Source organism: Garra rufa, chromosome 10 (assembly GCF_049309525.1).
Source record: "Garra rufa chromosome 10, GarRuf1.0, whole genome shotgun sequence".
Taxonomy (NCBI): Eukaryota; Metazoa; Chordata; class Actinopteri; order Cypriniformes; family Cyprinidae; genus Garra; species Garra rufa.
Genome location: NC_133370.1, coordinates 7447983 through 7520071, shown reverse-complemented (window position 1 = coordinate 7520071; position 72089 = coordinate 7447983). Strand labels below are relative to the sequence as shown.

At 36.5% G+C, this 72089-nt stretch overlaps 3 protein-coding genes across 3 annotated transcripts; 1 reads left to right on the top strand and 2 right to left on the bottom strand.

Moving 5' to 3' along the window:
* The first annotated feature begins 14445 nt into the window (after positions 1-14445).
* On the top strand, positions 14446-31788 carry lrrc24 (leucine rich repeat containing 24). Its single transcript, XM_073849205.1, has 4 exons — positions 14446-14659; positions 19591-19869; positions 25542-25710; positions 27545-31788. The coding sequence occupies exons 1-4, from the start codon at positions 14498-14500 to the stop codon at positions 28708-28710; spliced, it is 1776 nt and encodes a 591-aa protein (XP_073705306.1). The 5' UTR covers positions 14446-14497; the 3' UTR covers positions 28711-31788.
* A 3642-nt stretch (positions 31789-35430) lies between these two features.
* Positions 35431-41543, bottom strand: LOC141343873 (polymeric immunoglobulin receptor-like). The gene is made up of 8 exons (XM_073848542.1): positions 41498-41543; positions 40594-40914; positions 40187-40498; positions 37411-37438; positions 37123-37292; positions 36885-36925; positions 35532-35639; positions 35431-35442 (listed from the first exon to the last, which is right to left on the bottom strand). The coding sequence occupies exons 1-8, from the start codon at positions 41541-41543 to the stop codon at positions 35431-35433; spliced, it is 1038 nt and encodes a 345-aa protein (XP_073704643.1).
* Positions 41544-47292: 5749 nt separating this feature from the next.
* On the bottom strand, positions 47293-55867 carry LOC141343872 (polymeric immunoglobulin receptor-like). Its single transcript, XM_073848541.1, has 6 exons — positions 55822-55867; positions 55342-55659; positions 49196-49504; positions 48576-48609; positions 48083-48183; positions 47293-47303 (listed from the first exon to the last, which is right to left on the bottom strand). The coding sequence occupies exons 1-6, from the start codon at positions 55865-55867 to the stop codon at positions 47293-47295; spliced, it is 819 nt and encodes a 272-aa protein (XP_073704642.1).
* Positions 55868-72089: the final 16222 nt, after the last annotated feature.

Genomic DNA, 72089 nt, shown 5'->3' with positions numbered 1-72089 from the left:
GTACATATATACAGTTTCTCACAAAAGTGAATACACCCCTCACATTTCAGCAGCCATTTTAGGGACACATCTTCTCAAGGGACAATATTATAGAAATTAAATGAAAATGAAATTAATATATTTTAGAGTAGTCAATGTGTAGATTGTATAGATGTACTGTCCTCTGAAAATAACTCAACATACAGCCAGTATTGTTAAAATAGCTGGCAACAAAAGTGAGTACACCCTAAGTGAACTGTGTCCAAAGTGTCAATATTTTGTGTTAGCACCATTGTTATCTGGCACTGCCTTAATCATCCTGGGCATGGAACTGACCAGAGCTGCACAGGTTGTTGCTGGGATCCTCTTCCACTCCTCTATATTGACATCATGAAGCTGCTGGATGTTAGACACACAGTGCTTCTCCACCTTATGCTTGAGGATGCCCCACAGGTGCTTATTAGGGTTCAGGTCTGGAGACACACTTGGCCACCCCATCACCTTCAGCTTCCTCAGCAAGGCAGTTGTCATCCTGGTGGTGTGTTTGGGATTGTTATCATGTTGGAAAACTGCTGTCATTCGGCCTAGTTTCTGGAGGTAAGGCATCATGTTCTGCTTCGGAATGTTCAGTACATAATGGAATCCATGTTTCCCTCAATGAACTGCAGCTCCCCAGAACCAGCAGCACTCATGCAGCCCCAGACCATGATGCTACCACCCCCATGCTTGACTGTAGGCAAGACACAGTTTTCTTGGTAGTCCTCACCAGGGCATCGCCACACATGCTGGACACCATCCGAGCCAAACAAGTTTATCTTATAGTCACATCAGACCACAGGACATGGTTCCAGTAATTCATGCTCTTGGACAGGTTGTCTTCAGCAAACTGTTTATGGGCTTTCTTGTGAGCCAGCTTTAGATGAGGCTTCCTTCTGGGACGATGTCTATGCAAACAAACTTTTTGCAGTATGTGGCGTATGGTCTGAGCACTGACAAGCTGACCTTCTACTTCTGCAACCTTTAAAGCAATGCTGGCAGCACTCATGCATCTGTTTTTTGAAGCCAGGTTCTGCACCTGATGCATAGAACGAGTGCTCAACGTTGATTGACCCTTGCAATACCTGTTCCGAATGGAACCCATCTTGGAAAACCTCTGTATGACCCTGACCACTGTAGTGTAACTCAGTTTCAGGGTGTTACTGAACCTAGCCTTGGCCATATTTGTGGAGAGCAACAATTCTAATTCTCAAATCCTCAGAGAGTTATTTGCCATGAGATGCCATGTTGAACATCCAGTGGTCAATAGGACAGAATTGTACTTAAAGCACTTAATTTTAACTGCTCTAATACAAGATGCACAACTTTGTATGATCCTGTCAAGCAGAAAAAAACATAAACATGATGAATAGGGCATGTGGCTTTTGCATGGTTAAACAACATACTGCTGTTATCACTTAGGGTGTGCTCACTTTTGTTTCCAGCTATTTTGACAATAATAATAGTGCTGATTTAAAAACTAATCTATAAAAACTTACACAAAAATACTATATCACAGTAATGAAAAGTATTCTAGAGAATAATTTAATAATTACTAATGATTTAATATTCATTAAAATTATAGCACAATGGCAGATAAATAGGCTTTATTTCCTTAAGCAAAATATAATTACTCATGATTTTGGGGTGAAATGTGACATATAATGCTTGAAGATATCACATCCTTATTAGAGATATTACAAAACAATGTATTTTGGTAAAATAATAATAATGTTAATGCATTATGGTATTATTTTTTTTTCCATTTATAGTGCTGATTTAAAAACTAATCTATAAAAGCCTGCACAAAAATACTATATTACAGTAATGAAAAATATTATAGAGAATAATGAGAAGTTCACACATTATAGTAATGAGAACATTGCTAATTTAATAACAATTCATTTAATAATTACTAATAATTTAATATTCATTAAAATAATGGCACAATGCCAGATAAATAGGCTTTACTTCCTTATGCAAAATATAATTACTTATGATTTTGGGGTGACATGCAACATATAATGCTTAAAGATATTACAAATTTATTAGAGATATTACAAAACAATGTATTTTGGTAAAATAATACTAATACATTATGGTATTATTTTTTCCATTTATAGTGCTGATTTAAAAATGAATCTATAAAAACCTGCACAAAAATATTGTATTATAGTAATGAACATTATTAAAGAGAATAATGAGAATTACACACATTATGGTAATGAATTATTAATTAAGCATTATTTTCTTGACAATTAAGTTAAGTTTTCCTCCCTGTTCTTATTTTTATGATTGCAATGCCAAAAATAAAATGTATAGTGCTAATAATAATATTACTACATTATGGTATTACTTTTTGGCTTTAATTTGATTTGTACTGATTTTTCTTCTCTTTTTTTTTTTTTAAATCTGTGTTGCTGCAATTTGTTTTGAACGACACAAAAATAGAGTATCACAGTTATGAGAATCTAATGAGAGTCATTATAAAGAATAATGAGAATTACACAAAAATAACAATGCCTGGATGCATTATGGTAATAGGAATTTCAGGGGAAACGTGCTTAGTTTAATAGTCATGAAAATAATGCCACGATGCCAAACAGGCTTTATGCAAAAATATAATTTCTCATGACTTTGGGTTAGGATGCAACTGTACGTGGTTCAGGTTCCCACATTGATTTGCATCTCAAAAAGTTTTCAAATCAGTGGACAGTGTTGCTTTTCCAACAAGCGCACACACACACACACACACACACACACAGACACACACACACACACACACACACACACACACACACACACACACACACACACACACACACACACACACACACACATATATTGATCTGTGCTTAGAGACCAGAAAAATCGATCAGCGCAAACCGCATCTGGACACGCTACTGCGATTAAATAACAAGCAGATGTGTCTATTCATTTGGGCCATCTGAAATTCAGAGGCTCTGGGTAAATTGGTGACATGCCGGCACACGCTACAGAAACGCACAGGCCTCGAATTGATTCGCAGACAGTAGGTGCAAGTTTGGCGGCTCGCTGGGACCGTGTGAGTTCACTTCTGATGAGAAATGATAAAAGACTACGGGGTGGAAGTGTGTTTGCGTGTCTGATTACTGCCCTTGTGTGCTGCGATTACCCAAACACAATCACAGAGGAACAACAGCTAGGTGACATAGCAGAGCATAACAATTTACATCCTTTTGTGTCTCACATATACACACATTTTTTCCTTGCAATTTAATAGCACTGCAATTTTAACCTAGCAGAAGATGAAAAGTGTGAAAGAGCCTTAAAAGGATTCTGGTCATACATATGTTGGTCTATTGATATGGCTAACATCCATCCTTCTCAGACTTTTTCACACACTTTTTATGTTCTGCTAGGTTGAAATTGTAGGTCTGGTCGCTTTATACAGGTAAAAGCAGGCTTCGCCTCAACATGACACATAATTTGCGGTATCATTCATGTCTGTGGCTTAAACGAATTACATGCCAGTGTTTCAAACTTAATTTCAGGAGTTTGTTCAAATCCAACAAGGGCCCTACAGTATGAAATCCAATAAAATTTTTTTTCCAAATTTTGTTGCCTTTTTTCCCCCAAATTCTGTTTTCCGTTTTAATTTTTATAGATTCCATTTTAATGGTTTGATAAAATCTGAACAATATTTTATCAAAAAGCATGACTAATCAATTTAATTAAAAAACTTGAATAGTTTATTGAAAAAAATGTAAAAGTATTTTTTAAATTAAATATAAAAAAGTATTATTCAATGCCCTATGTTTTTTTTTTTTTTTAAGAAAATATCTGTTTTCATTTATCTGGATTGATGAGTTAAAGCTAATTTATTATTTATTTATTATGTAATATTATTATTATTTAATTGTCTAAAAACCAGCCACTGTATTATACATAATGTTGGCTTTTTGATTAACTGCTTTTATTTTATTTTTTATTTTGTTTTATTTTGCACCAATGTTTACTTGTTAAATTAAAACCTGGATGAAAATTGTGAATAGTAGTTTTTATTTATTTTTCAAATTATTATTATCCTGATCTGTCGAAAAAACTGGCCATTATATATTATGAATAGTTTTATTTTCTTTTGATAAAATACTGCATGATCTTTTTCTTTATATTTATCTATATTTTAATATTTATTATTATTATTATTATTATTATTATTATTATTATTATAGTTATTATTATTATCCTAATCTAATTTTGTTAAATTAAAACCTGGATGAAAATTGTGATATCCTTAAAAAAAAAGGAATTGTTTTTAATAGTAGTTTTTTTTTTTCATATTTATTATTATTATTATTATCCTAATGCAATTGTCTTTTCTTTTCTTTTGCACCATGGTTTACTTGTTAAATTAAAACCTGGATGAAAATTGTGAATAGTAGTATTTATTTATTTTTCTTCTTCTTCTTCTTATTATTATTATTATCTTAATCTAATCTATTTTTATTTTATTTTATTTTAAATAATATTTTAAGAAATACTGTGTGATCTTTTTTTATAGGTATCTATCTTTTAATATTTATTATTATTATTATTATTATTATTATTATTATTATTATTATTATTATTATTATTATTATTATTATTATTATTATTATTATTAATCCTAATCTAATTTTGTTAAATTAAAACCTGGATGAAAATTGTGTGATAGTCTTAAAAAAAAGTCATTATTTTTAATAGCAGTATTTTATCCTATTTATTATTATTATCCTAATTGAATTATCTTAAACTACTTTATTTTATTTATTTATTTTATTATACACCAAGGTTTATTATTATTAATTGTATAATAAACCAACATTGTATTTTGAATTTTGTATATGAATATTGTTGGCTTTTAAAAGCTAATTGCTTTTAAATTGTGATATTCTATAAAAAAAATAAATAATTTTTTTAATAGTATTATTATTATTATAATTATTGTAATATTTATTATGCCTTTGCTTTCTTTTTTTGAAAGTTGCTTTAATTAAAATGACATATAATATAATATATATAATTATTATTATTACTTTGACAAGTACATCCTACTCCAGTAATATATTGTGTCATAACTTAAATATGAGCACTAATAATAATGATGCTTATGGCATATGTGACTCGAGGCAGATGAAAGGTGGTCCATTTGCCAACATTTAATGAATGCATTTCTTTCTTTCTCCCTGATCACTTTCCCCCCCACTGTTAATCTCGCTGGCCCTTTGTTTCTTTGTCTCTGTCTTGTTCCTGAGAGCCGAACGCTGCTCTCGGTCGTAATAGTGCCTGCAGGCCTTGCCTTCAGAATCCAAACCCTGTGCTATTGTTTCCATGACAACATGGGAGGCATGGCCGGAGGGCATCTCTGTGTGTTTGCTCTCTCACTCACTCACACTTTCTCTCTCTCTTTCTTATCTCTTCCTGACACGCTGAATCTGATCTCTTCAAGTGCGCTTATTTACACTCGGAGTTTACTCTTAAATTAGAGATGTGCTGGTGTCAGCTGACGCGATAGGTGTGATTTGTATTGATGATATGGGTCAGTCCTAACACTGCAAGCTTTTAGCTCGGCCCATTAAAGAAAGCACTCCTGGGAACGCATTACGTTTGAATATGATGTTATACGAGGATGACAGGTGCAAGCGAATGGAGTTCGTTCATTGAAATAATAACACATCTAGATCTAGAGGTGATGTCAGATTTTATTATTAAGACAGGAAATGTGACAGAAGCCTAAGAGCATGATGTGTGTTTGTGGGGATAAAAAGATCAAAAGTACAAATGTAGTTTAGAAATGTTCAACAGATGTCTTTTTGAAGAAGGTATATATTCTGGGTATTAAAGAACCATTTTTATTTTATTGTACAATCCTGAAGGATTTTCTCCTCTAATTTCTTCACTGTGAAATAATAATAAAAAAGAAAATATAAATAAAATAAAATAATAAAAATAAACACTAAAATAGTAAAATTATGGTATATTATTTTTATTTAAAAATATCAATTTTTTATTTTGATATAATGTATATATAATTTAAAATGTAATTTATTCCTGTGATGCAATGCTGAATTTTTAGCATCATTACTCAAGTCTTCAGTGTCACATGATACTTCAGAAAACATTATATTATGCTATATTATGGTATTGTTTAAAAAACATATTAAAACATATTACTGTCAATGTTGAAAACAGTTGTGTTGCTTTATGTTTTTGTGAAAACCATATTTCTTTCAGGATTATTTGATGAATAAAAAGTTCAAAAGAACAGTATTTAATTGAAATAGAAATTAAACATTTTTAAACAATAATGTATATAAAATAGTATGTATACATCATGATAATATATATAACATATATATAAAAAATACTGGGTCAATAATAATTAAAAAATATATATGTATTTAATGAAATAGTATTTATTTATGTATTTTTAAATATTTATTATTATTATTATTATTATTATTATTATTATTATTTTATTATTATTATTATTATTATTATTATCATAATCTAATTGTTTAAAAAAAACAGCCATTGCATATTATGAATATTGTTGGCTTTTTGATTTGCCTTTTCCTTTTTTACTATTTTATTTTATTTTATTTTTATTTTTTATTTTGCATCAAGGTTTACTTGTTAAACTAAAACCTGGATGAAAAATTGTGTTCTTTAAAAAAAATATGTAATTATTTTTAATAATAGTATTTCTTTTTAAAAAATATTTATTTATTATTATTATTATTAAAACCTGGATGGAAAACTGTGATATTCCTTAAAAAAATGTATGTAATTAATTTTTATTAGTAGTATTTATTGTTATTATTTGTATTTATCACTACTACTACTACTACTACTACTACTACTACTACTACTAATAATAATAATTTAAAGATTATTTTACAATTATTAACTTTTAGAATATAATCAAATCATGATGTTTTATTTAATTTAATTTTAAATTGCACAGAGCTTTGCTTGTTAATTGAAAACCTGGGTGGAAAATTGTGCTATTCCTTTTAAAAATTATTTTTTATTAGTAGTATTTATTATTATTTTTATTTATTACTATTATTATTATTATTATTATTATTATTAATAATAATAAATAACAATATTTTTTATTTATTACTATTATTATTAATAATAATTGTATTACTATTTAATCAATTATTTTAAGATTATTAACTTTTAAAATGTAATAAAATCAGAATATTTTAATATTCTGATTTTATTACATTAATATATTTTAATATAGAATATTTATAAGATTATTTTAAGATGATTAACTTTTAAAATGCAATCAAATATTTTAATTTAATTTAATTTAATTTAATTTTGCACAGAGTTTTGCTTGTTAATTTAAAACCAGGGTGGAAAATTTTGATTTATTTTTTTAAATATGCAATTCATTTTTATTAGTAGTATTTATTATTAATATTATTTGTATTTATTACTATTAATACTACTACTTTTTTTGATTTTCTGTTATAATATGATTTGACCATGTGTTTTGTCATTAATTCTTATTTCCTAGGAAAAGGTAGGACATACAAATAACTGATCCACAGTTTACATTCCATTGTCCTCCACTGAGCTCGCATTTTCCTATTCAGAGGAGCACTTATACATTTCAAGTACAGTTTTCCTTGCACAAGGACAGTCGTCTGTCTACTTGCTCTCGCTCAGGGCCAGAGTCCTGAATGAAGTGCCATTTCACGAATCACCCGCTTACATACAGCACTGTAGATATTAAACCCTCCGAACAGCTCTCCTCAGACAAGAGCAAACAAAACCCTGCCAGCTCGCAGAATCCGCCTTTACTGCATTCAGGTCCAGTATAAACTATAAACCAGAGTGTATTAGCTTGTCAGATCTGTACAGGCCTTATAGCTCATCCAAAGCGTGCAGAATTATAACCAGGCTCATGACAGTAGAAAATATCACTGAAGCAAACTGACATTCGTACTGTATATCATCCAGAGACCCCTAGACGGCATCTGTCCGGTGAAGAATGATGCTCTTTTGTTTTCTTTTTTGTAGTGTAAACTGATGGGCTGAATGTGTAACAAAATGTGTAGAAATGCTTTTTCAGTACAATTGATTTTTTTTAAGGGAGGTTAAAATGATGGAAATCATTTATGAAGAATCTGTGAATGCGCCATCTGTTTCTCATCTCTATTTCTATTTCTGTTGGTCTCTTGTCAACTGGACTGACAGGGCTCTCAATAGTGCACTCGCTGTGTTTAACAGTTCACTGGAGGGAAGGATTATCAATGAATAATGATATAAGTTCTAGTCTGTTTCTCAAAGCGTCATGAATCAAGAGGCTTTGGAGGACTTTAAATATTGCACACAAAGCTGGACCACTTTTATGACACTTGTGGTGCTTTTTGTTTTTTATAAAGAAATAAAGTTTGCAATGAAATGAACATACATAATGACAGAAGTTTTGTTTTTATTTATTTATTTCATTAATTCATTCAATCATTTGTTTAAATTAATTTATTTATTTAAGCAATTATTTATTCATTCATACATATTATTTTTTAAATCCTCTACTAAAAATAAGATTTATATGTTGTTATTATATAATAATAATAATAATAATAATAATAAGATGTGTGAAGGACAACATTTCTCCATGTGTTCCACATAAGAAATAAAGTTTGCAATGACATGATCATACAGAACATAATTTTATTTTATTTTGTTAATAATAATAATAATAATCATAGTAATAATAAATTAACTAACAAAGTAATTCATAAATTTTATTTTATTTATTTTTATTCATTATGTATTTATTTATTTAAACAATTATTTATTTATTCATTTTGCTTTTGGCTTTTTTACATTTTTAATTCCTCTACTAAAAGCAAGATTTGTGTTACTTGCCAATAATAATAATAATAATAATAATAATAATAATAATAAAATAACTAACAAACTAATTAATGCATACATTCAATTTTATTTTTTGTGTATTTGTTAATTTTTTATGTATATTAATCAATTATTTATTTATTCATTCATACGCTTTATTTTATTTTACTTAATTTTATTTTTAAATCCTCTACTAAAGAAAGATTTATGTTACTTGCTAAAAATAATAAATGAACTAATTTATTCATACATTTTATTTTATTTTATTATTTTTTTTTAAATAAAAATATTTTATTTTTAATAAAATGTTATTTTATTTTATGCATTTATTTATTTTTTATTTAAAGGTCCCGTATTGTACACATTTCTGGAGGTTTATCTTGGTTGTTGATGTCCTTAAGAATATATATTTGCGGTTTAAGTGCCAAAATCCATCTCAGTATATTTTTACAGGTCCTTTTTTAGGAGCTCTGTCAAGAACAGGTCGATTTTGGCCCTTCTAATTAATATTCATGAGCCTCTCTTCTGATTGGCCTGATGTTTTCTGAGTGACGCACAGCCAGTCCAACCACGAGTAACTACGGTCATGTATGCTGTAGCCTAGCCCAGAGCCTAGCCTGCTGTGACTTGATGGTACTCAACAGGATATTTCAGAACGATCATTAATGTTTTTTCTTTTTCAAACACCAAATGCAGTAAGCTACGTAACTGTTGCTTTAGTAACCCCTTTCACAATGTGCGCTGATTCCGGAAAATTAGTTTCCTGACATCCATTGACTGAACAGCGTTTTCTCGACTTGTTTTTGCGTTGTTGTTCAGCAATGGAATGGACGCGATGTTGTCGGGGTTTCACAAAAGGAGGGTGGGACGGTGGTTGCTGCTCGAGGTGGTGACTGAGTAGATCGGACCTCACATTTTTACGGAAGTCACAGCGGCTCGTGAAAAGGAACAGCTACTTTAAGCAGGCTGTGTGCAGTTTGCTGTGGATTAACTTTTGAAACTTATATGGTAGTTACATAGCCCCTAGACCTCAGTTATCATGAAAAAAGCCAGGAAATTTCGATTTTGACAATATGGGCCATTTAATTAATCAGTAATTTATATTTTTTATTGTACATTTTGTTTTTAAATACTCCACTAAATGCACAATTTATTTTATTTTCCAATGATGATAATAATAATAATAATAATAAATTAAGTAACTAATTCATTTATACATTTTTTTTTTAGATTTTTTATTAAAATTGTATATTATGTATTTTTTTATTTTATTCAATCAATTATTTATATATTTATCGATGCATTTTTTTGACTTTATTTTATTTTTAAATAAATGAAAATACATGTTGCATGCCAAAACATAAAAAATGGCCATATAACTGTTGAAAAAAAAAAAATCATAATAATAATTCACACTTAATATCAGCTATTGCACTATGTCAGTCTGTCTATCCATCCATCTAAAATGTGACATCTGTTAAGACTTGAAAATCCATCCATCATTCCCCGTTTTCCATTCTCAACACACTCCGCTGTTCTTGGAGGGAAATGCAGTGAATTCCAAACACGGGGTCTCTCAACTAAACCAGCCGCGAAGCCTCTAAATATTAAATTCTGTAGATGTTCCCAGTGCTTTTAAAGGATCTCATCTGGCAGGATCACTTCAGAACCCCGACGCACATGTAAGAGAGCGGCATATCTCACAGAACATCGCCTTTTCAACACTTCACGGCTCCTTCCTTTGGCTCTCCGATGTTTGTGAGGCGACACACGTAGCAAACGAAAGGCGCTGAAAGCTAAATTCATTCAGAATTTCCCCCCTTTATTCTATCTGTTGTGATTTCCATTCTCTGTCTCCGGCGACAGGAGAATAGCGTTTGAGTGCAGGACAGTGGGCTTGAATAGACTGCCATTTCTCCACTGATGTTTATCATGGCTTTCTCCTTCATGCTTTGAGCAGATAAAAGGGCTTATGTGGGTCATATTGCATTAATAGAGCTCGCTGTCCTCTCAAATACTCTCTAAATTAAGCAACAGGCATAAAATATTCACATTTGCTCACGGTTCATCACTCAGTGACACATTTAAGCGAAGAACGGCCCAAATGTATCACATCAACATCGGGGCCAAACGAAACAATTCATTGTTATCTGTCCCCGCACAGACGATCTTTCTTTCATTGTGCATTATGATGCGCTTTTCTGAAAAATGAGATGTCGTTTCATATTTAAAGTTTTGAACATTATTTAGGAGCTCCAGACATATTTGTTTCAGAGCTCGTATCTCAAATCCGCATTTCCAAATCGCCTCGTGTCGTGCTTCGGACCTCTAAATCTTTCAGTGCTGATATTTTCAGTCATTGCCATGTTTCACAGATGTCTGTGAGGCTCTAAGCTCTGAGACAGACGACCTAGAACTGCTAAACGCACACAGAACTCTGTATTGATCCGTTTTGTGAGGCTTCTCAGGGTTTGGGTGAGGCTCTCGGCAAACTCTTTCATTCTCAATTTAACTGGAACAGCAGCTAAAGAAAGAAAGAAAGGGTTGTAGTTTGTGAAAAAAGCACAAAGGATACTATTGATGGCAGGTACAGAGAGGTTTAGTATTTTCGTGTCTCGGTTATTCATGTTGTTCTGTTAAATGAAACAAATCAGGTTTGAAATAGGTTTCACTGTGTCCTAAACAGGTGGCACAGGTTTCCAGTAACAAGTCCACTGTAATAATGAGACACAACAATAAAATCACAGTCAGTCAGAGCATATCTGATGTTCAGATGAAATTTTGAGCCATTTATATATTTTTTTTATTATATATGCACAATAGAACTTAGTTAACTTTAAGTTACATTTGAAAAAAATTCTGAATTAGATTTTTTTACATTTACAAATTAATATGTTTAATAAAAAAACATTTTTTTTTGAAAAAACATTTTTAAAAGGTGGAAAAAATATATATGCAATATAACTTAAATTAGTAAACTAAGTTAACCTGTGTATTTATTCATTTAAATAGCTAAATAAAACATCTAATTAGAAAATCTTAAAAATGTGTGTATGCACATTATATATATATATATATATATATATATATATAAAATATTCTATTTTAGAATATAGTTTTAAAAAATATATTTAAATAGAAAAACAGCTACACCGCGTTCCAAATTATTATGCAAATTGGATGTAAGTGTCATAAACACACAGTTTTTTGTTTTTCAATTAAACTCATGGATGGTATTGTGTCTCATGCTCTTTGGATCACTGGAATGAATCTCAGACACCTGTGATAAATAGTTTGCCAAATGAGCCCAATTAAAGGAAAAGTACTTAAGAAGGATGTTCCACATTATTAAGCAGGCCACAGGTTTCAAGCAATATGGGAAAGAAAAAGGTCTCTCTGCTGCCGAAAAGCGTCAAATAGTGCAATGCTTTGGACAAGGTATGAAAACATTAGATATTTCACGAAAACGTAAGTGTGATCATTGTACTGTGAAGAGATTTGAGGCTGATTCAGAGCACAGACAGGTTCGTGCAGGTAAAGGCAGAATGAGGAAGGTTTCTGCCAGACAAATTCATCAGATTAAGAGAGCAGCTACTAAAATGCCATTACAAAGTAGCAAACAGGTTTTTGAAGCAGTTGTGCATAAACCTACTATTCGGCCACTCCTAACTAATGCTCACAAGCAGAAACGGTTGCAGTGGGCCCAGACATACATCAAGACTCATTTTCAAACAGTCTTGTTTACTGATGAGTGTTGTGCATCTTTGGATGGTCCAGATAGATGGAGTAGTGGATGGAACATGTCCCAACAAGGCTGCGACCACAACAAGGAGGTGGCGTTTTTGGCCGAAATCATAGGGAGAGAGCTGGTTGGCCCCTTTAGGATCCCTAAAGGTATTAAAATGACCTCGGCAAAGTATGTCGAGTTTTTGGCTTACCACTTTCTTTCATGGTACAAAAAGAAGAACTGTGCCTTCCGTAGCAAAATCATCTTCATGCATGACAATGCACCATCTCATGCTGCAAATAATACCTCTGTGTCATTGGCTGCTATCTGCATAAAAGATGAGAAACTCATGGTGTGGCCACCATCCTCCCCTGACCTCAACCAGATTGAGAACCTTTGGAGCATCCTCAAGCAAAAGATCTATGAGGGTGGGAGGCAGTTCACATCAAAACAGCAGCTCTGTGAGGCTATTCTGGCATCCTGCAAACAAATTCAATCAGAAACTCTCCAAAAAATCACAAGTTCAATGGATGCAAGAATTGTGATAGCGATATCAAAGAAGGGGTCCTATGGTAAGATGTAACTTGCCCAGTTAGGATGTTTTTGATTGAAATAGCTTTTGATTTCAGTAAATATGACCACCTAATGCTGCAAATTCAGCAAATGCCCATTTTCAGTTCTTTACAACCTTTACAATGTTTTAACTCTGTTGTGCATAATAATGTGGAACAGTGCATTTTCAGTTTTTTATTTTTGAAATAAATGCTGTTACCATTAGGAGGTTTGTTCAATAAAATTCGAATTATACCCTAATGGTTGATGACTTAAAAATTATACTGACTGTCATTTGCATTGACTAATTATGAAAACCAGAGAAAGATATGATTTGCATAATAATTTGGAACGCGGTGTATTTTAAAATCAAAAAGGTTTCTTACTGTATTTTCCTCAAATAAACATCATTTATTAGCCTAAGAGTAAAACCATATATGTACAGTCTATTAAATAACCAGGTTTTAATATGTAATGCAATTTTTTTTTTTATAAACAAACTAACAGATAAGATTATGTTTTTAATGAATCTTTGGTGTTGTATGATGTGCAGAAAGCAAATATATATTAATATATACACCAAGGTAGACTTTGGAACACATTTCCAGCTGTATATGCAATAATACAGTCCAGCCCTGAAGTACATCCAGTCCAGCATGCTGTAAATCTGGGGCCGGGGGGCCAAAATGCACATGTCTTTGTTCATAACTCTTATAATCCATGTCTTAATGAAAAGCTGGGGATTTGAGATGGATGAGGCGAGTGGAGCAGACTGAGGGTTTGATCTGCTCTCCCGGGAGAAGCGTGCAGTGCACGCCGGCCAGTGTTTGGAGTTGTATTTCATATTCTCTCAAAACAGAAGAGAGATCCTGGAGTCAGCGAGCATGTGCACCTCAAGCCTCATGTTTAATTAACCAAAGCCCACCACAGATTCTTCCTAAGAGACCCTTCTGTAGGGACCGGGAGGAAGGAGTGAGAGCTATCCTTCTTTCAGCCGTTTTTTTCCCTCCTTATGTTGACTCTACGCTTACTTTCCTTTCTGCTCGGCAGGATTCAATTTTCCGATCCACTTAAGCGGGATTCTCATGCGTTACGGATCCGATTAGCTCACACGTGCATGCGCTCTTTAACAACAAGCCGTGTCTTTTTGTCTCTCTCTTTTTCTTTTGGACAATTATTTTCCACTGGTTTAACTGCAATCCTTCTCTCTTTCTTCTTTTCTCTTTCCTCTCTTTTGCCCTAGTTCTGCCGCCTCTTTTCTATCATTCCCTCTTTCCTGTTTTCACAGTTCTTTCTGAGATGAATCCTCCTCAGCTGTCTGTGGTGTTGGTGCTCATGTTGGCCCAGATGTGCGCGTCCTCTGTCGCTTGTCCCTCTGGGTGCCGCTGCTATAGTTTGACTGTCGAATGTGGATCCATCGGGCTCAAAGAGATCCCGCAAGGCATTACACATGGGACACAGGTCAGTCGCGTAAATGCATGTGGAGGTCTATGGGTGGGTCAAACTGTTCCTTGACGTGTCACAAAAAGGGTCCATTTAGCATCAGTGGATCTATGAAGTACCTTTAACATTTATGGAATCTTTCCATTCTACAAAATGTTCTTTTTTACTGGTAAAATGTTCTTTACATTATTAAAATGTTCTTCACACTAAGAAAAAATGAAAGTGAAATGAAAACCTTCACTGAAACTTGCACAGAAGGTTCTTTGGGGGGAAAAGTGGTTCTTCTATGGCATCATTGCATTGCGAAAACCCCTTTTGAAAACTTTAGTGAGTGAAAGGCATCATTTTATAACCTAACCATTTATTAAATAGAATTTGCAATGTACATAAAAAGTATCTAAATCATCCTAAATCAATTCCTACAGTGATTTATTAATTTTTCTATTGATTTTAAATGACTTTAATTGAAATAAGTAATTAATAATATAAATAATACAGTTTTTTGGGATGCAAAAAAGATTCTTCTATGGCATCGTTTCGAAAACTTTATTTTTAAGAGTGAAGGGTATCATTTTATAACCGAATCATTTATTAAATATATTTGGCAATGCACAATAAAAAAAAAAGTTTATTATTATTATTTTAATCAAAATAAGTTATTAATAATATAAATAATTATATTTATATATATAATAAATATTTAAATGAAAACATTTGAGTGTTTTTTATGTTTATTGTTGTTATAAATGTTAAAAAATATGGAAAAATACATCACAATGATTTCATTTTTCAAGTAATTTTGAATTATTTTAAATAAAATAATGAATTAATAATTTAAATACTATATATTTTAATAAATACTCATTCATTCATATGAATTGTTGTGTGTTTTACATTTTTATTGAGGTTGTAAATGTTAAAAACAACATGGAAAAATACTCCAAAGTCACAGAATGTCAAAAATAGTTCTTACAGTGATTTATGAATTTTTCTAACAATTTCGAATTACTTAATTTGAATTAGAATTAAGTAATTAATAATATAAATAATAAAATGTTTAATAAATACTAAAATCATAAGAATTATTTTTTTGTATTGTTGGTGTTTATTGTTGTTAGAAATGTTAAAAACAACATGTAAAAAAATACTCCATCACAGAACATCAAAAAAAGTTCCTACAATAATTTACAAATTTTTCGAATAATTTTGAATTAATTAATTTAAATTAGAATTAAGTAATGAATAATATAAATAATACATTTTTAATAAATACTCAAATCATAAGAATTATTTTTTTTTCGTATGGTTGGTGTCTATTGTTGTTAGAAATGTTAAAAACAACATGTAAAAAATACTCCATCACAGAACATCAAAAATAGTTCCTACAATGATTTATTAATTGTTTTTCTAGTTTTCTATTTTTATTATTTTAATTGACAGTGGTAATTAATAATATAAATTAATTAACTTTTTAATAAATATTCAAATCATAAGAGTGACTGTTTGTTGTGTTTTGGGTGTTTATTGTTGTTATAAATGTTTAAAACAACATGGAAAAAATACTCCAACGTCAAAAAAATGTCAAAAATACTTCCAAGGTCATAGAGAAGCTGGAACAGATCCACTGTTACTATGACATTTACAGTGGTATTTTTTTTCTAATAATTTAATCATTCTGAATAATTTGAATCAAAATTAGTCATTTTAAAATCTTCTTATATATTTTATTAATCATACATACTTTTTTATGCTTATTGGTGTTATCAATGTTAAAACAATTTTGACTTCCAACATCAAAGTTCAGAGCAAGTAGAGACTATGTCAAATGTGTGCCATTTTTTTTTTACATTTAATATCCATCTTTTTCGTCATTTAAATTAAACATTCTGTCATGTAAATTAATAAAAAGTTTATTTTGCATACTGTTTATATGCATTTTTTTATTTATTTTTTTGCATAATTTCACATGCAACGTGACCAGAAATAATGTCAAGATGTTTATACTTTACATTTGCTTTTATGGGAGAAAACTAGGCTGAATTGAGAGAGATTGATCAGCATTCATAAAGTTGATGTGAAATCAAGTCAAGTCAACCGTGTTTACTGTAATAAATATTTTTGGTCTTGTTATGAATGATTAAACAATGTGTTTTTATTTCTATTCAGTTCTTAACAGACGTTAGTGAATGAAAACATAAAAAAAAAAAAAAAAAAAACACTAGATCAGAACTGTCCCACATATAAGCACTATTTTCCAACCTGTCCTAATTTTTTATTCCGGTCATCTGGTCACCCTAAATGATAAAATACTGCCTTCTTTTGTTTGTATCTACACCTTGACCCACAATACAGCAAACCTGGCATTATACTATAGATCATAACTCCAGATAGTGCTGGAAATCGTTCACTAAATCATGGTCTGGGTCTGCGTCGCCCTGTGGACCTTATTTGCATGTCTCTGTATCTGCCCCAGTCGCATCTCTAACATCACTGCAGCTCGTGAATATTCATAAGCCGGCTCGCATAAATTGCTCAATTGACCCGTGTAACCTATGCTTCACAAGAAATTTGCTTCGGCTCGGCCTGTGTTTGATCACAGACAATAGCTTGATAGAAATCAATTACAAAATTAATCAGTGTAATATGTTGCATCATTAATACAGTTAAATGAGTGAAGACAGGCCACTCCGTTGTTCCGCTCTTGTGAAAGCCCATTAATGCCCTTCTGATGTTGCTAATTGATTTGTTTGTGCTCAAGGATAGTCGACCCAGAGTTGTGCAACACCCCCAGAACATTGCACTTATCTATTTCATGTTAAAGAAAACCTTCTTTCACTGAATTCACCTTAAAAGGAGTGAAAAAGAACAGCTAAAGCAAAAAAAAACATTGTACTTTGTGATTCAGAACAGGCTAAATGGGTGTTTTTGTCTGCAGTCTCTCACTGCTGTCGCTGATTAGGACAAAAACTCATGTTGACATGAAAGAGACGGATGTTGCTTGGATGTTGCTTGTATTTCTCGGCACGCCAAAACCATTTTAATCACTGCAGCTTTCTATAAAATAAAAGCGATGCAGATTCTCATTAAGTTTTTGTAATTATTATTAGAAATTATAAAAATTATTTAAAAAAATCTTTCAAGAAATGATATACACATAGTATACATTATTATTATATTATTTAAATAATATTTATATACATATATAATTTTTTAAGTAGATTTGTTAAAATTAGAAATTAAAATTAATAACTTTTAAAACTACACTATTCACTATTATAATTAACTATATAATTTATTATTATTATTAATCACAACAGAATTAATAATATAAATTATTAAATATTATTATTCTATACTACTACTAATAAAATATAATAATAATAATAATTCCATTGTTAATATAATTTTAATGATCATTAGACTAAAACTATAAAACATAGTAATAATAGTAATACTACTACTTGTAACAACAACTTGATATGGCCACAGCCATATCACCCTGCAGCCCAAGACTGGTTGCTCACTGAAGCTAAGCAGGGTTGAGCCTGGTCAGTACCTGGATGGGAGACCTCCTGGGAAAACTAGGTTGCTGTTGGAAGAGGTGTTAGTGAGGCCAGCAGGGGGTGCTCACCCTGTGGTCTATGTGGGTCCTAATGCCCCAGTATAGTGATGGGGACACTATACTGTAAAAAGCACCGTCCTTCGGATGAGACGTTAAACCGAGGTCCTGACTCTCTGTGGTCATTAAAAATCCCATGGCACTTCTCGTAAAGAGTAGGGGTGTAACCCCGGTGTCCTGGCCAAATTCCCTCCACTGGCCCTAGTCAATCATGGCCTCCTAATAATCCCCATTCATTGAATTGGCTCCATAACTCTCTCCTCTCCACCTGTAGCTGGTGTGTGGTGAGCGCACCGGCGCCGTTGTACTGTGGCTGCCGACGCATCATCCAAGTGGATGCTGCACACTGGTGATGGTTGAGGAGAGATCCCCCATATGATTGTAAAGCGCTTTGGGTGTACAGCAATACACAATGAAAGCGCTATATAAATGCTTCATTCATTCATTCAACTTCAAATATTATTAGACTACATCAATAAAGCATATTATTAATAATAATTATATTATTAATGACAACAACAATAATATTTACAATAATACTTGCACTATTAATATAATAATAATTGTTATAATAATTATAACAATCAAGTGATAATTATATTATTAATGTAATTTAAATTATCATTAAACTAAAACTATAAAGCATTATAATAATAATATAATTTTATTATCAATATAATAATTTATCATTATTATTATTGTTATTATGTTTCTCAGAGAACTGATATATGTTGTTTATATATTGACTAGCTATTTTAAAGCTGAAAAGTGTGAATATTGATAAGAAACACAGATCAAACTTGCTATCTCTAGTACTTTCTGCTTAAATTTATTTAATGCTATTTTTTAAAATCAACCATATGTGACCCTGGACCACAAAACCAGTCTTTTGTAGCACATGTATATTTGTAGCAATAGCCAAATATACATTGTATGGGTCAAAATTATTGATTTTTCTTTTACACCAAAAATCATTAGGATATTAAGTAAAGATCATGTTCCATGAAGATATTTTATAAATTTTACTGTAAATATATTAATTTTTGCTTAGTAATATGCATTGCTAAAAACTTCATTTAGACAACTTAAAAGGTGATTTTCTCAATATTTCGATTTTTTTGCACCCTCAGATTCCAGATTTTCAAATAGTTGTATCTCAGCCAAATATTGTCCTATCCTAACAAAGCATGCATTTTCTAAATTTCACAAAATTGAACCATATTACTGGTTTTGTGGTCCAGGGTCACATATCACTCACTCTCTCTTTTATTTAAAAAAACCTGTGTTAGTGTACTAATGTTTTTCCCATGGCATCCCATGGTCCTTTCAGACCATCTTTCTACAGGACAATGCCATTGGACAGATCCGTCAGCGGGATCTATCTGACCTCGGCCAGCTGCACTACCTCTATCTGCAGAACAACAGCATCTCCACACTGGAGGCCGGGGCATTCAAAAACCTGGGCCTGCTTCTGGAGCTTGCGCTCAACGGAAACCGCATCCACCTGATCACAGCTGACGTGTTCCGCGGCCTGGACCACCTGCGCATCCTCTACCTCGCAGGAAACCAGATCACCAGACTGGAGGACTACACCTTCCGTGGACTGCAGGTAGATGAACCATCTGAAATATATCAAATGAATATCAAAATATGCACTTCCAAATGTTTTACCACTCCCATCTACTGTAGGTTATGGGAGCATTCATGTGCAGCATTAATGTGATTAAAACCATTTAAAAATTGACTATTCACCTTATTCTTCAACGCAGAGGTAAGCCTATGGGTGAGACTTCCGGTTCACTAGCTGCTATAGGGAAATGATAAGAAGAATAACAACACGCAAAATAGTAAAACAGCTTGCACTACACAGTATTGTGTTCATAATTAAGATAATATATTAAAATAATATGGTAAGACCATAGACTGTAAAAAATATGGACGTAGTATCCGTGACGTCACCCGTAGGATTCTGAAGCGCTATTTTGAAGCCTGTTGTGGGCGGGATTCGGCCGTCGCCATCTTGGAAACGCGTCACCGCGCGTCACTCCCGGACAATCAAAAATGGGCAAAAAGGCGGAACGTGGGTGGAGCTGGTTGCTGAAACCACGCCCGCCTAGCGCGACAGTGGTGACAGCAGCGGCAATCCCCCTGTCACTCAAGTGGACACACCCTTAATTATGCTCAACTTTAAGGCTTAATATAACTTAAACGGATGAGTTATAAAAAAATTCACCCCCCTCACAGTTGACATGAAGGGCAAAACTAGCTATATAGACCAAAACCATTTTTTGAACCAGGCTGTAAACATACTTTTTTCTGCTGTAAAGTTGGGCATTTTAACATGGGGAGTCAATGGGACTGACTCTCTTTTGCAGCCAGCCTCAAGCGGCCAGTCGATGAATTGCATTTTAAGACACTTCCGTGTTGGTTTCAATAGAGAGAGCGGGAGGTTGCCCCTTGGGTAAGACACACAAATTTGCAATATCAAGCAGCACAACGAGCTGTTCTGTACAGCTAAAAATAGCTGGATGCATAATATTTACAAATGGCCCAGTTGCCCCGGTTAAAAAAACAGCTAAAACCAGCCTAGGCTGGTTGGCTGGTTTTAGCTGGTCAGTAGGATGGTTTTAGAGGGGTTTAGGCCAATTTTCAAGCCTGGCCAGGCTGGTCAGGCTGGGAAACCACCAGCTAAAAACAGCCTGACCAGCCTGGCCAGGCTGGGAGACCAGCTAAAACCAGCTACTTCCAGCTTAAACCAGCTAAGACCAGCCAACCAGCCTAGGCTGGTATTAGCTGTTTTTTTTTTTTTTTCAGCAAGGTTTACAAAGAAAAATAAGGTGGATAAAGGTTCAACAAGGATTGTAATTTTATTGGCATGTGAGCTACATGAAATAGGCAAAAAGTTTATTCAAGAGATCATTATTACCTAAACAAGATTATTTCCAAAATGAAATTGTGAACTGAAAAGGAAAATATGTGAATTTTGCATAGGAAATGTTTTTGCGCTATTAGTGTCACCTAGCGGAATTACAACAATAAAGCATGTTTTCAAACGCCCATTTCGCAGGTCAAACAGCACAAACATGGTTCTTACGAGTCTATAACAATGAAAACATGTCTCAACAGGTATAAAAAGGCTGCTTTTAATAAAAGGTCCAACATATCAGGAATACTTTTAACTTTAAGTTCAGTTTACCTGACGAGAAAAAAACTCAAATTCGTCGTATCGACTGAAATCCAAACATTTCATACGAATCCTCCATCTTGTAAAAACTTCTGCCAGTATTTACTTTTGTTTTACCATAATGACTATTTCTGTGTATTTTGGCAGGTCTTAGTATTTTGGTTTGCTCTTCTGTAACGGATTTACGGATTAACATCAGTTAAACAAACACCTTCTAATTTGGCTTGCTACTGTAGCCCCGCCCCCAAACTTTCGCTATTGGCTGCGCGGAGGTATGCAAATACATAGGTTGACAGGCAGGTGGGGTATCCAATCATTTTATTTGAACCAAATGAAATGATTCGACGAACATTTATCACAACATTTTAAAAACTTGACCTTCAGTTATTGACATCGTAAATCTAACTATTTTTTCTTTATATTTCCATTAAAATAAACAAATAAATGTTTTAATGAACATTTTAATGAACATTTTTAATTTTGGCCATCTGGTGGCCAAAAAAATAAAAATTTGTGTAATGATCTCCGTATGCATATAGGGAGATACAGAAGGTTACATGTCATTACACTTTTTTTTCAGCAAAACCTGATATTTATCCAATCAAAAAATATCTAAATATTAACAAAAGTAATCTTTTAGAACGTCTAAATATATTTCTAAATGCAAACCCTATTAAAATGAAGAAACAGTCTAAAAAAAAAACAAAAAAACAAAAAAAAAAAACACAAAAAAACAATGGGAATCCCAAAGCCCCTGTGTATAGGGGCTTTGGGAGTCAAAATTATTATTTTTTGGACTGTTTCTTAATTTTAATGAAGAACACTTTCTGAACACTTTTTTTCAGCACAGTGGCTGATTTGTAGCTTGTATGACCAAACAATGATCAGAATTATCGCATTTTTTCATATTTCACATTCATTTTCTATGTCGGACATTTTTGACCGCGAAGGAGCCAAGTGTGACTATTATTTTTTTTTGACCCTTTAATACAGGGGTCCCCAAACTAAGGCCCGGGGGCCAAATGTGGCCCGCCCCCACATTTTGACCGGCCCTCTGAACAATGCCAGAGACAAATTTTGAAAATGTAATTTTAAATGTTTTACTTATATCATGTCAGTATTTGATAATAAAGGTTGGCTTTCAAACTAAAATTTCCCTTAGTTATTAACATAGCCTAATTATTTGTTAAATTCACCAACAGAATGGTACATTCAACATAATGCGTCATCGTGATTGAACAGGTGCAAAAGCAAGACTTCACTCATCTCCCAGTTACCCAAAAATTTTCAGCTGAGAAACCAGTGGCCCCATTCCCAGTTGAAAAGTCTGTGGAAGCACTGAAAATGCTGAAGGCGGAGTTTGCCGTGTGATTCAAAAAACACAGTGGACCAACACCAGCAGATGACATTGCACCCCAAATCATCAAGGAACTTGTGCTACTTGTGCGTAAGGGTGTCAATGCTTGTCTTCTGGACAACTGTCAGATCAGCAGTCTTCCCCATGATTGTGTAGCCTAGTGAACCAAACTGAGAGATCATTTTGAAAGCTCAGGAAACTTTTGCAGGTGTTTTGAGTTGATTAGCTGATTGGCATGTCACCATATTCTAATTTGTTGAGATGAAAGTGAAAGTGAATTGGTGGGTTTCTGTTAAATATGAGCCAAATAATCACAATTAAAGGAACCAAAGACTTAAACTACTTCAGTCTGTGTGCATTACATTTATTTAATACACAAGTTTCACAATTTGAGTTGAATTACTGAAATAAATGAACTTTTCCATGACATTCTAATTTATTGAGATGCACCTGTATATCTTTTAAAAAGAAATGATAATTTGTCTGTGTGGTGCATAACAAAATAATACACTATTCTAGCATTAAAAGGTATAATAAATACAGGTAAAATCATAATAAATAATAATAATACTAGTAGTCAGTCCGGTCCATGGAATTTTCTTTTATAAACCGACCCGGCCCTCCATTAAAGAAAAGAAAATTATGTGGCCCTCTCAGAAAAAGTTTGGGGACCCCTGCTTTAACATATCCGAATCATGTCAGTGATTTTTTTTGTGTACTCACATAGCTAATGCAACAAAAGTCACCAAGTGTCATCTCATTCTGATGAAGCTAAAAAATTTTAAAATTCAAAATATAACATTTTTCAGTTAAAAATGACTGAAGAGGCCCAGAGGGTTAAGATATTAGCCTAACATTTCACCTACCAGTCCGGAAATGATAAGAACAAACATGAATGTTGTCAAGACACTTGCCCTGGAAATCCTGGTTCAGTTTGGCCAACCACAAATGCCTTTTGTTCCTCAGACTTCTTTTTTGCACTCTTCTCCCTGATTTATTATAACTTTGGCAGTCTATTATGTTTTCCTGGTCTGACTGATTAGTACAGCCCAAAACATGACAATAAGATGAGATGAGATGAGATTCAACTTTATTGTCATTACCCATGTACAAGTACAAGGCAACGGAATGGTATGGAAAATAAGGAATAAGACACATTTGGAAAAGAGAGGTGATAGGCACATAGTCACAGACATAACATTGCAACAGGGGAGGGGGATAGGGGATGAGGAACAAGTCCAATGTAGGCAACAGCCATCCAGTCCTGCAGCCATGACAGCGCTGGTCACAGACCCGCCTACCCACACCGGGGGTGAGAAGCACGAAGGCGTGGAATGCACGGGGGAGGGTTCTCGATCTGTAGCCATGTACGTATATATGTGTGCGTGCATGTGTGTGTGTGTGTGTGTGTGCAAGCCTGTGGAGTCTGAGCCCAGACCACAACAGGTGTCCTTGGAACAGGGAGAAGGAATTCAGAGCGTCTCCTTATCTTGTTCTCCGGGGGAAGCTGTTTGTCTCCAGCAACCTTATTTTTCTTTGTAAACCTTGCTGAAAAAAAACAGCTAATACCAGCCTAGGCTGGTTGGCTGGTCTTAGCTGGTTTAAGCTGGAAGTAGCTGGTCTCCCAGCCTGGCCAGGCTGGTCAGGCTGTTTTTAGCTGGTGGTTTCCCAGCCTGACCAAGGCCGTCTGGAAGAAGGGGGGAGCCAAAAGAGAAAAAGGTTTCCTTTTGGGTCAATATCTGCCAATTTCGCAGATATCTAATGTCCATCACTGGTCTCCCGGTCTGTCCAAAACTCGTTGCATAGCCGCTAGCTTCTCCACAATGTTTTCCAATTTGCGGTCCATAACCACAGTCTGAGTACTAACAGCTCTGCCCACCACTGTTTCAATCCAGCCGGCCAGCTTAGTGGGGTTTTGAGCCGCGCTGACCGCTTTAACCAATCGTCGATACCCCAGGGTCCCACCTAATCCCATCAGCAGAAACCCTGTTATCAAAGTTCCGAATAGGTAAATATCTTCAACATCCTCCAGGGACAGAGCGGCCAGGCACATGACGCGCCACTTCTCCCACCCGTCCATCACGTATCCAGCTGCAAATGTTCCTGCAGGACAGTTGGGTTCCCCCGAACCCAGGCTTCTCGTCGAGAAGATGGTGTCAATTGCGTTCAGAGTCCAGTTGATCAAATCCATAATTCCTTTTGTATTGGAGAGCAGGGCAAAGAGAGTGTCAGAGATAGAACTAACAAGACGAGACAAGAGGAGAGATAGGGCAGGGAGAGGAGAAAGATGCGACCGCCTCCGCCGAGAGCCAAACGAGAAATGCCAATCAATAACTGACCATTGTCAATAGAAATAATCTGCAAAATATTGATGACATGTTGTGCACGCAACAATATTAGAACGTTTTATCCCAACATTGTGGGAAAATTTATGAAATACTAAAACTATACTGCTGTCTCACTAAAATAATTTTTAGAATGTTACAAATATTTGCAAAGCCTTTACATAATATTACAGTAAAGTACATACATTTCACGAGAGTAGAAGAGAAGGGAAAACCACAGAAAAGCAGTACAAAAACTCTTTTGTACTGGCTTTTTCAGCAGTATGCTAATTTGATGGAGACACTGAACTGAAAATAGATGACTCTGCATTATGCTCGATTGCTTTACAAAGTGTGTTTTTATGATAGCCATGATCATGCTTGTCATAATTTTCATGATGAAATGTTGACTGCAGCGGTTGCAGGAGCTGCACCTGCAGGAGAATGCAGTGGAGGTGCTGGGAGACCAAGCTCTGGTGGGCCTGTCCTCTCTGGCTCTTCTGGACCTGAGCAGGAACAACCTGAGATCCCTGAGTCCCGCTTCACTCAAACCCCTCGTGAGCCTACAGGTGCTGAGAGTCACAGGTAAGAGGTTCGCATTTGATTTCTTGAGCAGCAAATCAGCATATTAGAATGATTTCTGAAGGATCATGTGACACTGAAGACTGGAGTAATGATGCTGAAAATTCAGCTTTGAATCACTGGAATACATTACATTTTTCTCTTAAAGGGGACGTTCGCTTCCAGAACAAAACCCCCTTGTCATCCAAGATGTTCATGTCTTTCTCTCTTCAGTCGTAAAGAAATTATGTTTTTTTGAGGAAAACATTTGAGAATTTCTCTCCATATAGTGGATTTCTATGGTGCCCCCGAGTTTGAATTTCAAAAATGCAGTTTAAATGAAGCTTAAAAGGGCTCTAAACGATCCCAGCGGAGGAAGAATGGTCTTATCCAGCAAACGATAGGTTATTTTCTAAAAAAAAAAAAAAAAAAAAAAAATTTAAATACTTTTTAACCTCAAATGCTTATCTAGCTCTGCGTGAACTTTGTGTATTCCAATTCATGTCTACGCTGGCCGCAGCAGCTAAAGTCTGTCTACACTGAACACGACAAAGCGACCGTTGCAAATCATTTAAACTTTGTGTGAGCACGTCAAAAAATAAAACGCGGCAGCAGATTACTGTCAGGAATTTGCCGTGTCACGCCGTGCCACCCAGCCCCACATCCAGTGTAGACAGCATAATAGGTTCTATTGTAATTTGTCGCATCGCACTGCTCAAGTCCGGCGTAGACACGGTGTAAGGGTACGTCGAAAAACTTTCATCTCATTATCTTCTCCAACTTCAAAATTATTCTTGTTTGATCTTCTTCACATGTTCACTTAGTAAACACTGGGTCGGTACTTCTGCAGTGATGTGCATAGAAGGTCAAATGCCTTTTACAAAAAAAAGGTAAAACAGCAATGCAGGATGATTCTGAAGTGGGAAAAGAAAATGAGATGGGAGTTTTTCATCATACCCTAACTGTCATGAACCGGAGTTCATTCAGAGCTAGACAAGACGAGCATTTGAGGTCAAAAAGTATATTAATTTTAAATTAAATAAATTAAATAAAAAAAATATATATATATTTTTTTTAGAAAATAACCAATCGTTTCACTAGATAAGACCCTTCTTCCTTGGCTGGGATCCCTTTGAAGCTGCATTTAAACTGCAGTTGGAAGATCAAACTTGGGGGCACCACAGAAGTTCACTATATGAAGAGATATCCTGAAATGTTTTCCTCAAAAAACATAATTTCAGTAACAAATTTCAGTTATTGTTAATTTACTAATACATGATTGAAATATTGTTAACATTAGTCAATGCAGTGTGAACTAACATGAACAAACAATGAACAACTGTATTTTCGTTAACTAATGTTAATGAAGATTAGTAAATACAGTAATATATGTATTGCTCATGGTTAGTTCATGTTAGTTAGTACATTAACTAATGTTTAACTAATGAACCTTATTGTAAAGTGTTACCATAATTTCTTTATGACTGAAGAAAGAAAAACATAAACATCTTGGATGACAAGAGGGTGAGTAAATTATCTGTACATTTTTGTTCTGGAAGTGAACTTCTCATTTAAGAAAAGCAAATGTAAGATAGTCTCATAAATATTAATTAAGAAATGTTTCCATTGGTAGCTCAGCCAGGTTAAGAAAACTAATTTACATTCATGACCCAACCTTTCACTATAAAACAGTTGGTGTTGTATGAGTTGCACGGCCTGCAAATATACCTCAGTGACATGGCATTTAGATGTCAGACCAGCTTTACGTTTGCTCAAATATTTTTGCATGACATGCCATTTGGGTAAATATTTAATATTGCTGTATTTTGAGAGGCTTATATTGCATTCGCTCTTACAGATAACCCGTGGCGCTGCGACTGCGCTCTGCACTGGCTGCGCGGCTGGATAAACGAAGAAGGTCAGAGGCTATTAAGCTCAGCCGAGCGGCGAATGCTCTGTGCCGAACCTCCGCGGCTTTCCCATCTTAGTCTGGTCGAGGTTCCCGCAAACAGCCTCGTTTGCATACCGCCCGTAGTGCAACTGGAGCCCAGCCATTTGACGGTGCGTTTGGGGGAGAGTCTACGCGTATCTTGCCAGGCATCCGGATACCCACAGCCACAAGTCACTTGGAGAAAAGCGTCCCACGGAAAAGCTCAGCTGTCGCCCAGAGGTCTGGTGCAGGAGGTCGGGATGGATGGAGACACCAAAACCGGTGGGAGGCTGGTAACAGCCAGGCCTGGTGGAAAAGGAGGGCAGGCGAGTCGTGGGCCAGTCCGAGGAGGATCCGACGATGGAGGAGATCGGGAAAGCTTTAACCCGGACACAGGAAGCGGGATGCTGTTTCTCAGCAATGTTACAGTGGCCCATGCAGGACGCTACGAATGCGAGGCCTGGAATCCCGGCGGAGTGGCTCGGGTGACTTTTCACCTGTCGGTGAACATGTCTTCGTCTTCGTCTCGCTCAGAAATCTGGCCTCGACTACATTCCTCGTCTTACTATCATCCTTCCTCGGTGGATGTGAGTCAGGAGCCGCTTTATGAACTTGAAAGCATGGACTTCAACGCACTTGGGACCGCAACTCAGACAGCCATCGCTGTGGGAATCTCTCTTTTGGCATTGACGGCATTGTTGCTTCTCTGCATGATTTACAGTCGCCACCGCCAGCGGCAGAAAGAGGAAGGCGGTTACGGTGCCAGCAAAGAGGAAAGCATCCTCTATGTCAACGACTACTCCGATGGTCCCACTACGTTCGCTCAGCTTGAAGAGTATCGAGATGAACGTGGCCACGAGATGTACGTGTTAAACCGTGCCAAACCAGTGCTGCCTCCCCAGTCGTCCTGCAACCAACAGGGGTCGACGCTAAAGGTCGGCGAGTGCATGCTGACCCCGGGCCGGGCCGTTGGGATCGGACCCCGTAGGGCTCCCGCGGAAGGAGGAGAAGCACCTCCGCTTGACCCCGAAGGCTTGTTCATGAACCAGAGTTTGCTGTTTGACACGCAGATTGCTTATGAGATCCACTGCTGAACTGGATCGCTGGGTAGACTTCAAGGTTCTTACCATCGGATGTTATCCTGTTGAATTTCCTTTTGTTCTGAGAGCACAAATGTATTTTCTTTTTTTGGTGGAAAGCATTGAAGGAATAACATACTTTAAAGCTGCGTGTGGAATTTCAGTGCCATCAGATGGATTTAAAAAGATGTTGTCTGAAAGTCAAGGCAGTGGTTGAGTCAGAGTTGCTACACTCTTAAAATTAAAAGTGATACCAAAGAAGAACCATTTTTGGTTCCCCAAAAGAACCTTTCAGTTAACGGTTCTTAAAATAACCTTTTGTTTCTTCATGTGAAGAACATAATCTAAAGAATCCTTTTCCTTATATGGGGTCTTCTACAGAATTGGTGCAAACTGCTGTCCCACAACCCAAAAAACACATTTAAAAACCATTTACATCTTAGATCCTTATATTATCTATTGAAACCCACAGTAATATTTGAAATATTCGTAAGCTTAATATATTTTAAATCATTATTTATTGAGTTATTTCAATAACCTCTAAATTTCAATTTATGAAAATGATATTTAAATAATTTTTGTATTTTTCCCCATTGTTTTTTTTTTTTAAAGTATCTTTGATTCTTTTAAAAAGTGAAGTTCAAAAAATAAAAAAAAATGTATATATTTCTTTGTAAATTATGAAACTTTATGTATTAATTATGAAACTTTATGTATTAATCCCTAACTTTGAAATCAGTATGATCAACTTTTTGCCTTTTACAAAGAAAAATTGGATTCGAAATACAACAAATCTCATAAACTACACTTGAAATATTGTTAAAAATGTAATTACTAGAAATGTATACCTTGGATATTATACAGTTTGCATCTTTTTCAAGACGTTTCCAACTCTGACTTTGGATTAATTCTGTAGAATGGCCCATATAGAGCCTTTTGTGCAATGGAAAGTTTCTTCATTGGCATTTATAGTTTAACAATCATGGAATCTTTTCATTCCACTAAAGTTTTTTTTTATATATATAGTGGAAAAGCGTTCTTTAGATTATTAGAATGTTCTTCACACTAAGAAAAAAAAATATTTAAAATAACTTTTTACTGAAAGCGTAGAACTAAAAATGGTTCTTGCATTGCTTTGAAAACCACTTTTGAGAGTCTTTAGTTGTTAAGCGTGTATATTGTGTGGCATAAACAAGCAGGAAATGTTAAAAACATCAGTGTTTGTTCTCTTTGGGGAAAATCGACCTACAAATGGCTACTTGTATTCATCTCTGGGATTGCACACAGCAGCTTTTAGGGAATAGTTCATGCAAAAATTGTTAGCATTGGCATTGTTTGCATGATTGTTTTGTTCTTTAGAATCACAAATAGAGATTTTTATGAATGCACTATGGTGTTATTTTAAAAAACATATTCCATTCTCCATTCTGAATATTTAACTAGTTCTCATTTGTGTTCCACAAAGAAAAAATAACAGAAAATGGGTTTGGAAGTTGATAATTTTGTAATTTTTTCGTAATATGAATAATTTTATAAACATGTCAAAATGCTTTTGACAGAAAATAATTGAATTTTTCTACAGCGATAGGGCCGTGAGGGTAAAGAGGGAAGAGATAGTTTTAATGCACGGCCACAAAAATAGATCAAGAAAATGCAAGTGAGGAGTCGGGAAGTGAAAAAGAGAGTTTCCAAGGATAGCCCAGTGAATGATTCATAGGATATAAGCTACTGTTGAAAAAGTCTGGTGTCAGTAAAGGCATTTATAATGTTATTATAAAAATAAAAATAAAAATGCTGTTCTTTTAAACTTTAAATACATCAAAGAAAAAATGCATCACAGTTACTAGACAAACAACATTGATAATTATCAGAATTTGTTTCTTAAGCAGTAAATCAGCATATCAAAATGATTTCTGAAGGATCATGTGAAATGTGAGATTAGAGTAATGTTGCTAAAAATACAGCTTTGATCACAAAAATAAATAAGATTTTAAAATATACTACACTAGAAAATGTATTTTAGTTATTGTTAAATTGTTACATTATTGCACAGTTTTACTGTTTTTACTTCTTTTATTTTATTTTATTAAATTCAGCCATTAAGTGCATGAGACTTTCTTTAAAAACATTTAAAAACAACCCCAAACTTCTAAACAATAGTGTAGTTGTGAGGGCTAAAAAGGTTTGATCAACCCATATGCATCACTCACTGGCAGATTATGATCATTTATATTGCAGCCTCTTTTTAAAACAACATCAAGGTGACAAATTGATTAAAGTTTCATTTTTGCATGAACTATTCCTTCATTACAACAGTGCTGGTTTTTGCTGAAAGCAGATTCTTATGGAATGAGAGCTATTACGTGAAACTACCAAAAACTGGATATTTTTTGTCTTGTTACTGTGAAATGAAGGATGAGGTCTGTCTGAAGGTTTGACCTCTTGGACAGGGACTGTGAGGACAACAGCGAAGGACATTTGTCAGGAAGTCCCTTTGTCCATCGTTACGTGTCAGGCAGTGTGAATAGCTTAATGTCCTTCTTCTTGCAAAAGCTGTCTACATATTTCAAGTATCCTTTCTTTTCCTACGCATTCCTGTGTGTGCTTATGTGTGAACGGCTGGCAGCAGAAGAGAATGAAACCTGCTGTAAACAAGAACCAAAAGCGGGTGGGAGGTTTGTTCACTACAGCCTGGATATAAATGAAGTAGTCTCATCTATTTCCCGTCTGAGGCTCGTTTGCTCTCCTACTCTTGACCTCTGTTGGAATAACACTGTGAATAAACAAACAGGACTCTACATTCACAGCTAGCTTTTGTAAGTTATTAGATATGCCAGTTCCTTTCATATAACGGTATTGTTTTTGAGAGTGTGAGTATTTTTTTTCCTCTTGGCTTTTTTTCTTCCCCAGCATTACACGGACTATTGAGTAGTGATCACATCAGGGTAAACTGTATAAAAGCATTCATTTCAGCTTGTGGGAACATCTCAAGGTGTTACGCTTCTGCTCAACGATACAATAGTTTGTGTATTTCTGTCAAATGTCTGTCAAATATCAACCTATTTTATCCGAATAAATTATTCCTTTATTTGAGATTTTCTGTGTGTCAAAGGAAAGGGGTGAATGGGTCACCAATGGTATTATAGTAGAGATACTATTATAGTTTTATGAAAATATTTTGAGTATGATTTAGATTTTATTTTTATATTTTTTGTTTTTATTTTAATTTTAGTTGTTTGTGTCATTAGGGTTTCAAGCAAGTGCTGAAACCCTATTGTAATTGTTAGAATGGCCAAGGATCTCCACGTAAAACTGATCGGACAGACCAAACCGTAAGTCATAGAGACTTAAAACTTGGAAGGATGGTAGTACTCACACTGTCTACAACATCACCGAGGCTCACCCCAATTGGCCTAATGGGGGCTCTACAGTGATCAAAAGTGCGAAATCACTCCTTAACCGTTTCGGGTATTTTGCATTTTTTGCAAAACCTACATTTGTGAACTAGAACTAGGTTTTTTTTATCTGATCAGAACCAAAACAGTGCAGGAAGATTCTCTAGAGAGTTAATATCAATAATTATTAAAAAAAAGTTGAACTTTTGACTCTCCGTCACAAAATGACGCCAAAATGTTCAAAAGGGGCAGGGCCGCTTTTAATAAAATGGCTGTAAATTTTTAATGGAATGAGATATCTTCGCCAAACTCACAATGCATATCTAAGAGCTCAGTTACAGAGCTTGACCACTGGCTATATGAGAAAATACATAACTATGCAACCACAAAGATGTGAAAAACCTAATTTTGCAAACTAGTCCTAGGCTTTTCGCCCAATCAGAAGCAAACCAGTGCAGGAAGATTCCCTTTAACTTTTGACTCTCCATCACAAATGGAAGACAAAACGTTCAATAGGGGCAGGACTTTCAGTGAAATGCCTATAGCTCCTGAATGGAATGAGCTATCTTCGCCAAACTCATGCGTTTGTAAGAGCTGAATCTGAGGTCACATGAAGAGTTTGATCGGATTTCCGGGAGACACAAGTGTCATGTTTATTTTCGGTCCGACGGGAAACAAAGCGCAGACTGATTTACTCGGTGTTTTGCTAAGAGGTGCTTATGTAGACGCCATTGTTATTATATACTTTTGCAACGTTTGTGAACAAATTACTGACTTACTGCTTGTTCTCCCCGTTCTTCTTTAACTTTCAATGCTAGTTATTTCAATGACTGACTTGTTGCATGCCAGTCTGTTGTTGTGGGGACATTTCACGGCCCGAAACATGACTCTGGATGAAACGAACTGGGACTGGTTATTTGACATGTTGGTCATACGGCCTTATGGGCGGGCCTTGGCCAATGAAATTTGCCATGGATTCCAGACCTTCAGCCATCAGTCTGAAGGTCTGGCTATGCGAGACTAATAACTATGCAAATGTTTGTCGGCATGGAAATCAGTATGTACGTTCTTGGTCCAAAGTCCCACAAGCGTCTATAAGAAAAAAACATGGCCGCCATATGCTGCTGAAATTTGAGCACCTGGTTTGAGGTTAACCGGAACAAAACTCAGTTGGCCTGTTTGACTAATGGCTCTAAAGGTATGTGAGAAATTTGATAGAAATTGGCCACTGGGTGGGGGCGATATCACATTTTTCAAAGACGTAAATAATTGGATATTGCACAGTTTTTCATACATATGCATTAAATTCATATTATACGATAGACCTCGTTCCGAACAACAGCCTCTAGAACCACAGCTGTCAATCAAACTCATAGTTAAATGATTAAGAAGATGCGAAACAAACAACTAATTTTACGAATTAGTCCCAGGTTATTCGCTTGTTAGCGCTATCAGAAGGGAAAATAACATAAAAACAGGCATAACCACACAACCTATCTACTTGTCCTCTTGTCCTATCTATGTGAAAATCAGCACACACGGTTTAGGTCCAAAATGCCACAAGCATCTATAAGGACATTTGCATATCACAAAAAACAGGGTCGCCACTGGCCGATGAACTTTGAGCACCTATTAGACACCTATTGGGGGGGGCATAAAAATGGCCTATAACTACACAATCATTTGTCCTATCAGCGTGAAAATTTGAGTATCTCAAAAAAACATTGCCGCCATAAGCCGATGAACTTATTGGACAAGGTTAACGGAAGCTGATCAGAATGAAACTCAGTGGGCCTGTTTAATTCATGGCCCTGTAGGTCTGTGAGAAATCTGATAGAAATTGGCCACTGTGGGCGATATTGCATTTTTCAAGGGTGTAAATGATTGTATATAGCAGTTTTTCACACATACACACAATATTCGTAACATATGATAGACCTCTTCATTCCAAAGGTCTCTAGAACCACAGCAGTCAATCAAACTATTGTGAAAGATGTGAAGATGTGAAAAACCTGCTTTCGTGAACTAGACCTAGGTTTTTCACTCAATCTGGACAAAAACACTGCAGTGCAATTCTCTGGGCTCTCTTGGACAATAATTTCTTTAAAAATGTTGAGATTTACCCTACCCGGGCTTGTTTAGAAAAGGGGCCAGTCCAAATTTACCCAAAGGCCTATAAAGCCTAAAGAAAAACTCACGAAAACTTCACAAAACCTAGTGAGCACACGCAGCAGCTAATTCTAAACGAGTGATAAATTATCTGGATTTTCCAAAAATACTTTTTGGTCATCGATTTAGGTTGTTACAGGCTTGATAAATAATATGTAATATATTTTTTCATATGTGCCTAAATAACTTAAAGTGCTTGAATCCCTACAGCTTGCAGCTCTATTTTTTATTTGCTTTAAATGACTGTATAGTTTTTTTTATTATTTCAGTTTTAGTTATTTTAGTATATCAAGAACTTGGCAACTAGCTAAAGTGAGATTCAGTTAAATTTTCAGCTATATATATATATATATATATATATATATATATATATATATATATATATATATATATATAAACACCGTAATATTACTTTGAATGAGAGCCATAGACATTTATGATATTTCAACTGCACATCCATTAAAATATTTTTTTTAATGTACAGACTAAATCTTACAAAGTCAAGAACAATAACGCTAAAATATTTAGCAGCTCAATCAAAAACATAAGAAAAAAACAGAACAGTTCCTTATGGAAAGACAAACATTGAGTTAGTAGATTTCAAGTGAGCATAGTTTTTCAAGTTTTTCTGAAGTGGTGTAACTAATCCTAAACTGACCTGAACTCATTGTGTCAGTCTCTGATGTGGTAAAAAGGTTTTAGTTTTGCTTCTCACATTGACTGAGAATAAAAGTAGAAAAGCAGAAGAAAATGTACCTCTACAAACACACACGCTGTAATAAATAGGTGACACTTTTACAAGTGTGGCAAAAACCTTAATAGAAAAATAAAAATCTGACACAACCATGACCCTGCATGCAACACATTTTAAAACATGCTCAATGAGTTCCTCTTTTTCTTTCTCATGCGTTGTCCTTCGTGGCTTCAAAAGAAACTGTGTGTGTATTGTTAAGCAGATGAAGATGCTATTACTTCAGAGTGTAATATCCATAATGTGAATAGCCAGAGATCATGTGTTATTACTGAAGTTTAGGAGTACTGTAGATCACTTCATCTTGTTCAGGAGGACGGCTCTAAGAATGATTTAATAAAACAAGACAGAGTGGGAAGAATATCAATGAGTCCATGATTAAAAGCATAGGGGCCACATTATGCATTTCCACAGATAAATTCAAGAGATTACCTGCTCGAGTATAAATAGATTACATCATAGTCTTGTATAAGGAAATATTGTTTCATGTGCATTAGTAGTATGAGCAATGTAATACTTACAATGCAGACCTGGTTTTGTTCATGGTATTGTGCTTTTGTGAAGACCACAGTGTATTGTGCTTTTGTGAAGACCACAGTGTCATATTTGACAGTCATGGGACTTTCTGCCTGTGAATGAAGAGAGAAAACACAACTTTAAAAGATTACTTAAAAGGAATGAGCGTTAAAAGAGAAGATCACTTCCAGAACAAAATGTTCATCCAAGATGTTCTTTCTTCAGTCGTAAAGAAATGGATTTTTGAGGAAAACATTTCAGGATTTCTCTCCATATAGTGGACTTATATGGTGCCTGCGTGTTTAAATTTCCAAAATGCAGTTTAAATGCAGCTTCAAAGGGCTCTAAATGATCCCTGTCTTATCTAGAAAAACGATCGGTTATTTTCTTTAAAAAAAATTACAGTTTATATACTTTTTAACCTCAAATGCTTGTCTTGTCTAGCTCTGCATGTACTCTTTGTATTCCAGTTCAATACAGTTACATTGCGGTTTTACCTTTTTTTGTAAAGGGTGCTTGATCTTCTTTGCACGTTCACTTTGTAAACACTTGGTCGGTACTTCTGCAGCGATGTAGGATGATTTTGAAATTGGAGGAGAAAATGAGATGCACTGTAAAAAGTTTTAACCAGTTTCAACTTAAAAACGTACGTTTAGCAGCTGCCTTAAGATTTTAAGTTAAATTAACTTAAGCCATTTAAATTTACAAGTTATATCAACTCATTTTTATTGTAATAAGTTAAAATGACTTGTAGTTTTAAGCTGATTTAATTTAAAAACTTAAGGCAGCTGCTGAACTTAGGTTTTTAAGTTGAATCTGGTGAAAACTTTTTACAGTGTGGAAGTTTCTGACATACCCTAACTGTCTTGAAGCAGAACAGAGTACACAAAGAGCTAGAAAAGATGAGCATTAAGGTTCAAAAGTATATAAATTGTCATTTTAACAAAATAACTGATCATTTTGTTAGATAAGACTCCTCTTCCTTGAATGTTTAGAGCCCTTTGAAGCTGGCTTTAAACTGCATTTTGAAAGTTTAAACTCAGAGGCACTATAGAAGTCCACTATATGGAGAGAAATCCTGAAATGTTTTCCTAACAAACAATTAGGAAAAAAAATCTGTAAATTTTTGTTCTCCTTCTCTTTTAAGTAATGGTGCACTGGCCCGTTAACATTGGCAACACTAGCACTTGCAGTGGATTCTGATTAGCTGTCAATGTTTTTATCAGTCTGAAAGTCATTTCTCTGTGTAATTATCTTTGTAGTTGTGGTGTGAACTTCTTTATTCTCACAGAATTAGTACGCTCTATTCTAGGGTGGGAACGAGTCTGACGTGGACATTTTAAGGCCTAAACACTTACCAAAGAACAGACATCTGGTCTTCGTTTAGACAAAGCTCCATCTTAAAACAGGAAGAATTGTATTACAAAACCACAAGAAATCTGAAGTTCCTCTATTTAAAATCATATACAAATGAGGAAAAAAAAGCGATATTCATGAGAAGTTTTCACCAGTGTAAAGTGCAATGAATCATGTGAAATTGAATTTGCTGCATTAGCTGTGAAATGGTGAATTGAATATATAAGTTTTGGAACTGACTGTGTTTGTGTATAAGCCTCCAGATTATTAAAACCAGCATCAGCAACAGAAATAGCGGCACAGTAGTATAGAGAAGGAGAAAAGTCCAGTCCATCTGTTCAGATAAATTGTTTGAAGAGCAGTCGTTGTCCTGTGTATCATTTCTTGCTGTTTGCTTTCCACACATGGAGCTGTTATTAAAAAAGGAACCAATTTATGGGTTTAAACATAATTGAGAAACTTACTCTTTAATCAGTAGTATGTAATTACATATGAGATTATGTGTACTGATACCCCTGATTTACTTACGGAGATAGAGCAGCATCATGACTTTCAGCTGAGTTTGGAGGACAAAAAGCAAAAAGATCAGTTACATGTGCTTAAAAATCTTTACTGAAAAAAAAAAGATAAGTTTAATACATAGAGATCTGTCTGTAAATGATATACAGTGCCTTGCAAAAGTGTTCATAATTCTCCTTCATTTTTTTCATGTTTTATGCTGCTGCCTATTGTTAAACTGCGTTAAATTACTTTTTCCCACATCAATTCACACTCCATACACCATAATGTCAAAGCAAAGCAACAGAACTGTCACAACTTTGTAAATGTAATAAAATAAAAAAAACTGAAAAAAGTACATTGCATAAATATTCATACCCTTAACTCAGTAGCTCAAGCACCTTTACAGTCTTTTTGGGTATGACGCAACAAGCTTTGCACAATAACATTTGGCAATTATCTGCCATTCTTCGCCTCACATCTTCACCTCTCAAACCCTGTTACCATGGATAGGCTCAGACACACATTTACAGGTTTCTCCAGAAATAGTCTCAAGGACATTCATTGAGTTGGCAAAAAGCCACTCTTGCTGTTTGCTTAGAGTCATTGCCCTGTTGGAAGGTGAACCTTCTGCCCAGTCTGAGGTTTTGAATGCTCTGGACTGGGTTTTCATTAAGGCCATCTCAATATTTTATTCACTTTTAGGAAGGTACTATAAAATGACCGTGAATTTAACAGTAAAAAACTGTAAAAATGCTACGGTAAAAACCTGTGAAATGGTTAACGGTAAGTTCCCCTTCTATATATGGTGAAAAACTGTGTTGGACATTGCATTTTGGAAATGGAAAAAGAATGTAAAATTTACAGTGAATAACCATAAATTGACATTCCCAGAATTCCCTGTGTTTCATTTTTTTTATGTTTTTTATTGAATTAACTTTTTCTTCTTCGTATTTTTTTTTTTTGCCAGTTTTGTTCATTAGGGTTGTATGTTACATCTAATGTTTTTAAATTAGTTTTTTTGCATTATTTCAGTTTTATGTGTTACCATGATGGTGTTTAGTGTTTGTGTGAATGACACTGTGCACCAGGCTTGTTCACAATTCAGAATTAGTCCCCATACAATTCATGAGTTGGAAGTTGAGTTTGAATTGGAGTTGGAATGACAGAAAGTGGAATTAAATTCATGGCAATTCAAAGATATTCCACATAGTCATACAACAGAAGGAATGTGTTGAATCCCACATACAATAACATTAATTTTTTTTATTTAATAGCATCATTTCATTACACATAACTAGTCACTCCTCAACCCTACACACATTTTGTTCAAATAAATCAAACTTAATTATGTGTTCTGTGACTAGAGCTTTTAACATTCATTGCTGTGGGGAAACATTTCCTGTTAATGTAATCTGTACAAGTAGTTCAAACTAATATCATTTATAGAATATGTAATGAAATCATATCTGACATATATTGTAAAGCTTCATTGTTAAACACTTCACTTATGTATATGGATTTCTTTGAATTTGTATTGAATTGCAATTCTGCTTCCTTTAATTCAAATTCGAATTGTAATTCTAGATCCTGTTTTTGACATCAATTCAAATTCAATTCAAATTCAAGAATTGAATTGGAATTTAGGAGTCATTCTCAATTCAATTCTGAATTGTGCACAAGCCTGCTGTGCACCTTCTATATATCTTATTATTTAAAACCTCCTTGTGATGGGCTTTGGTTCATCATGTGATGCTGTCATCACCACCTGCTTTTAATGTTATCAGTGTATTACAAAGGTACAAAACAGATTTCAGTACTTCAAAAGGTTGGTACATTACCATTATATCAGTTAATGAAATCACAGTGTTTACCTGTAAATTTAAGTGAAAACCGTAAAACATTGCTATCATATTTTTTACGGTAAAATTCTGGCAACCACAGCTGCCAGTCATTTACCGTACATTTTACGGCTTTTTCTTACAGTGAAGTGATGAGCAGTGCCTGGTTTCATTCAAGATGATTCTTGGAATTGATGTTCATCAGATCAGAGAATCTTGTTTCTCACAGTCTGAGGGTCCTTTAGGTGTTTTTTTTCCCAAATTCCAATTGTGTTTTCATGTGTCTTTACTGAGGAGAGAATTGAGTTTTGCTACATCACCATAAAGCCCAGATCGGTGGAGTGCTACAGTGATGTTTGTCCTTCTGTAGGTTTCTGCTCTCTCCCTGTATGATCATGGAGCTCAGCTAGAGTGACCATCAGGTTCTCGGTCACCAGTCTAACCATCAATTGCTCAGTTTGGCCAGGCTTTTGGAAGAGTTCTGGTTGTTTCAAACGTATTCTATTATGGGTAATGGAGACTACATGCTTCTGTGAACCTTCAATGCAGCAGATTTTTTCCCTAGGCTTGATGGAATCCTGTTTCTGAGCTTAACAGAAACAGGTTCAGGAATTTTGACATCAGGGCTTGGTTTTTGCTCTGATATGCATTTTGAGCTGTTAGACCTTTTATTAAGATGTGTGCCTTTCCAAATCATACCCATTCAATTGAATTTGCCACAGGTTCTACAAGCAATATGAATGCTCCTGAGCTAAAAACCTGTTTGTTTGTATTATTAATATTATTATTTTGCTTTGCCATTATGGTGTATGAAGTGTAGATTGATATGGGGAAAAAAATAAATTTAAAGCAGTTTAACATAAGGCAGCAACATGACACAACATGAACAAAAATGAAGAGGTAAGAATACTTTTACAAGGCACTGTATGTATGCATTATGTCTTATGTAAATTAAATGAACTTACTTTTATTTTTATTGTCCCTCTGAACATGGAGTTGAACAGGAACCTGCAGATCTCCAGCAGAGCAGAAGTACCATCCAGAATCATTCAGTCTTAGTCCGGTCATCAGCACAGTGAACGATCTTTTCCCATCATCACTGATCTGGACTGATGAATTCTGGGATGTGTCAGTCCTCCCCACTGTGTAACAGCTCTGATCTTTAATTCTGCACCACTTAAGTTTATTCTTATATCTAGAACTGAAGAAACACTGAACACTGATATCACCACCTTCATGTCCAGATACACTGCTGCTCACCACAGACACATCAGGAGCTGAAGACAGCAAAAACTTTGAGTTAAATATTCTATGTCTAAATACAGTGGAAATGTAAAAAATATTGTTAATGCACCAAAAACAACATATTTACCTTTTTTAACAGTTACATACAAATATTTTTTATCATCTTGTTCTCTATCAGTGCCAATCTCCACAGCACACCAGTAAAATCCAGAGTCTGAGGATGTCAGTTTGTTAAGTTGCACAGTAAAACTATTGTGGGCTGGATAATCAGTAATTGTCCATTTTCCTGTAACGTTTGCACGGGCAAGACTTGCGCAAGAATGCCAAAAATAGCCTTTACACCAGTATTTTGAGTTTGGTTTATACTGATTGTCATACAAACAGGGGATTGTGATAGTTCCTTCTTCTCCAACAGTTACATGATCTACTGTCTTCATGCTCAAAGTTCCTGTAACACACATGCACACAGAAATCATCATCATCAAAATTCTCTTTCTGGGTTCCAAATACAAATAATATTTTGTAAATAGAATTTACATTTTTTCAAACTATTGCTGTAAAAATATTGTTTTATGATATAATTTCTGTTATGTAAATGTTAAATAATCTAATATTAAGACAGAATAGACTAAAATGCTAAAATAAAGGTTTATGTATCAAATAGTCTCAGATTTTTAAAATTATCCTGCCGTTTAATTTATAATGATAACAATAATAATTGCAGGTAAATGTACATATGACAGTAATCAGAGTTGCAATCATGTGGTTACTGAACCATTTCTAAAAGCTGTTGAAAGTTTCCGTATGCCATGTGAAACTGAATTACACACCTGGACATAAACTGAAAAGCAGTCTAAACTAGAATATATTCAACAAACAGTTCTGACCCTGTGGATTTACCGATCCTGTTGTGTTCTAAATAAGTAACACCAACAAAAATTACAAAGAAACAACAGCAGAAAATATAGATAATTTATAAAAACAAATGTAAAACCATGTTTTACAAGGTTAAATGTATTTTTCTGTCTTACCTGCAGTGTAAAATAAAACACCAAAGAGAATCGGAGCACGAGCCATGAGACGGTCAGAGTGAGTAAAAGACAGAACCTGAAATGAACATTTCACTTCCTACCAGATAGAAATAAGCAGTTCCTGTTACAGTATTCACTGATGTAATAAAAACTGAAGTTAGCAGAGACCTCAAGACAAATCCTGTACACACATAGACACACTAAAGCTGCTAGTAAACATCCTCATTGGAATGGTTTGACACAAGAGCATTTGTGTAAATATGCATACAAATATAATTAGGGTAATGTTTGTATTTACGGAGTGCTGCAAGGCTCAGTACCTGTTTTCATGACAAAAGGGGGCACTTTTTCGCAAGATGTAAATTACATACCAGTAAGTACATCCCTGCAGAAAAAAAAACAGCTAAAACCAGTCTAGGCTGGTTGGCTAGTCTTAGCTGGTGTAAGCTGGTTTTAGCCGGTCTCCCCGCCTGGCCAGGCTGGTTTTAGCTGGTGGCCTGAGAAGTTAAGACCAGCCAAGATGGGAAAATGGCCAAAACCACTCTAAAACCAACCCGCTGACCAGCTAAAACCAGCCTGATTGACCAGCTAAAACCAGCCAGCCATCCTAGGCTAGTTTTATTTATTTTTTCCGCAGGCATATCACTAGAGGCAGTAAAACTCTTGACACTTTTATTCCTTAAAAATAATTTTAATATGCTAGGAGATTTGAAAACGGATGGTTTTGAATGTTAGCATGACAAATCCAGCTTCATATCTATGAGTTTTCATAGGGGGTGGATTTGTTTGGTAGCTCAAGCAGTACAGAGATGTACTTGAAAGGTAAAGAGCTACGGTTTGACAAAACAGTTCAAATACAAAAGATTCAAATGGCATCAACAAATAGAGACAGAGCGACACGCGTCATAATCTGAAAACCACGCCCAACAGGGGGGAAAACAATCCAACGCTCTCCATTGGCTTTGTATTGCGTGAAGCTGCTTCCTTGTCATTTCTGACTTATAACAAAAATCAGAACAATGTCTAAAACCTGCTACGTGACAAGATGAACAGTAAACAAGCTAAAAAACACCAAACTACATTTTTATAAGCAGTCGACCCTGCTGGTTTTAGCTGGTGGTTTCCCAGCCTGGCCAGGCTGGAAAAGTGGCTAAAACCCATCTAAAACCAGCCTGCTGACCAGCTATGACCAGCTAAAACCAGGCTGGTTGACCAGCTAACCAGCCTAGGCTGGTTTTAGCTGTTTTTTTGTCACCAGTGGACTTAAAGAACAATTAAATTTTTGATTACTCTGAGAAATAGGCCTGCTGGAGGGAAATTTAACAGCAACAGTAAACATGTATAATTTTTAACCATGTCGAAGGATTATTTCACCTCCCTGAAAGAAGATATATTTAGAAACTAAATTTTATTGGTCTACGTCAGTGCTCCTTTTCCTTACCTTCCTTTTTGTTGGAGAAATGATCAAACTGAATTGCCCAAAGTGAAATAGGCCTATCCTTACATCTACAACTATTTGTGTCCTTTAACACTCGGTTTTTAGAGAGCTTAAAAACTTAATTTTGTGTTTTTTTCTTGTTTACTGCACACCTTGTCACATAGCATCTTTCTGTTTTTTTGTTATAAGTCAGAAATGACAAGGAGTCAGCTTCCCACAATACAAAGCCAACGGAGAGCGTTGGATTGTTTTCCCCCCGGTGTGGGCGTGGCCTAAATGCGCTCTGTCTCTATGCGTTTTTATAGGTTTTGCATTTGTTAAAGGGGACCTATTATGCTCCTTTACAAAGTCTTTATTTTGTTTTGGGGGTGTACTTGAACATGCTGTCATGCTTGGTGGTTCGAAAAATGCATTATTTTTCACATAATTTACATTATTACAATAGCTTTCTCCCCAGGCTGGCACAAACGGCTCGATTATTTCTGGGTTCCACCTTCCGATAAACCAAATGTATTGTGATCAGTCAGCAGTCCCACTGCGTTGCAATTGGCGAACAGCATAAACCGCGTTCCGCCCTGCCATGCCCCTTCCCCAAAGCAGCAAACTAGATTAAAGTCATTCTTACGTTTTAAATATGGATATATTTTTTTTACAAAAACACATCTGATCGCTAAAGGAGGCTTTTACCGACCGCCCCAGGGCCATGTGAGGCACTTTTTTATTATGGATCGACTTATTTTGGATTGATGGAACACTTGCCTGTGCCGTTCAGTTTATGCTGTTGTATGAGTACCAGAATTGATTTAATATAACTCCGATTGCATTCTTCTGAAAGAAGGAAGTCATATACACATAGGATGCATGAAGGGAGTAAATAAAACGCTACAGTATTGTTGGTCCTATCGTCAGCCTGCGAGATCACCGATACGTGATATTATCATTATTGTGCTAATTAATTATTTACATGCCCGAAACCATAAGGCTAGTGAAGCTATCTACACTGTATGATGAATAAATCTTACCACACACTGCACACGTCTACGGCGAGGCGCCGACGCAGCCACAGATGATCACTAGTCAATGTTCGTGTTTACATCAACCGCAGATGTGCGTGTGTTTGGACCCTCTGTAACACACACGTGAAGGGCTCGACTTAACCACGGCTACCGGAGCAGTTCGCGGACCCTTTAGTTAAAGCTTGCGTTTAAACGAGCCGACCTGCGGCTCGCTGAAGCATCCCAAAAGCGGCTGTCATAATACATCCCCCACCCGCCAACGAATTGAATTTCAGTAGGCGAGTTTACGTTGTGACATAATAGCCTCCGGAAAACAAACGCTGTAGTCCAAATGAGTCGTTTCGTTGTAGTTCTCGAAAAGGGATTTTTTAAAAACTAAATATCTCCCTTTGGAGTGGATTTTGAGATTTGTAACTATGTAGATGTTTTTAATGCCCAAACATACACACCACACACTGGCTAAAGTTCAAAAAGTGAAAAAGCATAATAGGACCCCTTTAACACTATCAGGTAGGTTTAGGGTTGGGTTTGGTATAGGGCATATTTCCAACATGAACTTTTAGCATCTGTCCCCGGATATTTAAACTCTGAACCGCCCCAGCACATATCTGAAGCAATGTAATATAACACAGCAATACGTACCTATATCAGCAAGATGTAGGTGACTTTGTTTCTTCAGTAGAATACAAATGAAGATATTTAACTCAAACCATTGCAGTCTGTCAGTCATATAATGGCAGTCAATGGTTACCAAATCTTTAAGAGTAAAAAAACATACACAGACAAAACCAAATTAAACCCTGCGGCTTGTGACGATATGTTGAGGTCTTAAGACAAAATGATCATTCGGTGCAAAAAAACTGAACGGCATTTACATCATTATTTACCTCTGATCTATCGCAACGTTCTACTCTCCTCAGCGTGTTCCCAACAGGGGAGATATAAAATATATAAGAAATTATTAAATTAAATTATTATTAAACTATTAAAACAAGCCCAAAGTTCAAATCCAAAGCAATTCGACAAGCAAAATAATTAATGATAAATGCAAATAGGAGTCATTTGCATAACAGACTACAGACACAAAATATGGTTTCCTCTAACTAGTCAGGTTCATATAGGGGGCATGTGTTTGTTCAGGCATTACATAGACTCTTAAAGGGTAGTTTTTCATGTTGAAGGACAAAGTGAAATTCAGGACCCATCAAAATCAACGTTTCCAGGCTTAAGAAAAGCCAGAAGAAATTCAACTCAAGAGATTGGCTCTTTGAAGTGAGAATGAAAAGGAATAAAACCCAAAAGAACAAAGGGAAACATTTTCTACCCCATTACCTTTCCATGCTTTTGTTTTCAGAAATACACAGTCTATCCACACTCATTCTTACAACAGGCCCACACACATAGCACAAGCCAACAAATCACATAAAATCTCTTATCCTCACCAGGAATCTGAGATTTTTTTATAGCTTCTCATTAACCTGAAACACCTGCCTCCGCTAATTAGCTCAACCCACATCATTAGCCCATTAGAGAGCTGTACGTCCCAAACATCGCCAGAGGAGGGAGACAGTGACTCTACAGAGACTCAATTCTGCAGCAATCTACACCAGATGTGGAGAAACAGGCTGATAGATATTTGAGTGTGACCCATAATGACTAATTTTGCGAATACACTATAGATAAAAACTGGTAATTCTAAGGTAATAAAAACATAATGGTTCATTGAGTAAGGTCTTTATACACCCCTGAAAACATAGTTATGTATATTATATTGCACATCTGTCTAGAGATCATCTTAAATATTTCACAGTGCAACTTTAAAGATACATATTAGTACTTAAAGTGTACATAGCTATTAGAACCTAATAGGTACAAAAGTGTATACCTTTTGAAAAGGTACCACCCAAGTGACAGCTTTTGTACATTTATTTTTGAAAGAAAGTGCAAGCAGCATAACTAGCTGTTTTGTCATTTGTACAGCTAGAAATCAGAGAATGACATCAAAAGCCCAATAAATGTCCGCACCAAACTTTACAGTTGTATTAGTCCATATTTAATTAGATGACGCCTTATTTGCATATTTAAACATAAGTTATTACGAAAATGTTTGCAATTCTTAATGTACTCGTTAAACTGGGGAAGTGATTATATCTTTTTTTTTTTTTTCACCTGTGAGTCTCACCTTAAAAATTGACAATGCCCACATCACACATGTGAAATGATTCTTGGGCGTGTTTAGACATCACAAAAGCTGTATGAATTGTGTTTTAAAAATGTTTAGAAGATTTTATTGAATAGACAAAGAAACACAGTTATATCGCTCATGTTTTGGGGGGAAATTCATCAGGAGGTGGCGCCACACACACAGAAAAGGTGGACACAAAAATATGAAAATATTTATTTAACAAAAGTAAGTTATAAAAAACATTTCATGCAGACAATTATATGGCTTTTTACAATGTGTGATTACAATTAATACAAACTTTTTAATTTAACATTAAAAATACAATTCTATTAAAAAAAAGGCAATAACAAAACTGCATTTACTGTGTCTAACCCTAAAAGTTATGTAGGCCTTATTTGGACTTAAAGCATGAGAATAAAAATAAAAATATGTCAACTCTTTCTAAAGTGTTGGTTTGGTACTGAGATAATTCTGGAATATAACTGTAATATGCAGATGGACATCAGAAATGTACCTCATGTACTGTACGGCTTGAACTATTAATTTTGTTTTCACAGTATTGCCAAAAAAACCTGACACACTTGGATTTTTAGCCACATACATTAGGCGCTGAAACTTCAAACTGTTTAAAACTGAAACTAGAGATACAATTATTATTAATGTACAATTATTGACTTTCAATTCCTCATAACATCATTCAGAAGGAGCAGAAGTAACACCTCTTGCTACGAATTTACAGCCTTGGGTGTTTTTTTTCCACAGTGCTGTAGATCACTTCAACTTCTGAATTCACTGATGATGAAGGCTGCGAATAAACAAGATCAGTTCTGAGAATCTCATTTCTGCATCACAACCCTTAGCGTGCCATTTCAGTGGTACAAGTGTCACATATGCAAAAATAGCAATCATTCTCGGCTCAAAAACTGCTGTGACACATTTAACTGCTGAAGAACCATCAGAGAAGACACTTACTGCTTTACGAAAAGTAACCACAGAACTGTAAACCACTGGACAATCATCCACTGAGGCAGAAGACTGTGAATAAACACAAGTGACAGTCATTGATTTGCAATCAGCATCTCAGTAAATATATACAGACCATATGGACTGATGGCTTACAGTAGCATCTGCTGGACTGTTGAATGTCATTTGGTTTTCAAAGGGCATCTGCAGAAAACAAACAGATTTAGATGGGACTGTGAGTTTTGGCTAAATGTGCTCTTCTCTGAAGATTTCTAAAATGCACCAAGCATGAGAGCATGTTTTAGTGCACCCCAAAACAAAATAAAGACTTTGTAAAAGAGCATAATAGAATATTTAGAATATTTAGAATGTAATGTTAATTACATTCTAAAATACTTACTGTATGTCTGGTGCTGTTAAAATGTTCTTCTTCTCTAATTTGACTCCTCTCTGTCAGAGAGAGATATTAAGATTGAGTTTCATAATATTTTACATGTAAACACTAAAAAACCTGTAATGTTCTTTATAGAATGTTAAATGAAAAAAAGATTCTTTAAAGAACTGTTCACTGATTACTGGTTATTTGAGTAACTAAAAAATTAACTTGACAAGTGTTTATGAATGAAATACATATAGTATAAAATAATATTTATTTTATACAACCCTCTGGAATACTTGATTCTGATTGGTCAGTCTAATAATTTTATGGCCAAATGTGTTTGCATCAACAAAATAAACGTTATATTTTCCCTACTTTGTCCCTGGAGACCGATTGCCTTTAACTGTGCTAATTGGATGCCTTTCAAGTCACTTTATTAATTATTTATCACTTTACTATATCTTTTTTCTCACATATAATAAATTAATTTAAACTCAAATCTATATTTATTTTTATATGTCCTTTTATTAATTTATTTGTTAAGTAGCCATAAATGAAGCACTATTATGCAATTTCATTCATTCAGAAGTATGAGAAAACTCACCCGGCTTCTTTCTCAGTCTCACAGTTACTATGGCAACAAGAGTAACAAGCAGTAACAGCACAAGCACCACTGGAAGAAACAGGACCAGAATCTCATCATGCCTGTAAGTGATGGACAGATATTAGTATTTATCATACAGAACTATTCTCACTTTTAATGCAGTCTTCTGGAGCTTTATTAGTTAGACCTAATTTCAAGCAAATGCACATTGAAATACATGTTTTGCTCATCCGTGCTGTGTATTTCAGTATTAACAGTCTCTGAGGCTGCTGTTAGAGATAGATGAGTTTCATCTCTGCAATTAAAAATAACATTGTATGGTGACATGAAACAATATTACATCTCAAGATATCAGAGGTGTTTGGGCTCCTTAGAACGCCCCTAGTGTAGTACATTCGACACAATGCCTCCACTCCCTACATCAGGAAACTATACGTAACCGAGACGTTATTATGAATATTGAAAACATTCATGACTGAATGTTCATACTTACATTTGTGTCTCAGGCTTTGATTCAGTAGTTATAGCTGCCAACCCGAAAAATAAACAGAAACAAGTTTTTTAATTGTTATGCAACCCCTTTTCCAAGAAAAAAAGGGTAAATCATAATTATGACACAAAAAGTTTAAACTTTGTATGAAACAATCATGACTTTTTATATAAAAAAAATGACTTATGTCATAATTTTAAATTTTACCTCAAATTTTTAAATAATTCAGTTTAACATTGATTACAGATTATTATATTATTTATACTTGTAGGATTTCTGTTGGCAGATGACTGTGTTGTGTGCCTGCAAAACAATGTAAAAAATTATTTTAATTAATAAAATTTTACAATAAAACTAGCATATAAGTACATAAACTGAATTGCCTTTTTACAACCCTCAGTTGTCTAGGGGTCACATTAAAATGTTCTGCCTACAGAAGTGTTTAAATGTGATTGATTTTTTTAAATGGTCAAGTATGTTTACACTTACATGACTGTCTCAGAGTCAGATGGTGTAGCTGCTTGAATAGTTGCAAGTACTTGAAAGGAGAGAAAGAAATGAGGTTAGTTTTTGTGCATTGAAAATTACATAATTTTTAGAAGCGGTTTGTGATATAGGCCTGCCTTGTTTGGGTTCAGTGACTGTGAGTTGAACAAAAACCTGCAGATTTCCTACAGAGCAGAAGTACCAGCCAGAATCAGTCAGTTTCAGTCCAGTCATCAACACAGTGAAGGATCTTCTCCCATCATCACTGATCTGGACTGATGAAGTCTGGGATGTGTCAGTCCTCCCCGCTGTGTAACAGCTCTGATCTTTATATCTGCACCACTGTTTGACTTCATTCTTATATCCAGAACTGTAGAGACACTGAACACTGATATCACCACCTTCTTGTCCAGATACACTGCTGTTCACCGCAGACACATCAGGAGCTGAAAACCATCAAAAGACAATAAGATTTTTTAGTAAATTTGCTTATTTTTGTTTATTAAATTTAAATAAGTAGGCCTATGTTTTTTTTGTCATTGTACAATGTTTACTATTCAAAAACAGTTCTGTTTTTAAACAATTTCGGAATCTAACAATATGACAAAAAATGTACATTCTTACGGTGATGCACACAAAACACTGCAGCAGCTAAATGATTCTAGCGGCTAAACTCGAAATAGTGTAAAATGTCGGTTTCACACCTCACATGTAAACAGAGCATAAGCAGCATATCTTTCGATGTTAAGTGTAATAAAACTTGTCTCTGAATTTATAATATTTTTAGCACTTTTTTAATGATTAGAGTTCATGCATAAATACCCAGCCACAATAATTATTAAAGCTATCCCATGACTTATTATTTTTATCTGGTAAAACTGATTGTGCAGCTGAAACCATAAGGCCTAGAGAGCTGAAACTTGGTCAGATCGTAGTAGTATTGCTCGCTACTCAGATCCAAAGGCTTGCCCCAATCGGTCTAAAGGCAGCGCTACAGCGCAAAATTTTTTTTTTTATACATTTCACACAACTTACATCATTGCATTCTTTGGGTCAGCACGAACAAAAGTAGAAATTGTGCGAACTAGTCCTAGGTTTTTCGCCTGATCGGAACCAAACCAGTGCAGACATATTCTCTGGACACTAAATATCAAAAAAAAAAAAAAAAAAAGTTGACATTTTGACTCGGTCAGATAGGAATGCTAAAACGTTCTATGCTAATGTTAGCCAATTGCTACATTTAGCTATAACTCTTGAACGGAATGAGATACAGACCTAAAGGTCTGTAAGAATTTTGAAAACAAAAGTTTCATGGCTCTGTAATCACATGGTGTTTCACACATCCACACAATGTGCATATCATTTGATAGATCTTCTCATGCTGAACAACTTTGCCTCAAGAAACATTGCTGTCAAATCATCCATGAATTATTCTCAATTATGTTAACCTACTTTTACGAACTAATCCTTTTACAAACTAGTTTTTCCCCCAATCTCGATCAAACCACTGCAGTGCAGTTCTCTGGACTCTCTAGATCAATAATTATAAAAAAAAAAAAAAAATTTTGTCCTTTGGTTAGCTATAACAGGGTCATTTTAAAAAAGGGGTGTGGCCACATATACCCAAAAGCCTATAGAACCTAAACGAAAACTCAAAACTTAATGGAAATTGGCGAAAACATGTATCAGATGACTCTTAACAAGCAAGCAAAGTTTCATGAAGATCGGACAATAGGTGGCGCTATAAAAAAATAAAAAGGAGTCAAAAACATGATATTTCTAGGACCACGGTTGTCACAGGGAGGAGTCAGAGACGTGCGGATCCATTTGCAGCGTTTATTTGAGAAGTGTCGACAGGCAAGAATAATCACCAGAAAACAGGAACAACGTAGGTAATCCGGGAAACAGTTCGATAGACATGCAATGGTCGCAATGGCAGGAAGCAAGAATCATCAACGGGGTACACAGTCCAGAGTCATACACAGATAATCCAACACAGAGAAACACGCTTAGAATTATGACCATAGGAACAATAAGACTTCGCAAGGTGGCTGTGTGTGTGAGTGGCTTAAATGCATGTGGGTAAATGATAAACAGGTGTATGCAGCAATCAGTTCAGTGGGAAACGAGGAGCAGCTGTGTGCAGTGATTGGTGCAGTGGCTTATGGGGATTGAAGTCCAGAATGTGTGTGCAAGAGTTCATGATGAGATAGACCAGATACGTGACAGAGCCCCTCCCCAAGGAGCGGCTTCCAGACGCTCTAACCACCTAATACAACCTGGAGGGTGGTGGAGCGGAGGCGTAACAGGGGGAGGGATGGAGGGCCAGGTCCATGTAGGGGTACTGGAACCAGGAACTGAGGCGGAGCCGACGGAGGGAGAAGCCATGATGAAGGAAGGGTTGGCTCCTGCATGGGGCCGACCGACGGAGGTGGAGCCGGTGGAGCCCGAGGCGGAACCGGAGAGTCGATGGTCCTGGGCGACACAGAGGATCTGGAGGGCCAAGGCGGAACCCAAGGCTCTGGCGACCCCGGCGGAGATGGAGGTCCGGAGGTACGCAGCGGAGCCGGAGTGACAGAGGATCGAGGCTGTGCCCACGGGAGGGAGGAGGTCCACAGAGCCGGCAGGACGGAGTGACGAGGCGCAGCCGGAGGAGTAGAGTCCAGAGGCGAAGGTGGGGCGACGACTGACCGGGGCGGAGCCTGAGAGATGATGGAGCCCGGAGGAGCTGGTGGGCCGATGGCCGACAACGGAGACGAGGGAGCACAGAGCCAGGGTGGAGCTGCAGGGTCGGAGGGCCGAGGTGGAGTCCAGGACTCTGAGACTGGAGGTGATGGTGAGGGATCCTTCAGTCTGGACACCGATGGAGACTGGCAGTCCCACGGCAAGTCCTCTGCACCGAAGGTGGGATGTGGGTGAGTAGAGGGACTGTCAGGAGACAGAGGTGGCGGAACTGGAGCAGCAGGGAGGGTGGGTGGGAACAGTCCATGCATGAGCTCCGTGACCAGAACCGGGCAGGCAGGAATCTCAGGACGACTGGATGGAACCAGCGGAGTCTCTGGAAGGCTGGGCGGAACCAGCGGAGTCTCTGGAAGGCTGGGCGGAACCAGCGGAGTCTCTGGAAGGCAGGGCTGAACCAGCGGAGTCTCTGGAAGGCAGGGCTGAACCAGCGGAGTGTCTGGAAGGCTGGGCGGAACCAGCGGAGTCTCTGGAAGGCAGGGCTGAACCAGCGGAGTGTCTGGAAGGCTGGGCGAAACCAGCGGAGTCTCTGGAAGACTGGGCGGAACCAGCGGAGTCTCTGGAAGGCAGGGCTGAACCAGCGGAGTCTCTGGAAGGCAGGGCTGAACCAGCGGAGTGTCTGGAAGGCAGGGCTGAACCAGCGGAGTGTCTGGAAGGCAGGGCTGAACCAGCGGAGTCTCTGGAAGGCATGGCTGAACCAGCGGAGTCTCTGGAAGGCAGGGCTGAACCAGCGGAGTCTCTGGAAGGCAGGGCTGAACCAGCGGAGTCTCTGGAAGGCAGGGCTGAACCAGCGGAGTCTCTGGAAGGCTGGGCGGAACCAGCGGAGGCTCTGGAAGGCTGGGCGGAACCAGCGGAGGCTCTGGAAGGCTGGGCTGAACCAGCGGAGGCTCTGGACGGCGCTCTTGAGGAGCGGGCTCTGGACGGTGCTTTTGAGGAGCGGGCTCTGGACGGCGGTCTTGAGGAGCGGGCTCTGGACGGCGGTCTTGAGGAGTGGGCTCTGGACGGCGCTCTTGAGGAGCGGGCTCTGGACGGCGCTCTTGAGGAGCGGGCTCTGGACGGCTGGACGACCCCAGCGGAGATTCAGGAGGGCTGGGCGTCTCCAGCGGAGACACTGAAGGAGCTAGCTCTGGGCGAGCGGTCACTGGAGGGCGCTCTGGCGGCGCAGTCACTGGAGGGCGCTCTGGCGGCGCAGTCACTGGAGGGCGCTCTGGCGGCGCAGTCACTGGAGGGCGCTCTGGCGGCGCAGTCACTGGAGGGCGCTCTGGCGGCGCAGTCACTGGAGGGCGCTCTGGCGGCGCAGTCACTGGAGGGCGCTCTGGCGGCGCAGTCACTGGAGGGCGCTCTGGCGGCGCAGTCACTGGAGGGTGCTCTGGCGGCGCAGTCACTGGAGGGTGCTCTGGAAGGGCGGCCATCTTGCGAACAGTCTCTGGAAGGGCGGCCGTTTTGTGAATAGGCTCTAGAGTGGTGCTATGTTCCTCCTTAGCGACATCCACAGTGAATGCAGAGCCGCTCAAAATTAGTGCATAGTCCATAAAGTCCTTTAAACTACAATTGAACTTTCCTTTAGGGAACCATGATTTAATAGGCTCATTAAGTCCAACACGAAAAAAATCCTTTAAAGCAACTTCTTCAAATGGTACATAATAGGATAGCTCACAAAACTGCCGTACATAGTCCTCAATCGATAGATCTCTCTGACGTAGACACAATAACTGGTTAACCGGATCCATGGTAATCTGGTTGACTCACAACTGCTGGATCCTGATGTGGCGAAGTCTTCTGTCACAGGGAGGAGTCAGAGACGTGCGGATCCATTTGCAGCGTTTATTTGAGAAGTGTCGACAGGCAAGAATAATCACCAGAAAACAGGAACAACGTAGGTAATCCGGGAAACAGTTCGATAGACATGCAATGGTCGCAATGGCAGGAAGCAAGAATCATCAACGGGGTACACAGTCCAGAGTCATACACAGATAATCCAACACAGAGAAACACGCTTAGAATTATGACCATAGGAACAATAAGACTTCGCAAGGTGGCTGTGTGTGTGAGTGGCTTAAATGCATGTGGGTAAATGATAAACAGGTGTATGCAGCAATCAGTTCAGTGGGAAACGAGGAGCAGCTGTGTGCAGTGATTGGTGCAGTGGCTTATGGGGATTGAAGTCCAGAATGTGTGTGCAAGAGTTCATGATGAGATAGACCAGATACGTGACAACGGTTGTCAATCAAACTTTTCTTTTAATATTTAAGATTATTTAAAAAACATACTTTGGTGAACTAGTCCTAGGTTTTAAACTCAAACTCAATAAAATCAGTGCAGTACAATTCTCTAGAATGTCTTGGGCAATAATTATCAAAAAAATGTTGAACTTTTAGTAATATGGACATTCAATAATATGTTCTTTACCTAGTGTACCCAAAAGCCTATAAATCTTTAAACAAAAAGCCCACCACTTTCTAAAACTGTGGGAAATCATGCCTAATTTCATTCTAAACAATAAGACATAGAATGAAGTTGCAATTTTAACCACTAGATGGCAGCAGAAGATCAAGATGGGCTCATTCAACGCACTAAAACAGTAGTTTATAGGTTTGCTTATGAATCATTGTAATAACATTTAAAGTCATGTTTAGTCAAAGTTTACCATTTTGTTCATACAGACATACAATTACGCCAGATTATGATTACTGTATAACCTGAAAATTACATGTAAACTCTTAAAAGGACCTGCAGTAAGTGTTACCTATCATTTATTACAGAAAACTTGTTTGTGCATGGGTTTGTGTGTGTAATCATGCTTAATGAACATAATAGTTTAACCATTTCATTTCTGTGTTTCTGTTGAGCATATTCTCCATTGTGGATGTGTCACCTATTTATTTCATGTTGGCTTACACCGTAACAGCATAGAAGCCATAAAGGCATTATATTATATTATATTGCTGCTTGCAGCCAAATTTTTGTTTTACTTCTTTAAGTATTTGAGTTCAATGTCAATTGTCATTTATTAATGCACTCTGGTAAAAACTGTTGTTGAAGCACGGTCACTTTTCCTACAATTTCACATGTCAATACAAAAAGTATAAAAAATAAAAATAAATAAAAGCATCTAATTGATACAACATGCTGCTGCTGCTGTTGTTGTTTTTATGTAAACCCTAAAAGAGGCTACGATATAACACCATTAAGGCCTATATAGTTTTTTTTAAAGCATGGTTCTTTATGGAACCCTATAAAAGGGTTCTATTTAGCACCAAAAGGGTTCTGCTTTTTGTTTCCTTGTTGTTCTTGTGTTGTCAAAATTGTAACACTATGTTGTGCTCTGTCTGTCTGTATGCCTCATGAGATGCTCCTCTGCTTTTCATTAGTCACTGTCGTGTCATGTCGGTTACATTTCAGTTTTTATTTAGGCTATTTATGTGTAAAATAACTAATATCTATCACACATAACCCAACAACAACCTTTTACATTACTTATTATTATGTCATTATTAATAAAGACGTTTCTCAGAGAAAAGGTAAAATTTGGAAATATTCTTACCCGATTGTACCGTCAGATACAAATGATAACCTTCGTCTTTGGTGCCATGATCACCGATCTCCACAGCACACCAGTAATATCCATAGTCTGAGGTCTGCAGATTCTCCCATTGCACTGTAAAAATATTCTGGGCTGGATAATCAGTGAGGGAATATTTTCCGGTCTCATTTGCATATGCCAATATATCGCAAATGCCCCAAGTGTACCCCTGACACCAAAATTTGCGGTTTTCTTTACGTTGTTTATCATACACACATGGAATAATGCCAGGCGATCCAGATTTTACTGCTATATTCAGTGCATTGAGTCCAGCATCATCTGTAGAAAAAGTGTAGGGGAAAATGTATACATGCATAAACTGCACATTATAGAAAAGCCATACCCAAGAATTTGTGCTTTTTTACTAGCTTTAAGAATTTAAGTTAAACAAAGCTTAACAATTTAAGTGGAAAAAGATAATACAATAGTTTAATGATTTACCTGAGATGTGAAGTAAAATCCCAGAGAGAATCAGAGGGTAAATCATGTCTAGAGCGGAGTGCATGTGCATGAGAGGAGTGGCTCACATCTCACTGTCTCTATTTCCTCCTGTTTCAGAGGAAGAACAGAAATATCTTCTTAAACCACATAAGCATTAGCACGTGAGCAAAGTAGCCATTTTGCATCCAGCAACCTCACACTTAATGGTTTTAACCTCTTTTTTACTGAACCCACAAACACTAAACTAAACCTAAATATGACATTGTAGAAGCATGAAGATGATTAAAAAAATGAGAGATTCAAATTAATAAAACATACATACATATGTATTCTGCCTCCTCAAGTACAGTTTAAAAGTGTAGTGGCTGCGCTGTTTTCTCTAATGATTGTTCTGAACTTCAAAACAAAAAAATTAAAGAATCTGCGCAGCTGAACCACAACCACTAAAACACACAAATACAGAAGCAACACTTGAACATTCAAATAAAGACACTGATTTCTGCTCCACTTGTTCACCACATCAATGATCAATGAAAGGCCATCAAGGTTAAGGAGGAGTCAAAGTATTATTTTATTTTTATTGTTTTTTCACACATACAACTGCAATACTTATTATTTCATTTTATATATGCTTTTTAGTAATAATATAAATCACAGAGAAAAATCACTATACAGGTAAACAAAAAAATGATTTTTGAAGAAATGAAACAGACTCAAATAATACAAAATACAAAAGTATGTACTTCTAAAAGACAGTCTCAATTACTCAGGAGAGGACTTTTGACAAATGAAACTAGTTATGAACTATGCAAGTTGTGATGACAGTCATCTGCGGTTGATTTTGTTTGTGTTGATCAGAAAGGCATTTTCCTGTGTTCTTCTCACTGTTGCTGTCGGTGTGGAGCCACAGTGTAACTTATCATGCTGTATATTGCTCCACCTGCTGGAGGCTTCACTGCTTCACTCCCAGGAACATTATCAATAGTACTGAAGGTTATGTCCTTGTAGGGATCCTGTGGAGAAAGGGAGCGTAAATGAACATATTGAACCAATAGCATGCAAGCATCATATATATAATCAACCAACTGTGTAAGGCAGGAACTACAGAAAATGGCCAAGGAAAGAAAATACGCCTACATAAAATGAATGAGGACTAGAGCACATCAGAAGGTAAACAAAGCCAAAACCTGGACATTTTAGGCATTTTAGAAATCACAGCCAGGACATTTTGGGGGGAAAAAAGAGGATGGTCACCCTAAAATAGTTTAATATCTGGTCTACTTACATTAGGGTTTTCATCATTTACAGTGGCGACCAAAAATATTAGAACACTAGTATTTTCTAGTATATTTCTATCTTTTGCTGTAGTGTGTCAGTAGAAAATATCAGTTTACATTTCCAAACATTCATTTTGCCATTAATTGTAATAATCCAGTGAGATTTTTGTTTGCACAAGGAGTCCATTGCTCCACACAGAGATCTGATCTCATCATCATCCAGTCTGTCTGGAATGGCATGAAGAAACTGAACTGAGACAGACTACATCCAGAAGAACTGTGGCGACATCTCCAAGATGCTTCAAGAGACCTACCTGCAAAGCTACATGAAAAAAACTATGCACAAGTGCACCTAGGGCAAAAGAAAATCTATTTATGACAATATTTTTGACAGCATCCTCATATAACAGCATTTTTACACAAGTGCCTAAAACTTTTAACAGTGCTGTAGCTTTGCAGGTAGGATTCTTGAAGCATCTTGGAGACGTTGCCACAGTTCTTCTGGATTTAGTCTGTCTCAGTTTGTTCTGTTTCTTCATGTCATTCCAGACAGACTGGATGATGAGATCAGATCTCTGTGTGGAGCACTGGCTGTTGTCAGACTACTTATGCAAACAAACACCTCACTGGATTATTACAATTAATGGCAAAATGAATGTTTGGAAATGTAAACTGATATTTCTTACTGACACACTACAGCAAAAGATAGAAATAACTGACTTAAAACATTTTTTAGCTGGTGAAAACACTAGTATTCTAATCATTTTGGCCACCTCTGTATTGCGTTATATTACAGGATCTTCAGGTTTAAAGTCATTGCACACTGTATTTCATACAAACAGATACAAACCAATACAAACACCAAGACACTACTATAAAATCTACTGAGAGCGTAGATGTCCCAAAAACATCCAAGTGGCATGCTATTATTGTTGTGTTCATGTCGGAAATAAAGTCTGAAATGTGTTCTTAAATTCAATAAGCAAGTTTGTTGGTCATAACTTTCTATTAATATTTCTGACATTTACATTTCTGACACAGCACAAATCTAATGGTTATTTCCTGAGCGGTGGTCTGTGTAAAAACGTACATCTGATTAAGGGAAAATTACTTTTATGAGCTGGTCCTTTAATAGTTCATCCAAAACGATTTACAATCTCAGTAAGTACCATTTTGACTAATGAGTCTAATGAATCGTTCACTAAATGAACTCCACGAATCACACTGTAGTTAGAAGGAACATATGACTCATTTTACACAAAGTGTAATCTATTAATTGACTGAATAGGCCAACAAGACCGTATTTACTACTCTGTGGCCACGTGAAAGTGCGTGAACAAAACAGGAAGTTAGTACGCAAGACTATCCCACTATCCCGGAAGACTTACTGTGCTACAATAATAATTTAATATTACAATGTGAATAAAGATTTTTCTACCTGAGAAAGAACGTTGAACCAAACAAAAGCAGCAAGCCATTGACTATGAGCATCATACTGAAAAATCACAACCTTCCCAGGGCAATTGTTAAGGCATACGGCGACACCTGCTGATCAACTGGAGCCATGACTAAACACAATTGTATCTCACCACGGCATTTTCCAAAAAACAGCATATTCTTCTTTAGTAAAGTGAATCTTTTGTAGAAAAACACATACTCCGATTTTACTGAATTTACTCCCAGGTGCGATTTTAGAACCGGCTTGAGTAAGCAGGTTTTGGGATAATAGCTTTCTGATGTGCTCAATAATATCGCTCATGCTTTGGATAAAATGCACCAGCAGATGGCGCCAGACACACAAGAATCTGCACAGCTGAACCACAACCACAAAAACACATGAGTACAGAAGCAACACTTCAAATAAAGACAGTCTTCACCACTTTCACCACATCAGACCGTCAGATCAGACCAGTGGAAGTCTGAAGAGGGAAAGGAAGAGTCAAAAAAATTTTTTTTCACAAATACAAACAGTTTTTATTTCTTTTTTACATATGCTTGTTTGTATTGATGCAAATGAAGTTACACAAAGAGTTGGGATGACAGTTCTCTGCTGCTGATTTTGTTTTTCTTTTCTTCCTCTTACTGTCGGTGTGTAGCCACAGTGCTGTATATAATGCTGTATATTGCTCCACCTGCTGGAGGCTTCACTGCTTCACTCCCAGAAACATGGTCAATAGTACTGTAGGTTATGTCCTGGTTGGGATCCTGTGTAGAAAAAGTTTTGCTATTAAACATGATGTTTATATCAAATCCTACAAACCCTACCATATTTTTAATCATGATAGTTAAATTAAAGGGATAGTTTTCCCCTAAAATAAAATTCTGCCATCATTTTCTTACCCTCAAGTTGTTCTAAATCTGTATAGCACAAAAGAAGATGTTTTGAAGAATGTTGATAACTAAACAGTTGACTTCCAATTGTGTTCGGTTACTAACATTTGTCAAAATATCTTCCTCTGTGTTCAACAAAACACAGGTACGGAACAATGTGAGGTTTAGTACATGACTGAATTTTCATTTTTGGGTGAACTATAATTTTTATTGTCTGGTTTACTTACATGTTGGTTTTTATCTTTTATAGTGCTGTATATCACAGGATCTTCAGGTTTAGAGTAGATCTGCATTTCACAAAGACACACACAAAACAATAAAAATAGCAACATAATGAAACCATAAAGAAATGTGATGCATTCATGTCCGAAACTTGGAAAAATACGGCGGCCGAGAGAGCTCAACGCGCTACAACTTAAGAAAACACATGCAAACAGAAAAAAAACGACAACAAATAAAAAAAAAAAAACATCTTCATCAGTTTGACAACACCTCGGTTCTCTCTGGACTAACACTGTTTTGTTTTGTTTGTTTTGGTTTGGTTGTTTTTTCACCCTTTCTTTAACTAGGAGAGAGACTAGTATTACAGGTAGGATAGTGGTGGGAAGAAGGGAAATAGAAGCTGATGGCTTCTGGGAGTGGTGGGATTGAGGGAGGGGGGTGGCAGAAGGTGGTAGGGGACAAGGGTGGATCTAAGAGGGGAGCATCAAGTGAAAGACCTGGTATGACAGGGGATGAAGGAAGTAAAATCAGGAAAACTGGGGGAAGTGAAGAATTTGTTGTGTTGTTTAAAGTTAAGAATAGTGATCAGGGGGATGCAGGATTTAGAGCTTTGAATCCATTAAAGATAACTAGTGCTTTGGAAGGTCAGATAGGTAAGGATTTTCAGGCTAAGATATTGTATAATGGAATGTTAAGAGTGTGCTGCAAAAACAGGAAACAGTATGAGGATGCTAGAAGCGTCGGGAAGTTGGTGGTCAAGGTGGAGGCTTTGATTCCTAGAGGAAGTCATCAGGGAGTCAAGGGAGTGGTGTATGGAATGTTTGGAGGATTATCTGAGAAAGATATTCTAGAAAACATCAAAGGGGCTCAGGTAATTGAAGTGGTACGGTTTAAGCAAAGGGAAGGAGCTGGAGATCCACCAGTCCTCTTATCATTTAAAGATGCTACTCTGCCACAGAAAGTATATCTAGGTAGTATGGCATATAATGTGAGGGAGTATGTTAAGCCACCTTTGCGATGCTATAATTGTCAGAGGTTTGGACACGTTGCTGGGTCTTGTCGGGGGAAAAGAAGGTGTGCAAAATGTGGGGGGGATCATTCAATACAAAACTGTGAGGCAGAGGCTCCAAAGTGCCCTAATTGTGATGGGAATCATGCAGCAGGGTTTTATGGATGTGAACGTTTTGTTCAAGCTAAGCGTGTGCAATTTGTGAAGGAACAGAGCAAGGTGTCGTATGCAGAGGCAGTTCAGAGAGTGGTAAGAGAGCATGGAAATGGAAGTTCTAGAGACGAAATAGTGATTGGAAGCCAGGGTATTGAGTCAAATCTAGCATCCGCGCTTTCTCCTGACTTGTTGGTCTTTACTAAGGAGTCATTTCTGTCTTTCATTTCAGATGTGTTGGTGGGAGCTAAGAAAGCAGTCAATCGGTCAGATGTTATCAGGATAGTGGTGGATGCAGCGGAAAGATATTTTAATATAAAGCAGGTGCCAGCCAAGTTACATCAATTCATGACGGAGAGTCAGCATAAGGAAAGATCACAGTTATTGAGGGCTAGCAGTATGGAGGATGTAAATGGGGAGGAGGATCTGTATCCTCGGTAACATCTTAATGTGGTATATACTTCAGTGGAATGCCCGGAGTTTGACAGGAAATGGACAGGAATTAAAACGTTTTGTTGATGATTTTAAAGAAGTTCCAGAACTGATTTGTATTCAAGAGACATGGTTAAAACCACAGTTAGATTTTGTAATTCCAGGATATGAATGTATTAGATTGGATAGGTCTGATAGATCAGGTGGGGGGTGTGCAACTTTTGTCAAAAATGGGCTGCAGTATAGGAAAGTTGCCATTAAGTCTAAACTGGAGTGCTTGGTTGTGGAGATATGGACTAGCCACAATCCTATCTCTGTTATAAATTACTATAATCCCTGTCAGACTCTAGTAATGTCAGATTTTGATGAGATTATGGAAAAGGTAAGGTTTCCTGTTGTTTGGGTGGGAGACTTTAATGCACATAATCCACTATGGGGTAGTGATCATAGGGATAAAAATGGGGTTATAATAGAGGAAATTTTAGATAAATATGAATTGGTTGTGTTAAATGATGGAAGGCCAACTAGGTATCAAATTGTGAGAAATACTTGTAGCCACATAGATTTATCAATTGCTTCATCAAACTTAGCTAGAGTAGGTGAATGGGATGTTTTAGATTCCTATACAATGGGTAGTGATCATTACCCAATTTTATGTAGATTTGGTAGGGAATTGAGAAATGAAGTAGAAGAAATAGTCCCTAGATACAATTTTACTCAGGCTAGATGGGATAAATTTCATGAGAAAGCTTTAAGCTTAGTAAGAGGGGTTGAAAATAAGAAATCTGTAGATATCTGGAATACCTCCATTTGTCAAATGTTACACGAGGCTGCTTGTTATTCTATTAAGATAAAGCAAAACCCTAAGTCGCGAGTGTTGGTTCCTTGGTGGAGTACAGAGTGTGATAGAGCTGTAAAGAATAGGAATGTAGCATATAGACGATTAAGGAAATTCCCAATAATGATTAATGTAATGGAGTATAAGCGTTTGAGAGCAGTAGCTAGAAGAGTTATAAAAGATGCAAAGAGAAATAGTTGGAGGAAGTTTTGTAATACTTTAGGTCCCGAAACTCCAGTAAGGAAATTGTGGTCAGCTGTACATAGAATGTCAGGAATATATAAAAGAAGAGCAATACCAGTATTATTAAAGGGTGATGTGGAAGCAGTCTCCAATAAGGAAAAAGCAGATATGTGTGTTGATAGTTTTCAAGCAGTGCATAGATCAGGGAATTTGGGGGTTGAGAGGTGTAGGAGAGATGAGTTGATGGCAGATAATCAGTGGAAGTTGGGGAGGAGTTTAGATAATGATAATCCTGTTAATTTGTTTTTTACTATAAAAGAATTGAAGGATGCAATTATGTCTGGAGCAAATACCACCCCAGGGAGAGATAGGGTTTCATATGAGTTAGTTAAACATCTGGATGATATTGTACTTGATGAAATTTTAGCTCTGTTTAATAAAGTGTGGGAGGAGGGTAATTTGCCCAAGGAATGGAAACATGCGGTTGTGATCCCAGTATTAAAGCCAGGTAAAGAGGCATCTGACCCTAGTTCATACCGTCCAATAGCGCTTACGGCAGTGCTTTGTAAGATTATGGAGAGAATGGTAACTAATAGATTAGTATATTTTTTAGAAACTAAAGGACTCTTTGTTGATATTCAAAATGGTTTTAGGAATGGAAGGTCCACAATGGAATCAGTTGCAGTTTTGGATCAGGATATAAAAGAGGCATTTAGCAATAAGGAAATAGTAGTTAGTGTTTTCCTGGATATTGAGAAAGCATACGATTCTCTGTGGAAGGAGGGATTAATGGTTAAAATTTTTGATTTAGGAATTAGAGGAAGAATGTTTAACTGGATAAAGAATTTTTTAATTAAAAGAACAATTCAAGTAAAAGTTGGTAGTGTTAGTTCAAAGATTGTAGGAATAGAGAATGGAACTCCACAGGGAAGTGTTATTAGTCCGGTGCTGTTTAATATAATGATCAATGATATCTTTGGTAAAATAGAGAGAGGGTTTGGGCTTTCTTTATTTGCAGACGATGGGGCCATTTGGAAAAGAGGGCGTAATGTAGGATTTGTTTTAAATCAAATACAAAGAATGTTAGGGTTGGTAGAGAAATGGGGGAATACGTGGGGATTTAAAATATCAGCATCTAAAACAAAGTATATGTTATTTGGTTTTAAAAGAAAACTTCCTAATATAGGGCTGTTTTTATATGGTTCTCCATTGGAGAAGGTGAAGGTTTTTAAATTTTTGGGGGTCTGGTTCGAAGAACGTATGACTTGGACTGTGCATGTAGGTAAGACTGTGGAGAGGTGTGAAAAAGTTCTGAATGTTATGAGAAGTCTGGCTGGATGTGAATGGGGGGCCAATAGGGAAACTTTATTATTAATATATCAGGCAATGATTAGGTCTATAATTGATTATGGGTCCTTTGTATATGGGTCTGCCTCTAAAACTGTGTTGAATAAGTTAGATGCGGTGCAAACAAGAGCTTTGAGGCTGTGTTGTGGGGCCTTCAGAACTTCCCCAGTTCCAGCGTTGCTTATTGAAATGGGAGAAATGCCCTTATGGCTAAGACGTATTAAGTTAGGATTACAATATTGGATAAAACTGAGTGGTTGTAATGATGCATTTCCAGCAAGGTGTCTGTTGAAAGAGGTTGATGGAAATAGGAAATATAATAATTTTTTTGTAAATGTAAATCAATGGGTTAGGAAGATGGGAGTGGAAAAAGCAGATCTTGCAAAGCATACAAGATGGTTACCTATGCCATACTGGGTAATGCCTGAGTTGAAAATTGAGTTTGCTTTTCTCCAGGAAAAAGATAAGACGGAAATGATACCAAAAATAGTTAAATATCTTGAGTCAATTAATCCAAACAATATAATAATTTTTACAGATGGGTCTAGAGATCCAGTTAATGGAAGATCTGGGTTTGGGGTGTATGTAGAGAAACTAGGAATAAAAATTGGACGACGTATTTCAAATGGTAGCTCTGTTCTTGCTGCTGAGCTAATGGCAATTCTGTGGGCATTATGGTGGATTGAAGAAGCCAGCCCAAGAGAAGTTCTTATCTGTTCTGACTCTGCAGCAGCCCTGGAAACTTTAAGAGCAGGAAAATCTGAAGCTCGCCCTGATATTGTAAATGACATATTAAGTGTTTTCTTTAGAGTTGGGTTTGCTTGCAATATCAGTTTCTGTTGGGTGCCTGGGCATGCTGGGGTGTTAGGGAATGAGCAAGCAGACTACATAGCAAAAGAGAGCCTAGGAAGAGAAATAGATATTCATATACCCTTGGGGAGGGTGGAACTGAGGGAAAGGGTTAAAGAACGCTTAATAAAAGAATGGCAGAAAGGATGGGAAAAGGAAATCAAGGGTAGACACTATTTTTCTATTCAACCAAAAGTTAGGAAAACATGTTTTTGTACCTTTGCGTCCCGTTGGGACTCAGTTAAATTGTGCAGATTGAGGGTGGGACATTGTGGGTTAAATCATTTTTTGCATATAATAGGAAAGCACATTTCTGGTCTTTGTGAATGTGGGAATATAGAAACAATAGGCCATGTTTTTTTAGAATGCAGGAAGTATAATGTAGAAAGGAGAACACTTTTTTGTAAATTGGCAGAACTTGGACTTAAAGTCTTTTCTGTTACTTCTTTATTTGGACACAGTGACAAGCATAAACAGATCTCTGATGCAGTCATCCAGTTCTTGCATGATACAGGACTGTATATAAGAATTTAGTTTAAGTTGACCTGTGGAGGGCAGTAATACGCCTAGTAGCGTCTACACTGCCGGAAAGAGAAGAAGAAGAAGAAGAAGAAGGTTCTCTCTGGAGAGGGAACGAGTACTGCGTATCTTGCCGTGCATACACTACTACTAACAACATTCAATCCAAGATGGCAGCATGTCCGCGTCTGTGTGTAGCACGTTTTAGGTTGTTTTAATTTTATGTTATCTTATGTTAAAGCAAATTTTATTTATGTTTATCTTATTTATATTTATGTTTATCTACTTTTCACTTATGGAGTTCGCCGTCTTATGTAAAGACTAGCCGGGGATTGTTTGTTTGTTGATTGCGTGCGGTTTTCTACATCTCCAACAACGGAAGAGAAGAGCTGATCATTGAGTCAAAGGATTATAGAATTAAAACACCCCTCTTTGAAGGAAAGCGCTTATTTCAGTCTAACCCAAGTAGTTTTGCTTATTTTAGCATCTTGGGAAACTGTTATTTGTCACTTGTTATTTTATGGTGATTATTTTCTGTCGCCATCTTTTCCCTGCTGGCGTAGTAAATGGTTCGTCAGCCGAATCTGCCGATTGTGCTGGGATATCATTACTAACGAAGGGAAGACGCCGACCCATTGGATTAAATGAATCAGGCTCTACTCTACTTCACTAAGGAAAGTGCTTATTCTTAGAAACGCTTGTGGCCTTGTCCTTAAACTAGCGTTTTTGAGAAATCGGTCGCTATTTGTTGTTTTGGCTCTGATCTTTTTTGTTTGTTTGTTTTTGTTTTATTTTTCCTTTCGGCGCGGGACGTGGTTTGACGTCAGCGTGGATCCCTCTTTTGGATCGTGGTGTCGGGCAGCGCTCTGAGAAAAAAAAAGAGTTGGAGTGCCACAAGTCTACACGTCAGCAAAGAAACCTTATTTTATTTTTTTATTTTTATTTATTTTTTGGTTGTCGGCTCAGTTGGATTTTGAAAGGACAATGCGGTACATTTCTTCTAATTGCGCGGCTCTGGTGGCATTTTTTGTTGTGATACTCTACCAGGGAAACATCGGCTACAGGTATGACTTTTCTTCACATCACAATATTTTTTTAACTTTAAAATGGACAAATTGGACGGGGGTTGGTATATATACCAACTTCAACGTTCTCTCGGACTGCCGTTTGAAGTCACTGCTTTCAAACTTTGTGTATGAGGACTCTATAGTTTCTGTTCAAACAAATAAGGAACCTAGCGTCTTCAATTCCACTTGTTTGAATTTATCTGTCGGAAATGTAAGTGAAACAGTAAGGCGCCGGAGTTTTATAGTTCTTATGTTACTGATATCAGGAAATGTCTTACCAAATCCTGGTCCTTTTAATGACACTTCTCTAACGTTTAAAGTTCCTGCTGATTTTAAATCTAGATCAGGATTAGGTTTTATCCATATGAATGTGAGAAGCCTGCTTCCCAAGTTGGACTTGGTGCGTATCTGGGCAAAAAATACCAGTGCTGATGTTATAGTAATATCTGAAACATGGCTTAAAAAAACAGTTTCAGATAATGCCATAGATATTGACGGTTATTCTGTTTATAGGACTGATAGACTAAAAAGGGGAGGGGGGGTAGCAATTTATGTTAAGGACAGTTTTGAAGTTACTGTGTTGCTCTCTGAGTCAGTAGTTAAAAAGTATGAATTATTAGCTCTAAACCTTATCGTTTCCAAGACTTTACATCTTACTTTAGTTGGTTGCTACAGACCTCCATCAGCTAGTACTGATGCCATTTCCTCTCTGATGCACTCAGTGACTTCTTTGAATTACAAGGAGCTTGTTCTTCTTGGTGATTTTAATGTGAACTGGTTACGGTCCGTATCTGATGATTTTAAAACAATTTGTGACTCTCTAAATCTCTTTCAGCTTGTTGAGACACCTACTAGACCTAACTTGAAGGATTACAAAAAGTCCACATTAATTGATCTTATTTTTAGCAATTTGCCTCATAAGTACTCTTTGGCCTCTGTATATGCTAATGATATTAGTGATCACTGTGTCATTGCAATAGCTAGAGATACCAAATTGCCCAAGCATAAACCTCGTATTATAACTAGACGATGTATGCGACATTTTAATGAACAAGCCTTTCTTTTTGATGTAGCACATTATGACTGGGACAGGATCTTTCTTATTCCCGATGTTGAGTCTGCCTGGAAATACTTTTATGATGGCTTTTTATCGATCATCAACAGACATGCACCTTTTAAAAAATTCCGTGTTAAAGGTAGGGATAATCCCTGGTTTTCTGAAGCCCTATCTGTTCTAATTCGTGAGCGAGATGTTGCTTGGGCAAAAGCTAGACAATCTGACATTAGCTCTGATTGGATCCGTTTTAGGCAGCTCCGTAATAAATGCACTGTTGCTATTAGAAAAGCAAAGGCTGATTATTTTATTGAAAAAACTACTATTAATTCAAATAATCCTAAAAAATTTTGGCAGAACATAAAACTGATATCAGGTAGTAAAAACAAATCTAGCTTTCCTTCATGTATAAAAATGGACTCCACTAGCATATCAGATAAAGAACATATGCTCAATTGCTTTAATAAGCATTTTGTTGCTTCTGGGTTTCTATTTGAATCACAAAATCTTACAGGTTCCGATTCTGATTTTATTAACGCAGAAAGTCATCTAGAAAAAGAAGAGTTTAGATTCATTCAAATCAAGAGCACTGACGTTTATAAAGCACTTTGTTTGCTAGATATAAACAAATCTCCAGGTCCTGATTGTGTGGAGCCTGTGTATCTGAAACTGGCAGCAGATTTTATTATATCTGCTTTAACTTATATTTTTTTATCTTTCTATTATCTTTCCTTAAATACTGGTGTTATTCCAGAAATTTGGAAATCAGCTTTTGTTGTTCCTTTACTAAAAGGAGGGGATCCCACTATAATGAATAATTACAGACCAATCTCAAAGCTCTGCGTTTTATCAAAGATTTTTGAAAGTCTTATTAGTGAACAGTTGACATGCTATCTAAATGCAAACAAAGTGTTGTCTATAAATCAATCTGGGTTTCGAAAAAAGCACAGTACTACAACGGCTATCTTGAAAGTTTTAAATGATATTGTAGGTTCAATGGATAATGGTGAATTTTGTGCCTCGCTTTTTATTGATTTATCAAAGGCTTTTGATACAGTGGATCATGAAATATTGCTGCAGAGATTGAAGGTTGTTGGTTTATCAAGTCATGTCATCCTCTGGTTTAAAAATTATCTGAGTGGAAGAACCCAGTGTGTTCAAGCCGAAGGTAAACATTCTGACTCATTAGAGATTTTAAAAGGCGTTCCTCAAGGATCGGTGCTGGGGCCTCTTTTATTCACCATTTATATAAATAGCCTTGATTATGATATTCAGGATACCAACTTTCATTTTTATGCTGATGATTGTGTCATGTATAGTAGTGCTTCTTCTGGACAGCAATCCTTGTCTAAGCTTCAGTCAGCCTTTAATATTATTCAGTCAAGGCTTCACAGTTTAAAACTTGTTCTGAATACTGATAAAACCAAGTATATGTTATTTTCCAACTCAAAGAAAAAACTTGAAAATAATTTAGTATCTCTTCAGACCCTACAAGGAACAGTGATTGAATTAGTAAAAGAGTACAAATATCTAGGCATCATAGTTGATGATGCCCTATCTTTTAGCTCTCATATCACTCAACTGAAGAATAAACTGAAAATCAAGCTTGGGTTTTATTTCAGGAACAAGTTTTGCTTCTCATTCAATGTAAAAAAGAAATTAGTCTCTGCTACTTTTCTCTCGGTCCTTGACCACGGTGATGTTGTATATCAGTTTGCACCTTCTTATCTTCTTTCTTCCTTAGATGCCGTTTATCATGGTGCTCTAAGGTTCATATCAGACTGTAAATCCTCAACTCATCATTGCATTTTGTATCAAAGAGTAGGTTGGCCTTCTCTATCTACCAGAAGAAAAATGCACTGGTACTTAATTATTTACAAAGCCATCCTGGGGTTGTTGCCTTCCTATCTCTGTTGTTTTATGCAACAGAAAATTATCAAGAAATACTTTCTTCGTTCGCAAAATTGTTACACTCTTTCTGTTCCTTTTACCCGAACTGAGCTAGGTAAGAAGTCTTTTATGTATGCAGCACCGTTTGATTGGAATCTCCTCCAATCAAAATTAAAATTAGAAAATCTGCTGACTCTAGATCATTTTAAATCAGTTATCCGGCAAATGGAAGTTGATTTAACAATATGCAACTGTTTTTAAGTGTTTTTTAGTCTGTTTGTGTGATGTTTATCTGTGATGTTGTTGATTGTACTGCTGCACATTTTGGCCAGGACACTCCTGTAAAAGAGATTTTTAATCTCAGAGAGCTCTTTCTGGTTAAATAAAGGTTAAATAAAAAAAAAAAAAAAAACAGGCGCTGCAAATCCTCGCAACGCAAACACAAATACGGAAACGCGCTGCAAACACAAAAAAAGCGCTGCAAACACTCGATTGTGCTACAAACAAAAAAAGCGCTGCAAACACAAAAAAAGCGCTGCAAATAGCACGGAGCACAACGGAAATGTTTCAGGGGGACCTCAAAAAGTGACGAACCCATCTGGGACCTGATTATTTGTTCAGTGGCTGCTGGTCAGAGCAGAGGTGTTGTCGGTGAACTAAAAGGTGATAAAGATGAACTTAGTGATGGCAAAATTAAGCTTTTCGAAGCACCAAGGCGTTCCCCTCAACTGTATCGTAAAAAGGTTCATTACTTGCAGCTTTTCAACATGTTGCACACTAATGACATCTTGTGGTGAAAGGTGGAAAAGGAGGTTGCTTTCTCGTCCCAGATCTCAAAGCGATTTTGGACAGTTTCATCAAATGCATCAATTTGTGCTACGAAGCCGTCAGAAATAAAAAAAAGTCATTTTACTTGAATTAATCTGGAAATAAACTTTTTTATAAAATAATTTCCGTATTTGTGTTTGCGTTGTGAGGATTTGCAGCACCTGTGTAGTCAAACTGATAAAAATGTTTTTTTTTTTTATTTGCTGTCGTTTTTTTCTTTTTGCATGTGTTTTCTTAAGTTGCAGCGTGTTGAGCTCTCTCGGCCTCTGTACTAAAAGTTCTTAAATTCAATTAGAAAGTTTGTTGAAAGGTGTATTTACATACATATTTACATAAACTTGTATTTACATATTTCTTCCAAAAATAACCATCTGTCCAAATTAGGGGGAAATTCAGTTCTTTTAATGAATTAGTTACGTTCTAAGCAGTTACTAGTTTGAATCAGTCTGATGAATCTGTCACTAAATGAACTCCTTTACATCAGTTAATGAACATATGACTCACTTTACTGAACACCTGTCCCAGGGCCAAATCCAAAGTAAAGATATAAAAAAGAAGGCTGGATCAAAAACAACAAACACATTTTCTTTTCTCATATTTCAGTCTATAACAATCTTAAAAAGATAGTTCACCCAAAAATAAAAATTCTGTCATTAATTACTCACTTTATCCTGTTCCAAACCTGTAAGAAACACAAATTAAGATATTTTGATAAAATTCGTGAGCTCTCTGACCCTCCATAGACAGCGAGGGTTCTTCCACGTTCAAGGCCCAGAAAGGTAACAAGAACATTGAAAAAATTGTCTATGGGGTGCAACCATAATTTTAAGAATACTATTTGTGTGGAAAAAACTTTCTTGGTACGTGGAAGAACCCTTTCTGTCCATGATGGTTCAGAAAGCTCTTGGATTTCATCAAAAATCTCTAAATTTGTGTTCCAAAGACAAACAAAGGTCTTGTGGGTTTGGAACCACTTGAAGGTGAGTTTTTTTGGGTGAACTATCCCTTTAAGGTTGGGTTATCAAACCTCTAGAATAGAAAAGTATGATAACACATGTGTTATCCTGAAGAGGGAGACAAGAGAGTGCTGTATACTTCATATCAAAATACACTGATAGTATCATACCAACATTTTCCTCACTTCCTTTATATAGTGTAAAGTAAAGGACTTACTGGATCAGTGGTTGTGCTGTCGTTTCTTCCTCTGCTTTGGTGTTCATCTTGCTCTTCATTTAAAAGAGAGAAACGAAAATATCTGACGTTAACTGAATATATAGAATCTGTGCTGTCAAAATGAATGTCAAAATAGCAGGGCATGAAGTAGAAATGTAATGCAGCTCAAACTGACTGGGTTTTTGTCTCCATTTCCAGATGAAAACACCGACCAGAATCAATAGCAGTAGAAGTGTTGCTAAAGCTGAAATCCACACAGTTAGGAATTCATTTCTGTGGGAAATAAGGAAAAGATTTAAAACCTTTATATTTAAGTGCTCCAAAAGAGAAACTTAATAGAGATACAATTATTTACTCATTTAAACTCTAGGGCTTTTCACACTGTGTTAAACCCTGGGTTATGATCATAGGCTAAACCCCGTTCCCTTCCGGAGGGAACTCTACGCTGCGTCCTGGTTAGGACACTTTGGGAACTGCTCTCAGCGTGACCGGTTCTGAAGCTCTTATAAAACAACGACAATGAACTTGACATTGACCGGCGCCAGCCCATGACGTCATTAACAAGGCGCCTACTAGTATAAAGGGGCGCTTGTGAATACATCAACCATCTTTTTGTTCTTCAGCCTTACCTTGTTCTAAGCTCGAGTAAAATGATGATTCCTAGAGTATACAGTTCAGCAAGTGTGCAGAATCCGTGTCAGAGAAATCTGACACCAGATGACGTGCGCAGTCTGTTTGTTATGTGTTTGGGTGAGTGAGCACGCGCGCTCTGTTCTTGAGAGTGCAGAGCGCGTTCATCGTGAGAGTTTCTCTCTAAGGAAACTCCGCTCTCGTTTGTCCCCTTTTCCGAGGGAATCGGGACATTTATCTGCTCTACGCGGCTCGGGTCCCGTTGCAGCCGAGGCTGCACGGAGAACGAGCCCGCGGTGGTTACAGATGAAGCGCGCACACGAGTTGAGAGATGTGTAATCTCTCACGCTCGTCAGCCGCGGACGAGGGCGAGCTGCGGGCGAAGGATGTATTAATCTCTGACATCCTTTGATACAGCGGCAAGTGCTCTACTGGTTTTAGCCAGGTAAGCAGGATGTGGCTGTTA

What these genes read in the sequence shown, in the direction of transcription:
- lrrc24 (XM_073849205.1), top strand. Translation starts at nt 14,498, where the DNA reads ATGAATCCTCCTCAGCTGTCTGTGGTGTTGGTGCTCATGTTGGCCCAG. An exon ending in GCATTACACATGGGACACAG is followed by an intron (nt 14,660 to 19,590) that starts GTCAGTCGCGTA and finishes TGGTCCTTTCAG; the next exon opens with ACCATCTTTCTACAGGACAA. An exon ending in ACACCTTCCGTGGACTGCAG is followed by an intron (nt 19,870 to 25,541) that starts GTAGATGAACCA and finishes TGTTGACTGCAG; the next exon opens with CGGTTGCAGGAGCTGCACCT.
- LOC141343872 (XM_073848541.1), bottom strand. Translation starts at nt 55,867, where the DNA reads ATGATTTACCCTCTGATTCTCTCTGGGATTTTACTTCACATCTCAG. An exon ending in GATTTTACTTCACATCTCAG is followed by an intron (nt 55,660 to 55,821) that starts GTAAATCATTAA and finishes CTTTTTCTACAG; the next exon opens with ATGATGCTGGACTCAATGCA. An exon ending in TCAAAGCCTGAGACACAAAT is followed by an intron (nt 48,184 to 48,575) that starts GTAAGTATGAAC and finishes CATCACTTACAG; the next exon opens with GCATGATGAGATTCTGGTCC.
- LOC141343873 (XM_073848542.1), bottom strand. Translation starts at nt 41,543, where the DNA reads ATGGCTCGTGCTCCGATTCTCTTTGGTGTTTTATTTTACACTGCAG. An exon ending in TGTTTTATTTTACACTGCAG is followed by an intron (nt 40,915 to 41,497) that starts GTAAGACAGAAA and finishes TGTGTGTTACAG; the next exon opens with GAACTTTGAGCATGAAGACA. An exon ending in CATGATGCTGCTCTATCTCC is followed by an intron (nt 37,293 to 37,410) that starts GTAAGTAAATCA and finishes TTTTAATAACAG; the next exon opens with CTCCATGTGTGGAAAGCAAA.